The sequence below is a fragment of the Suncus etruscus genome, chromosome 18 (genome assembly GCF_024139225.1).
Source record: "Suncus etruscus isolate mSunEtr1 chromosome 18, mSunEtr1.pri.cur, whole genome shotgun sequence".
NCBI lineage: Eukaryota > Metazoa > Chordata > Mammalia > Eulipotyphla > Soricidae > Suncus > Suncus etruscus.
This window is the reverse complement of record NC_064865.1, coordinates 53,279,026-53,351,114: the sequence shown is the minus strand read 5'-3', so window position 1 is coordinate 53,351,114 and position 72,089 is coordinate 53,279,026. Positions and strand designations below refer to the sequence as shown.

The 72,089-nt window shown below is 34.3% G+C and overlaps 1 pseudogene; it reads left to right on the top strand.

The window, feature by feature from the left end:
* Positions 1-37,460: 37,460 nt before the first annotated feature.
* On the top strand, positions 37,461-37,581 carry LOC125996935 (uncharacterized; annotated as a pseudogene).
* The last annotated feature ends 34,508 nt before the right edge of the window (positions 37,582-72,089 follow it).

Below are 72,089 nucleotides of genomic sequence, written 5' to 3'. Positions count from 1 at the left end.
CACTAATTAATACTTCTCTGTTTTGTTTTTTTTTTTTTTAGTTTTTACAGTGTTCCATTCTTCCCACAAAAGATCGGTTTCTGCTTATTCCTGGTGTCTAGATATCTCCCACTGGACATTTATTTTAATACAATAATCCGATGTGACCTTTTATTGCTGATTATTTCCTTGATTAAGTTCTCCCCCAATGTTCTGTATGTCTTCTTCCTAATATTGATGCCTACCTCCAAGTGCTCTGGTATTTTATAACTCTATTTCACCTCGGTTTGATGAGATGATCCTTTTTCAACAGTCTAAAGTAGATCTTGCATTTGTCTCTATCTCTGAGGATTTTAGGATACACATTTAATATAAAGCTTAGGCTTATATAACTCCCTTTCATCAAATTGCATTGCCCAAAAGCTCCCTTTCCTATGGAACATCCATCTGGTAGCATAATTTATTACTCTCTTCTTTTTCTCTATGTGCTTTCTTGGAAGCTGGATGGGAAAAAACTCATCTCCACAGACCCATGAATTAAAGCCTTGAGAGTTTTAAGGTTTAATATAATATTTGTGGTCAGCTAATAAAGATGATAATGATAATGCTTTCCAGGCCCAGAAAAATTTCAATTGTTCATTTTCATTAAGTTATAGTAACTAAAATATTTACATTTATATATACCTGATATTTTGCTTCCAAAGAAAATTTTAATGGCACGAATACATAAAAATAACTGAAACTTAGATTTTTAGGGGTATATTTAGAAAGAGTTGCTTTTTTTTTTTTTTTAAAATGATGATTCTGTGTCTAATAGAAATTTCACAGATTTCCTGTTGCTGTCACAATACTTATTTTATTATAAGTTTTTGTATGCAAAGAAACAGATTCTGTTTAATCTCTGTAACAGGCCTCACTCCTATTAGTGGATATTCTAGGAGTTACTTCTGCATGCCGTGATTTTACTCTCTCCTGGAATGAGCAAGAACTTATTTGCAAACTACCAATTCTGGTCTTTTCCATTTAATCAATCTCAAATCCTTAAGATGTTCCACCTAACTAGTTTTCATGGTCCCAGGAGATGTGTAGATAATAATATAATTAGAAATATTTGTGCTGGTGGATATAGTCAGAAATGGTTTAATTTAAACATCAGTTGAAAATACCTGATGGGTCACCATTGACTGTTCATAGACAGGCCAAAAGAATGTTAACAAATATGAAAAAAGAAGAAAAATGATTGGAATGCTCCCTGATTAGCATCTACTAAAGTATTTTGACAGTATTCTAAAGGAAAGTTTCTGGATAAAAATATATATTTTGAATATTATATAAAGTCCCTTTAATGCTGATATTGTCGTAACACTTTGCATTTCTTTGTTTTGCAGCTGTAACATGTTAGAAATAAGCATTTACTTAGAGTTATTTTGTTTTGTGTGATAAACACCTGAGAGTGTATTTTTACTTCATCATTGCCTTTACATGTCTTAGATGAATTCAAGGGGACCACACACAGTACATATCAAAAACTGTGATGCAGTACAGGATATTTACTTCTTAGCACAGCAATGAATCACTCAGGACAGACAGATTAATCTGGCTTGGGGATAAGAATAAACTAAACCTAAAAATAAAAATCACAAGAAAAGAAAAGAGAGAAGAATAAGTTAGAAAGCATTGTGATTCTCTGGATGGAATTATCTAAACTAAAAGGATTCCTATATAGATTGCTTGGAAGGATTTTTTTTTCTCTCTCTCAAATCTCTTCTCATCTCAGGAGTATGATGAAGGGAGATTAAGGTACAACATTGTTAGTGAAGTGGTAAATAGTCTTTCAGTGTCTTTACAGGGTATAAGATTACACATAAGATAGAATGCTTCCCTAAGCTTTATAAAAATATTATTTGACTTCTGATACATATAAATGCTCCAATGTTTGGGAAATATAAACTATTATAAAATATCCAAATTATTTATGATTAAATAATATTTTAGGAGTTGGAGTGATAATACAGCAGGTAGGGCTCTTGCCTTGCATGTGGCTCATCTGGATTTGATCCCAGGCATCCAAAATGGTCCCAGAACCTGGCTAGGAGTGGTCTTTAAGTGCAGAGCCAGGAGCAAACCTTAAGTACTGCTGGGTGTGGCTTCAGAACCAATCTATATAGCTTGAGATATAATTTTTTTGAGACATGATACTTACATAATTTATATAGATTCAATATATTTTGGAGAATTTGGTTTTCTAATGTCACTTGATTTGTTTGAGTTATTTTTGTTAGAAGTTCATTCTATCTCCCACAATTATAAAAATAAATAGACTTTCGATCATAATTTAGTTTATTTTCTGAGATTAGGCACATCCAGCAGTACCCGGGCTTTATTCCTGACTCTGAATTTAGGGATTTACTCTTGGGAGTGCTAGAAAGACCATGTGTGGTGGTAGAGATAGAACCCCATTATCTGCATGCAAGGTTTGTGCCTTGCCAATTGTATCATTGTTCTGGACTCCAAAGAACTCAATACTTAAGCTTACTCATAGTTTAAAATAAAAGTCAAAAATCTTCAGAAAAATTAACACTTTCATAGAATTAGATAAATTAGTAAAATTCAATACACATTTTCTAAAACTTGACTGTGGGAGGAATAACCCACATGTCTTCTGAATTGGTAAGATTATTCATTCTACTTCCACCAGGCTTGCATAACTGTATATGTGCAACAGTAATTGAAGTTTAAATCTTAAAAAGTAAATATCCATCTTTTTGCTCATTAAGTCCTTTTTTTGCTTCTCCTCAAAGAAATAGTATGCTCATTTTCATTTTATTGAAATGCCAGGAAAACACATATTTCTTTCTAACTATGAAACTGATACGTCATTAGGATCTATCTTCTGAATAACATAAAGAATCTGGCTGTTGTTTTGAATTAGAAGAAATATTGGGCCAATTTGTGCCAAATCCACACAGAAGAGACACATATATTTGGTTTGATAAAAAAAGAGAAGGCCAGAGTGCATGCTTGGAATGGAAGGCCAGAAATGCAATCCTGCCACTGCATGGCCCAGTGCAATACTTCCAGGTTGGGATGACCCTGGGACCCCCAACTCGGTCCACCTCTTCCACTGAGGCTGATTCTCAGTTTATCACTGGACCCAAATATTGATTCTTTGGCTAATGGACCAATATCACCTGGAATGATCCCTGGATCCCCTGAACACTACGTGGGGAGGCATCGTTCCCCCCAAACCTACAAAAAGAAATAAAGATAGTTTAATAAATTCTTACATATTTTAGCAAAGAGTTAGATGAATTCATTTTGAAGTATGAGCACAATAAATTAATCATGTAGGTTTAGCCAGTAAATGAAATGACAATTTTTATAAATATTTCTCTATGGCTCAAGAGGACAACAGATGCCCAGATCAGCCATCATCTGTCTCCAGATGGCTATAGGCCATCTTGAAAATACCTTGACTGAGACCTAGGCATGATACCTACTGTTTTACCTCCTGTCAAACTCATGGCTCTATGCATACTGTTGGGTGCTCAGTGAAAATCCCAGAGGGAGCCTTACTCTTCCTTAGCACTAGAATTCTGATGTTCCTTGATATCTCTTTGTCCAGTGAGAAACGGTTCTCCCTGAGAACAATTCCCCAAAGTCAACTTGGAAAACATATTTTCTTCCCTTCTGGTACATTTCCCTGAGAGATACCATTCATATGTCAGAAGCAAGTTGACCTTTTGCAACAACTGCTGTTTTTACTTTCTAGCAGACTCTATGTGCGGTTACAGTCTGTGTTTATCCAAATCCTGCTGTTAAATAAGTCCCCTCAATAACTAATGATTCATTTATGACATGGAATTGTTTGCTTCCTTTTTCTCTCAACTATTCTTTTATTTAGACTTCACTTCCGAAGCTTTCTTACATGGTTCTAATGGAATTTTATAATTATTAATAAATCCTAATCAATTTATATTTGTAACTTATAAATGTTAACCAGTCATCTAGGAATATGCATTGCTTACCTGAGAATTAGATTGAACTAGAAAATGATGCTTCAAAAATATCATTAATTTATTATTTTTATAATCCTTTTCAATTTTGTATATGTATTCATGTATTATGCAACATTATGTATTATGTTTGTACATATAATGTGTGCATATACAAATTATGTGTATATTTTATGCATGTACTTATTTTTCCTACATTTATGTATTTTAGTGAGTGGCTATCATAAAACTAATTTAATTGTTTGGGGTCACACCCAGTGGTACCCAGAGACAGTGCCTAACTGTGGTGAGGGGTCATTTCTAATGATATTTAGGGACCATATGTGATGCTAAGCACTAAAATTGGCTTCATCCATCCATCCATACACATACATACATACATACATACATACATACATACATACATACATATATATATATATATATATACATACACCTTAGCCTCTGCACTATCTCTCTCAAGCCTAAATTTAAGTACTAATTAAAACAGTTTTGCTTCTGATCAATTTTCATGACAAATTTTGTTAACTCTCATATAAAATATCAGATTAAGAGGTCAAATGTGAAAATAAAAATCCAATTTCCTATTCAGGAGACATTTAAGTTTCTCTATAAACTCTATTTTCTAAATTTTGTTACAGCACTAATTACCCTCAATTATAAGTGGTACAGAAATAAAAAGCAAACATAGAGAAAAACAAAAAACTGTGAATTTCTGGGTTCAGATCTAGAAAGTTCCCATCAACACATAATGAATATTGAAATGATAACTTTTTCTTCTTTTTCTTTACTATTATTTTGTTTGTTGTTTGGAGCATATCTGGATATGTTCGGGGCTTACTCCTGATTTTGAACACAAGAAATACACCTGTTAAGACTTGGGCGATCATCTATGGTGACCAGAATTGGACCCAAGTCAGCTAGGAGCATTGCAATCACCATCCCTCCTACACTATGACTTAGATTCTACACAAAGAAAGCAAGTAGTCTACTGCTAAGCTACCTCTCCAGTTCTCATTATTTAAAAACATATTTTTAATATGTTGGTATAATAAGTTATAATAGTGTTGGCATTTATAACACTGTTTTGAAAGTTGCTGTATCTCATCAGAGTGCCTCCTAACTTCTACCAATGTCCTTATGTCACCCCTAGTCTGTCTCTTCCTCCTGACATCCCTTTCCTAACTGCTTGTTAATCTGAGTTTTGTCATCCAAGGCCAAAGGTTTGTCATTGTCTATTTCCTTGTATTGTCTCTCTTTATGCCACAGATGAGTGAGATCATCCGGTATTTATCCCTTTTCCTGATTTATTTTGCTTAACATAACACCGTTAGTTCCATCCAAGTTGGAGTAAAGTGATTTTTATCTTTAACCAAACATAAAAACATTAAAACATTTTACCAAACACTAAAAACATTAAAATTATGAAGAGTAAACATCCTTCTGGACTTTTTGTTTTGAAATTGACATCAGGAGTTTATAGTCATAGACAGATCAGGCTCCTATGTGATCCAAGGCATCACAATTGTCCCTGAGTACTTCTGTGTGTTTACTTAGAGATCTTGAGTAGCACTGGAATGGGGCCAGAGATTTTGGACAATGTAAGGTCTGAGCAGGACTGGATTTTCAGTTCTAGTACTGAACTGTCCAGCTCAGTGGTCCCTGGAAATACTGTTACTTTCTCTCATCTTGCCCTTCCCCAAAGAGAAGTGGGGGGAGGATTTTGACAGGTGAGAAATGTTTTTGCATATTTCAGAATTACTTAAAAAAATATTTCATTACATTTTTTTAGATAGGACCACATCCACAGAGCTCAATACTTATCCTAACACTGTGCTCATTGATTGATTACTCATCAAGATTCAATTGGGATTAGCACTTGAAAGGTTAATGCCTAAGACACTTCAGTATGATCATTTATAGTCTGAATTCCCAGTCCCTTTACCGTCAAATAAGGAACTTTAACATATTTATATAATCTTTTTAGTTCTTGAAATTTTGTTCATCTGATAGCATTTCCTGCTCAAGTTAGCTGGGTAAGGGTTCCTAATCTGACAACAATTCTGCATAACCAGGACCTAGTTGATTCAAATCCAGTGAGAATAAACATGCCGAGACAAATATTAGCCCTCCAATATTTATTTGCACTACAGTATTTTCACTCTTAAATATTATAACATGTCAATAAATTCAAAGCAAGATTTAATTGTCATTTTCAATGATTAAAGAGCTAACCTACATATAGTGTTCAGGCAGATAATTTTAGGAACCAGAAAGAGGCAAAGTGACTAGCCTTGATATTAAGCAACAATCATACTTCATTTTGAAACTACAAAGAGTATTTAATAGTGTGGCTTTTATGTGATCTAAGAGGCATGAACAAAATAAATCAAAATGGAGTATTTGAAAATTGAGGTGATACTTTTGAAGTACCTAATTCATATTTTTGATTCATTTCTATTAAAAAATCATATCAAATGTTTGCCAAATATCAGGACAGTTTGCAGCTTTTTGCTGGATTGGACTTTCCTTTTACATCAAAGAACATTTCTTTTTCTTCTTCTTCCAGTAAGTAAAAAAAAAAAAACACATTTATTTAGCTGATGTGGAATTAATCAATCTAGGAGGTCTGGGATATTTCCTTCAACAGCAAAGATATCTACAATTTCTTCTTCCATTTCTTAACTAGGAGCTTATTTTTCCAGGTCTCTCAATTGCACTCTTGGCTCAAAGGAAACTAATTCAGCCCTATTCTTTTCTATGTGTTGAGAGAAATTCTCCCATTTCCCACTGAGAATCTGAGGTCCTTGGCATGTGGTTTATGGGAATGGCCCTTATATTCGAAGAGAGAGATCATTATCTCAGTGTCTGTCTCCTTATTCTGACTCCATTTTATCCATTCTTGTTGACTTTCTGGAGTTTAATTGGCTTCCAATTTAGTTCCTTAATTCAAGTAATTGAAATTTACCAGGAAGAGTGAAATACAGAAAATAAAGTGCAATGCAAAGCTAGACATTCTTCAAATTTTCTTAATCATTTTAGCAAATGTGAACCAGGCCATGCTGGTCTCCTTTCAAACTATAACACATGGGGTTGGTAATGTTGGAAAACCTTCACCGAGATCTCAAAAATATCTAATGCATAGAAAAATCTGTTTATTTTTTATTTCCCTTGTGGGACATAGAAGTCTTCTATAGTGCTGTCTTCTTCAACTATTTCTGTCAATAGCTTGCCTCGTGTTTATTAGTTGAGTGATACTATTGGGATGAAGGGATTTATTGCCATCAACTTGCAAAGTATATGCATCTTTGTGAAGCTTGCTTATCTTTTATAGAACCTGCTTTAATGTATTTGACAACACCATTTTCAAGGCTGACAACTTCAGAAGCTGTTGCCTATTCATGAAGCACTGTATTCTTCCTTTACGTCGGAATGCTTGTGTAATTCCTTGAAATATGAATTACCTAAATGATAATTTAGCAGGCGATATATTTATTTACTTGAGATGTTCTTTTTTAAGCATACTCCACCATTATCTTTTGAAAATGATATTCTTGAAAATGAAATGACTCAAACATAGCAAAAGAAAGAAATGAAAAAAGATATCACTTCATAGTGAGGTTAAGGTATTCGTTTTGGGAAAACATAACTCTGAAATATCAAAATCTAAAACACTGAGAGAAATTATATGTGTTATTAAGGGCAGAAAAAATAGAGATTTGACCATTTCCATGAAGTTTTTAACCTGGAACTCAGTCATACACTACATTTTTTTTTCTCGTCCTGAGTGAAATAAAGTCACCGCACTCACGTTCCCATTTTCCTCTCAATTCCAGAACTATAGAACCAATTTGTTGGATTTTTTTCCCCTGAAGCTTGATGATTGTTTAAGCAGTGTTTTAGGTACTAGAATTTCTTTTTTTTTTTTTTTTTTTTTTGTGTCACATTTAGATTTTATTTAAAAAATACATGGTCATATTAGAAAGCATAGTTTACAGCGGAAGGAAGCAAGTCTTTATTAAAAATTCTAAAAAATAATCCAACTTTATAAGTAAAAAGAAACTGATTACCATTTAAAATATTGAAATTTAAAATTAATTACAAAAGTTTTTACACTTGCACAAATCCCAAGCACATGTTGGTTTTTGAAGACAGAAGTTTCTATATAGTGTTTTAGGCACAAGCCACATTTTCTATTAAGTACAACAATAGTAACAATAACAACAAGGCAAAACAACTTTAGAATCCCTAATTCACACAAAAATAAAGGCTTGTCTGACAAGCCAGGGTCAAAGAACCCTCTCCTATTGATGAGACAAGCTCATTGCCAGCTGATCCCATGTTGAGTGTCTCAGGCCTTAGGATATAGTTCCAGGAAACAATCACCCTCTTCCATGAGTTATGGCAGTTCCTTATCATATATATATATATATATATATATATATATATATATATATATATATATATATATATATACCTTGATACAAAGTCATGGGACCCTCAAAACAGAAATTAAGGAGCCGCTTTATCTTACTATCAGGGGGAAGTCTCTCACTTCACATCCAACTCTCTTATTCCAAGACCATAGAAAAACTACATAGGTAAGTACAGAGTGTCACACTTTATAGACTGCCTGACCCTGGAACTAGCCCAGGGACTTGGTTAAGAGCCCCACAGAACTATCAGTGAAGGTCCTACCAAAACAGTGATTACAGCTGAGGTCTCCAACAAATAAATGAGAGCTAAGTAAAGTACTCCCAGAAAATGATTGCCAATTAAATTGATTTATAATAAAATATATTTAAAATCCTGGTCTCACTCATTGCCATGGCTTTATCCCTAAGTCCAGAGCCAAGAATAGCCCTGTGCACTGACAGATGTGGCCCAGAAACCAAAAAATGAAAAGAAAACTAAATATTATATGTAAAACTTTAAGTATTATTAACTATAGCTGATAGCAAATACTCCATTTCTTAATTCTCTTTTCTCATAAATTTTTATATAAAGTTATTTTAATATCAACCAAAGTAATTCTAAAACCCTGGATGTTGACAAATAAGAAATGGGGGTTGGGGGCTGAAGTCGTTGCACAGCAAAGGCCAACCCCATACAGACCCCAGTTTAATTCCCAGAATCCCGAGCCTGCCAGGAGCTATTTTTGAGCTCAGAGCCAGAAGTAACCCCTGAGCACCACTGGGTGTGACCTAAAAGAGAATTAACATCCACTACAGATAATAACACTAGGATCTGGTGGTTTTTCTCTTCTTTCCTTAAAATATGTCGGGACATACTTTATTTAATATCACAAATCACAGTATAAAGTTGTGCCAGGGTTCCAACTTTCCATGTTTCCCTGATCCTTTTTCTTTTTTTGGCCTGATTTCTGATTCAAACAGCTGTTAATAAGCACCAAAAATAAAATTTCCACAGGGCATTATAACATTTGGGGGCTGAAACAAGAGCACAACAGTTGAGGGTAAAGCATTTGCCTTGCATTCAGCCAATTTGGGTTCTATCCCCAGCATTCCATTTGGTCCCCAAGCCACACTAGTAGTGATCCCTACCTAGCACAAAGCCGTGAGTTGTCCTATACTTAAGATACACCTCATGGAATATTAAACCTTTATATTGGTGTGCAGTTTATTTTGGAGGAAGAATCTTAATTTTCTGCTAGTATCAAAATAGTGTCTTCTGTACATTTCCCATGTATATCTTTTCACAAGTTATTAAAGGAAAAGTCTTACTTACTACTTAGTCAGTAATGCCAGGAGATCATTTTTAAGTTACATAGATGTGAAAATAAGATTGCTTGACTTGGTTTCGCTAAGATATTTTTTTCTATTTTATAATTATATTTAAACATTTTAAATGATTTTTTAGATTGTAAAAGGCCTAATATGTTGTAGGTGTTGTTTGTTTATTTTTTATAGTATCCACATTATTTATATGGTACTAGAATTTCTACAGAGGTTGATAACATCAAGTAAAGTTCTGCCTGTATATGCTCCAAGCAGCTATCAGAAAGGCATTAGCACTTCAGTCCTCCTCCATTCTATTCTTTTTTTTTTTTTTTTTTTTTTTTTTTGGTTTTTGGGCCACACCCTGTGACGCTCAGGGGTTACTCCTGGCTATGCGCTCAGAAGTTGCTCCTGGCTTCTTGGGGGACCATATGGGACGCCGGGGGATCGAACCGCGGTCCGTCCTAGGCTAGCGCAGGCAAGGCAGGCACCTTACCTCCAGCGCCACCGCCCGGCCCCTCCATTCTATTCTTGAAAATATTCCATCATTGCATCATTTTCATGAGGAATAATACTTCTAAAACTCTAATTACAAGGAGTTTGAAAGAATATCATCTTTAGGTTTCTTGTTTTCTGTCCATCAGTACAACAGAACTTTAAGATATATATTGAATACAATCATCTACATCCATCAATTCCTTGTCTAATCTTCTATCTACCTACTAGCACCTATCATTTCTCTTTTGATATATATCATTAGAAATAGTCATGGGTCATTTTAAAATGAAAATATAATCTGAGAAACATTCTGTTTGATGATGTCAAATAATGTACTTACAAGCTTCAATGATATAGGCCTCTACACATAGAAGCTATTTTTAGGGCAACTATTAAATATGGAATTCATTAACTTCAATGTCATCATTCAGTCTATAACTGTATATATCAACATATATAGTTATGCATGTAATACATGTTTATTCATATACATAAATATAATTGTGCTGTGTTTCAACAAAATATGTCTTCACAAAGTAATAGGTCACAGAAGAGCATCTGTGGAGGAAAGAACATTTACTTTTAAAAGTAAAATTTATTTGTGTTTTTACACAGAGGCACATAACTTTTACTCAGTGAATGCCGTTTTTAAAGAATTTTTATTTTGACTGGTTTTAAATAGATTAGATTTTGAAATATAAAGTTATAAAATGGTTTTGGGAGGAAGTCAAATTTATCTTTATATGCAATGCCTTGAATACATTGAACATGGTTATTTTTATTTTCTAATTGAGGATTATGAACTGCAAAATTGCACCACACTGCTCTCAAGAACTAGAAATAATAAATTGTTATATCTGTTGGGTTATTTTTTTTAAAAGACTGTGGGCCAAGTCTCATGATACTATTTAAAAAATCATAAAAAATCTGTTTTAATAATCTACTATTTATCATATAACATATTTTACTTTTGGATTGTAAGTATATAGTTTATTTAATAGCAAGTGTTACATAATGTTAATAATTTATGTTCAAGTTTATAAGATTTAAAGTATGCTAAAATGTACATAAAATATAGTATTAGTGGGATTATACAATCTTATATGAATACTTCGACAAGTTTTTAAAAATTAATATTTGTGACTATAATAATCTATACTTAAAATGGGCCTATTACATTGGCAGACCAGGGACTAAGGGTGGAGATATAGGATACAGCTGGGAACTTTGGTAGAGAGAGGTCAGCACTAGCTGTGGGAATTGCCCTAATTTACTATCACTATATGCCTTATATCCAACTGTGAAGGAATATATTTTACAATGATTTCAATAAAAATTACTAAAATATTTTTATCTCATATCCAGAATCTTTACTTCTTGGATTTTTATTCCAGACAGATAGCACTTTAGAAGACACATGTACAAAACTTTTCAGTTTTTTTTTATAAAGTCAATCTATGAAAAAGATGACTATATACATATACATGAAGTTGGTCAAATAAAGAAAATCTACACAGTTCTTGAAACTAATAAAATAGATAATAGGGACCAGTTAAATGAAAGCATGCCCTTATACTATTAAATGAACAAATCATCGATATAATTTGGATTAGTATGTCAAGTTGTCAGAAATATTGGAGATAAATATATCAATAGTTTTTAAAAAGATCATAGTCATATGCAATAAATTACTTAGATTATTCTTGAACAGTGAAAATTTCAGGGGTTATCTTTCAAGTTATGTTTATGTAACACTTGCTATTACATAAACTATATACTTACAATCTAAAACTGAAATACATTATATGATAAATAGTAGATTATTAAAACAGATTTTTTTCTATGATTTTCTTAATAGTATCATGAGACTTGGCCCACCGTCTTTTAAAAAATATAACCCAACAGATATCACAATTTATTATTTCTAGTTCTTTTTTTTGGGGGGGTCACACCTGGCAGTGCTCAGGGGTTATTCCTGGCTCCAGGCTCAGAAATTGCTCTTGGCAGGCTTGGGGGACTATATGGGATGCCGGGATTCGAACCGATGACCTCCTGCATGAAAGGCAAATGCCTTACCTCCATGCTATCTCTCCAGCCCCTATTTCTAGTTCTTAAGGAGAGCAGTGTGGTGCAAGAAAATCTCTTGGTAGTTGGTTATGAAAGTCTGCACTTTTATTATCAAAACTCTGCCATTTCTTTATCAGTTCACGTAGAAAAGCTGAATCAGTTTTCTTATATAGAGTAGTAATCTTTTTAATAAAATAAAAGCTAATTTTTGAACAAGTGTGGTATAATTTGTTAAGATCTGGTAGTAAAAATTTTGTTTTAATTAAAAATATCTACAATTTTAGAGATAACCTAGATGGAAAGCCTAGGTGAAGGTTGGCCACTACCTATGACACTACAACACTAGAAGGACAGAGAGCATCTGGGCAAAATTCAACTTAAGGTTGAGAAAAGACTTACAGTTAACTAGATTCATTCGCATTCTTTGCTCCAGTAACAGTTCTTAGCATTATTTTGATAGCTTCCAATTCATGATCTCAAGACTTGGAGTTTTTTGATGTGTCGGTTGACCCAATCCATTGTGGCAATTAGGTTTTGTCTGGAGTAATGTAAAAACATGGGTCCATCATTAATTTGTCTGTTGACATTTTTATACCAAGCTAATTGAATTTCTGTCCATTGAAACAAAAAGTACTGTGTTAACATAATTAAAATGTATACAGTGCATTCTTTGTGGTATGTTAAATCAGATCAAGTATGCATAATGTAATTTAGGAACCTTCACATTTATCTATCTAAATATAGTGTTTGATTTGGATATTAGCCATATGTAATTTATACCATGGTTTTTACTTTGTTGCTTTTCTCTGTTTGTGTTAAGGGATTACTCCTCTATCTGTGTCAGAGATCACTCCTGACAGGGTTTGAGGGACTACTACTGGCAAATATAACCCAGGTCAGACACATGCAAGGCAACTTGCCTATCATATGTGTTACCGGCATATAAGGTACTGGCAAATCTAACCCAGGTCAGATACATGCAAAGCAACTGCCCTACTCACTATACTATTGTTCTAGTCCCCTTTGTTACATTTTTTAAAATTAGAAGTATCTATACATCGCAGAAAATAACATCATATATTATATACATCACTACACAGATCTCTTCAAGTCCTAATGTATTACCATGGCTTCTCTAGATACTTTTTTAAGAAACAAAATATTTTAAAGCATTTAAATATTCCTATATAGTAAAACATTTGCTTTTGTCAAGCCATAGATAATGGCCACCTTTATTTGTATCCTCATTATTTTTATACATAAACCCAAACCATTATGACATGAATTGGAATCCACAAATCATATAAATATTGGTCTACAATACTTTAAAATGATAAAAAAAAATAGGCCTACGCTATATTTACTTTTTTTTTTTTTGTCACACCTGCAGCACTCAGGGCTTACTCCTGGCTCTAAGCTCAGATATTACTCCTGGCAGGCCTGGGGGACCATATGAGATGCTGGGTTTCAAACCACCAGCCTTCTGCATGCAAGGCAAATGCTTTACCTTCATGCTATCTCTCTGGCCACTCTTGTGCCACTGGCTTTGTTCAATACTATATTTAAATGTCATTAAGTTTTACATGTTTCAGTGATTTAATAAAAATTTATTCTGCATATATATCAGAGAATTAAAATTTATCTTTTAATATTTAAAATTGCTGTCATTGTTTTTTAACTTTACAGTGCATTATTATTTTTAAATATTTAAATTGTAGATACAACTATACATGTATACTCATTTTAATATCAATTTCTGTTAGATATGATAGGATGCAGAACTATAAAATCAAAGATTATTCACATCCTTCACTTTACTAAATATTATAGTTTTTATTTCCATAAGTTGATATTTACTCCTACTATCAGCATATGGAACTGCAATTTTTATAGATCAGCTTAACAAATGTTTTAATTTTTTTCCATTCTTGTAGGTACTAAATTACATTTTAGCATTTTAATTAGCATTTTTATTACAAATTAAATTGGATATGGTTTATTTCTTTAGGCACTTTGTGCTTCCAACTCATACATTCCTCTTTTTATAAGATACTTTTGATTTACAAAATATTACTATTCCTATTCTTAATGTGTTCCCATTTTCCTATTGCAGTGATAGTCTGTTACAAATTTGAAAAAGAAAATGTTATTTTCTGAATGCTACTCTTCTGTTGTTTAAGGAAATTCTTGACCTTTTTTGGATTTTTAAAAATTTACCAATAGTTCTAATTTTATTTTCAATAGTTCTACTTTTTTTTTTTCAGCCACACCAGTTTGATGGTCAGGAGTTACTCCTGGTTAAGCACTCAGAAATTGCCCCTGACTTGGGGGGACCATATAGGACGCTGGGGATCGAACCGCAGTCCTTCCTTGGCTAGCGCTTGCAAGGCAGGCACCTTACTTCTAGCGCCACCTCACCGGCCCCAATAGTTCTACTGTTAATGCAGTCAATTATATTGCTCTTTATTCTAGATTTAAATTTTATATTTTGCTTTGACTGAACACAATTTCCTGTTCATTTACATACACATTTTTAATGACTAAATTGGAATTATTTTGATTTGTGCATTTAAGTTTTGGCTCTCCTTTTTATTTTTGTGTGGTCTAAAGAAAACTCCAAATTTTAATTATTTCATCTGAATGGCCAATTGGTCTAGCAATATATATATATTTTTACCTACTATGTCTTACTTAAACTCTGGCATATATCATGTATTCACTTACTGTGTGGTTATTTTTCTTTACTTTGTATTTTATTTCACTTGTTGTTTTTTTTTTCTCCCCCAGCACTTGAAGAATAATATCTTACTGATTATGTCTATTAATCTTGTTATCAGACTAGGGCCAAAAATATGTCAGGGAGTATAATTCTTGACTGACATTTCTTTTTTGTCATTGTGGAGTAAGGGATAAAGGAAACATTTGAAAGTATTTGAATTCACACTATTATAGGGATTTGCTAGGCATGTAAATATTATATTGTATTTCAGCTCCTTTTCTGTCACAAGATGTATTTCTTAAAAGATTCTATCTATTGGCATAGAAAAAACAATGATGTCGCCATAGAGCAAGACTATGGATCCTGACTTGGGACAAGCTTTTCTATTTTCTTTTGCATAATGAGTGTAATAAAGAGTACAGAGCCTCATCCACAGAGCCTATCGTCAATAAAGCTAATGATGTCGACCTTAAATTCTTTTGCTGACACTGTTATTAAGACTATTTTAAGTTACTTTTCATAAAGTGAAAATTGTTATATAAAGAGACATATTGATATGACTATGTGAGTTAGTGTGTGGTTTTGCATGTGTGTACAAGCTACCGCTCTGTTTGTGACACTATTGGGTGGCCTTCCATTAGAAATAGATCAGAGATTTTAACAGACTCATGCCTATACTGATACTGTAGTAAGGATAGAAGTTATAGTTGTAGTAATAATAGAAGTAATAGAAATAATAATTGAAGTAATAATTGCAGCAATAGAAGTAATAATTTAGTAAGGATAGAAGAATATTTGATTACCAGTATGACACAATCTTTCATTCTAAAGCAATACTTTGAAACAATCTTTTTACTTTGACTTCCTTTTCTGCACTGAGCAAATTCTTTTGGTTCATCGTCTTGACTTCTTGGCCAATCTCTTTTCCCTTGACAACTATGACTTTAGAAGGTGTTATCAGAGTTCTTTCTTGGCCCTCCTGTTCGAGCTTTTGGGAAAAGCTCAACTCTATTTTAAGGAAGCAATCTCTTAGTTTCTTTTGATTTACCATGGTTAATTCATTAGAATAATAGTCACCGACACTTCTGAATATGGTTTGCAATTTAATTTGACCAGGCAAGACAAGAAAATAGGAAGTAAAAGGTTCTCTCTAAAATACATAGTCTAAAGTCTGTTCTTCATTTCATTCTATGTGATAGTTATGAAAAAATAAGAACACCCCCTCCCACATGGAGCATTAAAAATAGCAAAGAAAATAAAAGTGTATTAAAGTCTATGTCATCTGATTCGAGACAAATTAAATAAAGGGTGTTTACAGAGATCCAGAGTGTGCTTTGAGAAGAGTAGGAGAGAAAGGAGATATTTCATATCTTTTAGAATAAAAACATATGTGATAGAAACCACCATCTACTTTACTTTCTATTTTTGTGGCCTTGGAAAGCTTTATATACAAATAAATTCTTCTTTCCATCCTTCTTCTTTTTCTTCTTCTTCCTCCTCCTCCTTTTTCCTCCTCCTCCTCCTTCTTCTCTTCTTCTTCTTCTTCTTCTTCTTCTTCTTCTTCTTCTTCTTCTTCTTCTTCTTCTTCTTCTTCTTCTTCTTCTTCTTCTTCTTCTTCTTCTTCTTCTTCTTCTTCTTCTTCTCCTCCTCTCACTCTCTCCACACAGCATTTAATTGTGTATGGAAAAGTAATATTCTGTACTACTTGGAAAGTAGATATTAAAAGTTGACATAATAGATACAGATTTTAACAATCCTACTCAAAATATTTTGTGCATTTTTGCACACTGTGGAATCCTGTTTAGGAGAACTAGGCAATCTGGTGAGAAACAAGTGTTGGGAAAATCAAGAACTTTCTGGTGAAGAATATTTAAATAAGAGTTAAAGATGAAGGAAGATAAGCTTAACAGAAAAAAAATGGTAAAGATATGATATCAGGAGAATCAGGTCTGTGCAAAAATCCTGAAAAATGGGGAACTATTTTCTTCTGCAAAAACTGTTTCCTTGGGCCTAAGAGATAGCTTGGAGATAAGGCATTTGCTTTGCATGCAGAAGATCATTGGTTCAAATCCTGGCATTCCATATGGTCCCCCGAGCCTGCCAGGAGAGATTTCTGAGCATAGAGCCAGAAGTGACTCCTGAATGCTGCTGGGTGTGACCCAAAATCCAAAAAACAAAAACAAAAACAAAACAAACCAAAGAACTGTTTTCTTCTGCAAAAAGAAAGAAAGAAAGAAAGAAAGAAAGAAAAAAAGAAAGAAAGAAAGAAAGAAAGAAAGAAGGAAAGAAAGAAGGAAAGAAAGAAAGAAGAAAAAAGAGAGACAGGAGGGCAATAGATTAAAATGGTAGGTGTGTTGGCATTACAGACATACTGATGACTGATTACAGGCACTGAAAAATTCTCAGGTATAAAGTAAACTTACGGAAATTCCCCATGTAAAGGAGAATCATGACCAAAGTTAGTTTTAATGTGATACTCATCATTTCACTATATATCCTTTCAATTACGGGTTTTATCTCTACTAACTTCACATTCCCAATAATCTTCGAGTCATTTCCAAAATTGGAGAAGTGACTCTGAGAACATACACTATATTGGCTAAAATAAAACATTGGCCATGGATAAATTTAGAACATTTTCCCCTTTGAAAGGTGCAAGTTTTCTGAAGCATTACACTCTTCAATCTTCTATTTAAGTTCCTAGTCTCCATCTCAGAAGGTAGAATAGTCACTATCTTCTTCTATTTAGGAATTTTCTACAACAGTGGCTTGTAATTATAAAGTGAGTTATTTTCTGTGTTGATAAAGACCAAGGCAAAGGATTTCTCCTGAATGCCAGTCACCTTCCTGCTGTGCCTGCCATTTTGTTTGGTTAACAGTAATTTAAAAAAATGACAAGTTCACTTCCCTCAGGTCAGCATTTATTTGTGCAGTGATCTATAATTAAGTGGCACCTTAGGGCAATGTTGGAATGGGATTACTCAGTTGGTTTCCACCTTGTTGTCTTGTTTTGGCGCTATTTTTCATAGATAGCATTTCTTCTCCCGGTGGGTATCCCCTTCCCCAACTTCTTATTTATCCCACCTGAATGATCAGAACTGCCCACATCTGGAATGGACAGATAGAGGAATCTGGAATGAGAAAGAGAGGGATTAAGAAGGAGAGTTAGAGAGAGAGAGATGGATATGTAAGGTTAGGACTGTAAAATAAAGCTGGCTGACTCCTGAAAATTCATTTGACTTCTTTGGGAATCTCTCCACCCTCACCATGTAACCTTCAGACCTACCAGGCCATAGGAGCTACAGGAGCCAGGCAGAGCCAAGAAAGGTCTCACCATCCCCACACCAACTCTAGGACTCATTAATTTATATTAAAACAACATTCCCCCCACAATTTTTTTTTAAAGTAAATACTTCAGAATAAAACTGTTCTTCACAATCTTTATTAGGAACCATCTTTAACATGATGCACTATTCGTGCTTTTTTGGAGTGCATAAGTAGATTATTCATTAATAATATATCATAGAGACATAGAGGGTAGTTTTTATGGTTGAGGCCTCTATTATATCAACTCCTTAATTAAAATATTGATCTGTTTTGATTTAATTAGCCTTATTATTTCTTTCTGTTTTTATTAATAATATCCTCTTTTCCTAAAGTCATGCCCACTTTCCTCAACTATTGTAACTTTTTTTCCTTAGAAAATGTGGAATGCTACTTCTACTACCAAACATTTCTCTAAAACTTTTCATTTGTCTGTAAAATGTCTGTTCATGTTGAGGATTATAGTTTAACTTGTAACTGATGCTCAATCTCTCTTACTTTATCTCTCTCTCTTCCTCCCTCTCTCTTTTTCAAAGCCAGTTCAGGGGATAGAGAGATAGTGCAGCATGTAGGTCGCTGACCTTGGATGCAGCTGATTGTGGTTCTATCCATGGCGGCCCATATTGTTCTTCAAGCTTCACCAGAAGTCATTCTTGAGAATAGTCTGGAGTAAGTCCTGAACACCATCCAGGTGTGTACCTTTCTCTCCCACAAGAAAAATCAGTCCATTTTGAGAAATTTTGCTAAGAATTTTGCAAATATGTCCAAGAATAATGAATCTCTCTACATGTCGTCTTGATTAAGAGGTTAACTTATGAACTTTAGTGTAATCAACTGTAAAGTAAGTCATTGTTGAGCTAACATGAAATAATGCATGTGATTAATGTGCTAATTGGTAACATAGGAGACTATTATTATTAATATTTTTGCTTTCATTCATTTCGATCTTTCTAACATTTATTATGCAGCCACGAATGAAGCTTAGTGGTGGGTGCCTGCATGCCTGTCTAAGAACCTGTGTTCAATCTCAAAATCCACAAAAATACATATAAAAATCTAAAATTGATGCTGCATTAATGTAGTGTTAAGATGACCTAAGGATCAAGGATAACCATTAGATTGACTTCGTTCAGTTTGAATCCTTCCTTTTCTAAGAATGAACTCCTCAGTTACCCCCAAACATGCTATATTATTTTCTACTTTTCCTTTGCATATACATGATTTTTATCCTTTCTGATCATTTTCTACTTAACCACATTCTTTAATACTTCACTCAGATCCCGCATTATGCATTCATTCTTCACCTACTATGGCATAATACATTATTTTATGAAGAAATTAAAAATAATGTGACAGAAAATAAAAACAGCATGTGTTGTTGTAAGTGAATTAAAGGTAAACAGCTCGAGCTATAGAATGCACAAACCAACCTTCCATCCAAGCCTTTTATAAGTAGGAAATGAACTAAATGGTTTTGGAAAATTATTTAACCTCTGTGATTCTGCTTTCTAATTTTTAAATGGAAACCATGTTCTCTACTCCCAAGGACTGTTCTGAATACTAAATGAAATGCACATGTCAAGGACTAACATTTGATGTTTATTAGAAAATGTTTATTTTACCCAATTGCCTACTAAGAGAAATGTTTATTTAGCTGAATATGTAGAGAGAGTCCAGCAGTGAAACTATATCTTTTCAAGCAAAAGTGGTCTTTTAAATGTTATATTACTAAGTACTGGTCTAAATTCATCATAAAAATTAAGCAAAGGTGATTTGAAAGGATTGGGAACAGGCTTCATAAAATACTCATCCAAGTCTGAGTATAGAATAAACAAATGAGGGCAAAGCCTTATGTAAATAAAAGCATTGGTTTTCCAAATCAAACTAAAAATAATGTGTCAAGTGTGAGAGCAGCATTCATGTAATCATGGGAGAACACGTGATATTTATATCATGGGGAAATGATAATATATAATAAATTTAATAATCAAAATAAATAAAAATAAGACATATGCTCATTGAAGATGCAACATAAATTTGACTTTAAATCTTTTAATAGAGAGGGGTATCGTTATTTTATTTTGGGTTTTTAAATTATTGTACTTGTGTTTTCTCCTAGAAGTCTATTGGTTCTAAGAAACTTGCCTACAGTATCAGGGGAAAAAAAAAAGACTTGGCATTTCATATTTTATGATTTTTGCTCAGGCCTATCTATGTGTAATGAATAAGATCTATCACCTCTCTCTGGAGCTTTTCTATCTGTTCTACTTTATGCGATTAGATCAGTCAGTATCATTCAACTGTGCATAGTTTCAATGAAAGTGACTCCAGGGATATCCATCGAGTTTCATAAAATAGCATTTTCAAATCCATAAGAAGAAGAATTTGGGGATACGTTTATGTGAAGATAGTTAGATCTTTTTTTTAAAAAAACATCTTAACTTTCTTCCAGTATATTCTAGAGAAAAATCAGCAAAGTTCAACTCATTATTATTTTTTAGTTACTTTTGTAATAAGTACTGAAAATTGCTATAGTTTTTTCTCCTTTTTTTCAATTTTATCTGTCTCTAATTACAATATAACTTTGAAGATTAGATCTAGCTATACTTATTTATATTCATATTATTTATTTCCAAAAATGTTAATTTGTAGTTGTAGCAGCTTACCTCTATATTGATGTTGGGAGGAAGATCCTGAGATATCAGCTAATTAAACATTAGAATAGCCTACTTATTATTTTAATAATAACCTCACTGAGAGAAGCATAGGATCAAAATGCAACTCAGTTTGGTTTGATATTTTATTTTGGAGAATGTCTCAAGCCATAGTTGGGAATCTAGGCATTTATGATGACAAAACTCACCAAGGGGAATCATGCAATCATTCTTCCATGCTGCTTAGATTGGAGATAATGCTGATTGTCAACACCAGTAGTATTTGGTGTTTCCACCGCTGTATTTAATTGGTCTTTGGGATCATGTGGTACTGGAGATTAAGCTTTTTGTCTTGGACTTGAAAGTATGTGTTCAAGAACCCATTTGAGCTATTATAGAGTCCCATGGGTTGTTAATTTCAAAACCAATTTTGATACCATGCCCCAAGAGAAAGACCTATTTTTTTCACTTCTAAATTTTAAAATGTATAACTCTTTCATAATATAATATTGACATCCACAAAGAATGGTTACTTATTTTTTATTTATTTTATTTTTTTGTTTGTTTTTGGGTCATACCTGGCAGCGCTCAGGGGTTACCCCTGGCTCTATATTCAGAAATCACTCCTGGCAAGCTCCGGGGACCATATAGGATGCTGGGATTTGAACCACAGTCCTTCTGCATACAAGGCAAATGTCTTACCTCTGTGCTCTCTCTTCTAAGTTGTCAAAGAAAGAAGAAATTTTTTTGTGTATTTACAAAGGAAAAATAGTAGATCATCATAGTTTATCCCATGTGTAAGAAGAGTAAATTGTTTTGTCCTCAGATAGTTTTGGGAGACATCAGCTAAAACAAGATAGATAATTGTGTCTTCAGAAATTCTCGGGTTTGAATTCCTTCGTTAATCAAATAATTTATGTGACAAAATAAATATACACATTTCTTAAATAGGCTAATTAAGATTTTTGAGGTGGAATATTACTGATTTTCCAGTACAAATTTATTGATTGTAATGAGTCCAAAATACTTTTGAATGTATGTAACATCATTTAAACAAGTAGTTGTGGATTCAATAACAAACATAAGAAGAGAGCTAGGTTGAAAGTCAGAGGTGTTCTTCCTATATTGTTCAGAACTGTGTGGACATGAGATTGACCACTTAGCTAGATATTTTTGTTTGTTTGCTTGTTGTGTTTTGAGTCACACCCAGCAGTGCTTAGGGCTTACTCCTGGCTCTATGCTCAGAAATCTCTCCTGGCAGGCTCAGGGGGGACCATATGGGATATCGGGATTTGAACCTCTGCTTGGAAGGCAGAGGCCTTACTTCCAGGTTATCTCTCCGGCCCACATAATACACATTCTAAAGGCCATGATTATAGAAATAGTTCTTTTTTTATGTTTTTTTGTTTGCTTGTTTGTTTTTGGTCCACACCCAATAGCTCTCAGGGGTTACTCCAGGCTTTGTGCTCAGAAATCGCTACTAATAGGGTCGGGGTACCATATGGGATGTTGGGGATAGAACTCGAATCTGTCCTGGTTAGGCCACATGCAAGCCAAATGCTCTACTGCTGTGTTATTGCTCTTGCCCTATAGGAATTTTTTTTTTTTGTATATGAATTTGGAAAAGAACTTACACTATATTAAGTGCTAAAGAGAAGTAACTTACAGCATGAGTCATACCTTAAGAAAGTATTTTAGTGAATTTTTTCGGTAATAAGAATGATTTACTATGTGACCTTATAATAAGGGTGATTAATGATTATAGTTTTCTTGTGGGACTTTTGGTATAATTTTTGGACCACAGACTGGCTCAAGTAATCAGTCAAAAGTTCCATAGGTGCCCTAGAGAAGTAATGAATATAGGGCATGATGATAAAATTTCAAAACACCAATTAGACTTTTCTTTGTAGTTTCTATTTGACCCAAAGGTTAGAAAAAAAATAGAATCAAAAGTAAAATTATGCAATGCATTAAAGGTCATTAATCTAAATGATTTTATTTTTCCTTTCTTTCCCTCCCAACTCTCCATGGGAGAGCAAGAAAGGAGGAAGGAGGAAGAGAAAGTTTGTACCAGTTTGTTTATAGTTATGTAAATGAGTCTAATAATTAGAAAGATTTAGGCATTTGTCTGGACTCAACAATGACTGTGGCATACATTGATTCATGTGTTCATTCATTCATTCATTCATTTAGCAGATATATTAAAAGGTATTATCAGCAATATATTCTTCTAGACTTTTGGAAAAGTTAACGAAACACAGAAGCCTTAATTTTGTGATTTTCATGTGACACCACAATGAGCCAAACAGTAAAGAAATAAATCTGGGGTCCAGAAAGGTAGACCAAGAGGCTTGAGTGAATGTCTTATGACCTTGAGGTCGCAAGTTTGGTTCCTGAACCTCTTTGTTTTCTTTGACTCTACCAGGTATAGACCTGGTGACTCCCAAGAGCAGCACCATATTGACAGTTTAGATAACATCTGTCAGACTAACAATACCAGTCCAGGTACTGCTGGAAATACTCCCAAGGTCCAAAAACACTTCTTGGAAGTACTTTACCAAAACTATAAGAAAACTATACCTATAGAAATGTATATGTATGTCTATGCTTACACACACACACACACACACACATATTGTGACAATATAGGTTTAAAGAAAAATAGAGAAAAAAATGGGAGAGAAAATTGCTTATTTCTTCATTTCTTTCCCATAGTAATGGAAAGTTCTCCACTACAGTGAGTGAATAAGTAGAATAAGTCATCTAGGTATCAGCATCGGCAAATATAGAAAAAATCATTTGATTGCAAAGAATTTTGTATTTTTTAACTTGTGGGAACCGAAGAAAGTAAACAAGAGTTGAGATTTTAACTATAAAACAAACTCCAGAACATGTGACATGTTTTAGAGGAGGATGAATTGCTTTTGATTTCTACTCCATGACGGGGAGATCACAGATTGTATGCACAGAAGTGACATCTGCTTATTATCAACAGCAATTCCAGAGTTCATGTTTGTAGTCACTTGTTTGACTGAATAGTTTAATTAAAGTTTATCCAGGTTGAACTCAACTAACTTTATCACTGGTGAGAATTTCTAAGAAAAAACTCAAAATGTCATTTTTGTGGCTTCTTCCCATTATAAGAGAGTTCACAAAACATGAAGTGCCATCCCATGTCAAGGATCAAAGACAGAAAGGAAGGGAAGCTTCTAGGATAGCTCTCTTTTGATTGGAGGAAGAAAGTATTTCCCAATATCTTATACACATAACCCCAGGGCACATTGGGAAAAACTCACCCATAAGTCAAATTCCTTAGAGGTAATGAGAAACAGGCCTCCAAAGCTTTTGGTCTCTTGAAACTGAGTCCAGCTTTTCTGAACTCAGTGCCTCCTCCACTACCCAATTATTTAAATAAACTTTGGCCTCTATTAATAATAAAAGAGTATGATTAAAAGATCAGTATCTACTGAAAATATGAAGAAAAAAAGATACATAACCTAAGTCATGCCATAATAAAAAGCTACAACTTAAATAACTCATCACTTAAGTCCCTTTCCTTTGCACTTCTATTCCTGATTCAGTGGCTTTGTATATTCTTTTAAGTTTTATTAGGAAACGAAGAAATCTGTTTTCCCCAAAGTTTATTCATCTTATCCAAGATATTTGACTGTAAGGATTTCTAAATATGGAAGTATAAAATGTTTGTTTATTTACTTAACGTCAGGCATTTTATGATTGAATCATCCCTTGGCTAATTCTAAATTAGTTTAAATGATACTTCCAATTTTATGCACTCTTCCTTTTAAGGAAGAGAGTTATAAAAGTATGAAAACTTATTTTCCTAAGAAGGAAGCACTTTGAAATAGATTTCAATGAAGAAAACAAAGAGATACTTGTTTTTTAAGCTTAAGAATTAGTGATTTAGGGATTGGACTTGATTTCTTATTCATACATCCTTATCTGCCACTATCCCCCTCAATACACACACAGTTCCTCTTGATTCCTAAATAGGTTTTCCCATTATTCTTACAGTTGAGAAATTATTTTGATTTTTAGCTTTATCTAAAATATTTAAATGTCAGCAATTAAAAACAAAATGATCACATACTAATATAGAATAAGCAATATTCTAGTTAAAGTTTTATATCAATGGCTGCATCTTTACATTCTTAGAATATTAGCAGCAATGTATGAAAAAGTTGAAACTCTTGGATGGACTCTGAACATTGATTGAGAAAGTTTGACACTCATAAGTGATATTGATACTGAAATATAGTCTGTCTAAAACCCAATTATGAATAACTTTGTAATCATAATGCTTTGAATAATAAAAAAGTGATGATAACAGAAATACACAAATACAGTAATAAACACCTCTGTGCTAACACGGGCTAAGACTATGTTAGAAAGAAAATAAAAGGAGGTCTGAGTCATAACACAGCGGTAGAGCTTTTGCTTTGCTCTTGGCCAACCCAGGACACATGGTAGTTCAAATCCCGACATCCCATATGGTACCCTGAGCCTGCTAGGAGCGATTTCTGAGTGCAGAGCCAGGAGTAACCCCTGAGCATTGCCGGTTGTGGGCAAAAAAAAACTAAATTAATTAATTAAAAAGAAAGAGAGGAAGAAAGAAAGGCAGAAGGAAGAAAGAAAGAAGGAAAGAAGACAAAAGAAGAAAGAATGAAAGAAGAAAGAAAGAAGAAAGAAAAAGAAATTTGACATCATGATATATTTTTATTTGTTTATATTACTAGAAAAATGGCCTCAATGTCTCCTTTTCTTTGGCATTGTTGCAAAGTCTCCTGAGAAATAAAAAATCAGGCATGCTTGATTGTCAAAAATATATACAAAATTATTTAATGGTACTAAAATAGAATTATAAAATGAAAAAAACATACTGAGAAAAATTGAGATGACATCGTTTCAAGCCAAGCCACTTATCTCTAGCAAATTCAAAGACCTAGAGACAATCACTCATAATCTCTGAATAAAATTCCTCATTCTTCTATTGACACAAGAGAATGAACATCCCAAAGGCTATAAGTATGTAACTTATTCGATAACTGGTACTCTGGAAAGAAAGGAAAGTAAAAATGTAAGAAATGATGTCCAAAGAAATGGGGTCCAAAATGGGATCCGAATGAATAATTTAAAATTATTGACCCAGAAGCTACAATTAGAAAGCAATGACATCTGTGTCTAAAAAAATTTGTGTGTGAAGAAAATGTCTATTATACTAAATTGTCAAGCTGAAAAAAAGTAGTAGAAATATAGAACATATAGTATGTAGGAAAAATGTACTATAATAAGTGATGAAATAAAGGGATATTTCAGTGTGTGTAGTTTATTAATGACCACTAAGTGGGATGGGAGTAAGAAAGGGGAACATCATAGCTTATTCTGTAAAGATATTGAGGAGATAAATTAGAATGTAACTGGAAGAATCTGATTATGCATTTACTCATAAATATAGGAATCATAAATCATATCATTCTGTTTGAGATTAGTCATGAACAACAGCTGTAACTGGGACTTTTCGGGAAGACAGGGACTATCCCAGCTAAAATGGGACATATGTTCACATGTTGGTATATAATACATCACTTTTTCCTTGAAAATATGGAAACAAACGAATCACAGGTTACAATTGTCAGTCTTTTATTTGGTGGAAGTGGAGCTTGCTAGGATATGGTTCTTACTAAATTTTAGTTGCTTTTTTTCTGTTAACTCCCTTTACACAAATATATATGACATGGCATTTGTTAAATAGCAGATATTTCCTGTGGGAGATTGCTAATTATACCAAAGGGAATAAGATACCTCCCTGAGAGAAGAAACACAATATTTGAGAATGATATTGAATTAAACCTACCCACAGAGAAGAAAGATGGGAGAAATCAAGGCTTGTAAACAATTCTAAAAACCATCAGAGTAGTATGCAATGATACTTCCAGATGTATCTTTTGTTTTAATTTCCTTGATGATCATGTGTACAGTTCCTTTTTAGACATATCAGCATTTAGCTCATAGTATATGTACAGCAATCCCCAGTGATGTTTTGTGTTGGTTCCTTCTATGACTAGACTAGAGCATAAAGTCTTTTGAAAAATAGTTTACATTTTCTTTGAAGCACTGTGGTTTGCAAAATTGTTCCTTATTGATAATGTTATACATTATTGATATTTTTATTAATATTTTATTATTGATAATGTTAAACTTGTTATACAATGTTTTAGTGTTACAACCTCCACCAAAGTTTCTTGTTAGCCCAGAGCATTGCTTTGCAAGTTAACCTGCCTTATTGTCAAGAATTTTGCATACCTGTATTGTAAAGTATACATTGAAGTATAATCATGAAAGAGATAAATATGACCTCCATTTTTACAAACATGTGTAGGCCATGTCCAGTGATGCTCAACACTTTCTCCTGGCTCTGTGTTCAGGGATTTCTCCTGGAAGTCTCTGGGAGCCAGAGAGAGTGCTTGGAATTGAATCTAGATTGAACATCTGAAAGGCAAGTACCCTACTCGCAGTACTATTCTCTGGCTGCCAGATACTTTATTTTTCATAGCTGTCTTCTTCATCCACATGCTAAAATAAAGCATTGCAAAGATCTCACAACAAATCTTGAACTTAAAACTCACCTACCCTAATATATAATATTTTTGCATAAGACATTTTCAATTGAATAATATACAAATAGAAGAAAAACAATTTCTATTCTAAAAACATGCTTTCCTGAAAGTTCCTGCCTTCTAACAGTGACATTTTAATGTGATGCAAGCTTTTTCAAAGAAATCACTGAGAAGAATATCACATAAAAGAAACATAAATTCTACCCATATAAAGTCAATAGAATATAAAGAAACAAGATTTGATATTTGATAGAGGGACAATATAGAAATTTGAAAGTCTGCGATCACCAACGCACATCAGATTCTAAAATCCAAAAGTTCTTCCCATAGACTGATTAGGGATTATGTGAATAGTGAGAATATGTTGGTTGTTTTAGAGTAAAATTTTGAAGAAAATTAAAAATACATCAAAGGTCCCATTCTGAATGTAATAAAGTGGCAAAAGTTTATATTAGTTGAATTTAGGAACGCTTCTAGGAAATCAGCAGGAAAAAATAAAATCTATCCTCTTTACTGAGAAATTATCAGGAAAGAAATTGAATAGAATAAATGTATTTGAAAATTTTATTAAGATAATATATTATATTGAATACATTATATTATGCAATTTGTGAAAAAATAATATATAGCAAATAATTGAAACAAAAAGCAATTCCCTGTTTGATGTATGTCCCTTCCTTAGCTTTAGACACATGTGCCCTTATTCCTCAGGCTTCTTCCATGCTCAGTACTTTTATCTTTTCCATTTGGTGAGTATCTTCCCAGGCAGGAGGCTGCCTATCATGGCTGGCTAGTATGACCTTTTCTGGTTCAACTCTCAGAAATTCTTATCTATATTTAATTTTTTCCTATCTATAAGCAAGAATTCTTCAACTATTCCTTTGAATAAAGTGGAAGATGCATTCATATTTAGGACTGCTCTAAGATTTCCACAAACAATATGGTTTAAAACATAACACATATCTAGTCTCTCTATGCATAGAATTTCACAAGTCAAAAATCAAGGTGTCAGTAGGGGCAGTCATTAGGTATTGTTCCTTTTAGGGGCTCTGAAGGATAATTCTATCCCATACTTCTCTTTTGCCAGTGACACTGTGAATCTTGACATTCTTTGGCTTGCATATGAAATCTCTCCCATCTCTGTTGCTGTCTTCATAATATTTTTTCCTTCTATTTTTTTGTTTTAAGTTTCCCTTTCCTTTCTCTTATAAGGACATTATTCATGGTATTATAGATGGATTCTAAACCCAGAATGATCTCATTTCGAGGTGCTATATTTAATAACGTCTGCAAAGATATTATATCCAAATAAGGCTCAGACCAAATTTCTGGGGATTATGACTTGGAATAATTGGAGAGAGGACAGTATTTGAACAAATGACAGTGTTTCCTGTTTTCCTATGGAGTCCATGAGGGACGCCATGGTCCCTGCTCTCACATTCAGAAGCAGCATATTCTCTGCGCTCATAATAATGTGTTCTGTGTTGCCCTGTCCAATTTGGTAGCCAAACAGTCCCGTGTGGCGATTAGGTCCTTGAAATGTGGTTGGTGCAATCGAGGAACTGAACTTATAAATTTACTTGCTCTTAATTTCAGTTGAAATAGTGATTTGTGTCTGGAAGCTATTACATGGAGAGGAGCAATTATTCAATAGGGAAAACATTGGCAGACACTAATCATATTAATTCAACATAGTGAGTGCTGTGAGAGTGGGCACTGGGGGAAGTGGAGTCAGATAAAATCACAAAAGCAATCTCAGAGGAGTGGAACTTTTCCAGGTGGAAAGTGGCTTTCATCTATCCAGATGACTTACTTGCCCGCAGACTCAGAAGGGAGAAAGAAGTATCTTATAATATTTGAAGCATAAAATCCCCAGAAGTAAGACCACAGAGAAGAATATAGTAAATGGCTTATTCTCCTGCTTAAGTTTAATCTTTGGAGATGGCTAAACGGAAAGTGGGTAAGTGAAATATTCACATTTATTTCTATTTATTTTTATTTCAATTTTTAAAGTGAACTGACAACTAATACTTGTGTAAAAATTTATATGCATTCCTAGTGAATCTACGACCTTATTGAAACCCATAAACACATCCACCATTTCACATATGTATGTGGTGATAACACTTAATATTTACTCTTCCAGGGGTTAAGGATGTGGTTCAGCAATAAGGCACTTGTGTTGCTTTTCTATGGCTCTGGGTTCAATTCCTGGCACTGGTTTTTTAAAAAAAAACCTACTCATAGAGGCCTTCAAATATTCAATGCAATGTGAACTCTAATGTTCATGTGACACATCTACAGAGATTACTCATTCTTTCTCCATATAGATTAGCTTCCCCACGTAATATCGGCTCCTAATCCTGACCAATGACTATTCTAATTTCTGTTCTCAAATTGTGACTCTCTTTAGATTCTCCAAGTAAGGTTGTATTTAGTTTGTTCTTCTTATCAAGTAAACATTAATCACATTTCATGTTTTAGAGGTAAATATCTGCTCCTTTCTAAGTGCTTGCTGCATAAGCACCCATTATCCAAGAACTAATTGCACTCCATAGAGTTTATTAGACCCATTCACCGCCCCCAACTTTTATCTTGTAACCCCCAGTTTTGAAGTCAGAGTCCCAGGGATGTTTTTGGTTTGATTTTATCTGTTTGATTTGTTTATTTATACTACAATTTAGTAAAAACTATCAGTATTTGTCTTTCCTCTTCTGTTTTACTTTACATAAAATTCTGCCCATGTTTTGGGTAGAAAAATTCATCTTTAAAAGGAAAAATTTATTTATTTTATAATTGAATAATGTTCTGTTATGTGTTTGTACTTGTACACACACATGAACACAAACACACATGTTTTTTTTTTTTTTTTTGGTTTTTGGGCCACACCCGTTTGACGCTCAGGGGTTACTCCTGGCTATGTGCTCAGAAATCGCCCCTGGCTTGGGGGGACCATATGGGACGCCGGGGGATCGAACCGCGGTCCGTTCCTTGGCTAGCGCTTGTAAGGCAGACACCTTACCTCTAGCGCCACCTTCCCGGCCCCGACAAACACACATGTTTATGCCACAGCTTTTTCTTTCTTTTTTTTTTTTTTTTTTTTTGGTTTTTCGGGCCACACCCATTTGATGCTCAGGGGTTACTCCTGGCTAGGTGCTCAGAAATTGCCCCTGGCTTGGGGGGACCATATGGGATGCCGGGGGATCGAAACACAGTCACTATCTTTCCTTGGCTAGTGCTTGCAAGGCAGACATCTTACCTCTAGCGCCACCTCGCCGGCCCCTGCCACAGCTTTTTCATCTATCATCAGGCACTAAGGCTCAACTTCTAATATAAATAGTGCTATCATTAATATAGGAGTATCTAAGTATTTTAACTTGATGTTTTTATATTCTTCAGATAGATGATTAGGAGTAGAATTGCTGCATGACAGATCATGCTTATTTTTTTTTTTTAAATAGTCTTTCAGGCTCAGAGCCATGGTACAATTGGTGGGTCATTTGTCTTATATGCTTCTGGCCTGAGAGTGATCCTGACTCTCCATAGACCCCTCACTTTCACCAGGAGTGTTCTCTGAGCACAGAGACAAAAGTGGATCCTGATCACTGGTAGGTGTGCCTCCAAACCAAAAGATACTAAACAAAAATGTTTCTTAGAGAAAAATAGATACAGGAAATTATTTGAAGCAGATATATTCTAGAATGCATTTTCCTCTTCTAGTTCTCAATAAATTACAAATCAGTGGACAAAGAAGTAGTGAAATACACAGACACAAAAATGGAATCCTACATAGTTATAAGAAAAGATAAAATTTTACCCTATCATTAAACAGTAAGTCATAAAAAATAGACAAATACCAGATCATCACATTCATGAGTGGTAAATATAGAATCTAAGCAAGGTTTTATACAATGAAGACAAATCCACAGTCTTGGACAATAAAGTTGAGATTATCATTGGATGAAGCAGTGGATGAGAAAGATCCCATGATAAGTAGCAAGAACTTTATATTTTAAAATACATGTCTTGGGGCTGGAATGGTGGTGCTAGTGGTAGGTCATTTGCCTTGCTAACCTAGGAAGGACTGCAATTTGATCCCTCAGCATCCCATATGGTCCCCCATGCTAGGAGCGATTTCTGATTTCTGAGTGCATAGCCAGGAGTAACCCCTGAGTGTCACCTGGTGTGGTCCAAAAACCCCCTCCAAAAAAAATACAGTGCCTGTGCTTTTATTAGAGAAAAATAATTATTTTATTTTATTTTAAATATTTAGGTGCTTTGTAATCATTTAAGTGAGCTATATTTTCTCTACTACCAAATAAGAGCAATGTTGAATAATTTCTTGATAAATGAATGTAATAAAAACATAATACTGGGGACTGAAGTGATAGCACAGTGATAGGGCATTTGCCTTGTATGCGGCCAACCTGGGACAGACCCTGGTTCAACCCAGGCATCACATCTGGTCCCCTAAATGCGCCAGGAATGATTTCTTAGCAAAGACCAAGAGTAACCCCTGAGCACTCCCGGATGTGGGCCAACTCTCTCAAAATACATATATTTATGTAATACTAAATACTGAATCATTAAGTTTGTGCTTAACTTTTTTTAATGTTGTTTTGAAGATATATGCTTGAAATAAAACCAAAAGTAATTCATTGAAACACTGAAAAATAAAAGAGAAGGATCCCATGAAAAGCAGTAAATAAAATGACAGTAGCTTGATGACAGCCATGGTCTGGATAGACATGATCTGGTCATTTGATAAACCTCTGAAGCATGATATAAAATTTGACTCTAGAGGTCAATGTTACTTAAATACTTTTTTCAAAGGAGAATTGTAAGTCTCTCTACCTGTCTTTTCCAGGCAAACCCTCTCTACTTCAGGCATCTCTCCCTACAACCTGCCCATTTAATAAAGAGACAATTTAGAGTAAATAAATAAATAAATAACAATTTAAAAAAGGAACCTCTAGGGTATATGCCAAACACTACAAGCCCCAGGGAAAGTTAAAACATATAGATACAATATCGAATTCATGTAAAACTCATATTGATGTTTAGAGGGTGCAAGATAATATGTAAAGGCTTTTTATGCTGTAAAGCTGAAAAGCCTTTGCAAAAATTCTCCTCTTGGCTAATTTCCTAGTAGGCTAAGGTAATGCATGCAATATGTAAAAGGGGAAATCAAAAGATCCCCTTTGATAGTTCACTTCCTACCCAGAGCAACTTTCAGAGATGGCAGAGCTGTTCATCTTTCGTTTGTTGGCTCTTTGCATTTGGTGACAGCAGTAATTCCTCTTGTAATTCTTGGCTAATGCATTAACATTCACAGTAATTTCTGCCATTAGACAGGCTCTACCATGCACCATGACGGTTTCTACTCTGTAATTGTGGAGATCCTCATTAATCTAAAAGAATATTATGACATCGCGAGCTTAGAGGAGAGACAATTCATGACTGACACAATAAAGGCTTATATTATGCAGCCGCTAATGATGAGAGCCGCGGAGCTGAATTTTAACTTTTGCAAAATTAGAATTTAGCAGCTGAAAGAAAATTTCTTGTCTAATGAAAGTGGATGGGGTTCAGATACAGCCTATTCCCAGCCTGCCTTGAGGAATCCTTTTATTTCAAGAAGAGACGAAAATTTCAAAGCTGTTTTTCTGGTGGCATCTTTATTGATAAACCTGCATTTAAAAACAGATCTTTAAAAAATGCATGAGATGCATATATACAGAGCACACCACATTAGACACTGCTGTCGGGAGTTTGAAAGCTCACAGAATTTTATAAACTGTTCTGGACAGGCTCCAAGATGTGTTTTGACACGTGTTAAATTTTTTACACTCTACTTGATGAGAAAGAGTTGACTTTGCCAGGTAGGTTTCCCCTTTATTATGAAGTAGAAAACAACTGCTTACATTTTGGAATGTCTGCATTTGAGCAAAAATGGAAAGGCACCAGTTTAAGTTTAGATTCAATAGCAACATGATTTTTAAGTACTTCCCCCTGCATAAATGCTATCATCTATAGAACTCCCATAGATCACTATGTTTACAATCATAAAAGTTTACTTCAATAAATTGAATGGGTTACATGAACAATGCTCAGGGCTTATTCTTGGTTCTGTGCTGAGGGAATCACTACTGGTGGTGTCCAGGATGCCATATGTGGTACCAAGAATTGAACCTGGGACAATGTATAGAAGTCAAGCACTTTATCCTCTGAACTTATTTAATATTGATTAAAGCTTTGAAGTCCAAAAAGATAGTAACTCATGTTCACTGATGCTTTGTAGTAATTTAGGGTTGATAGTAGAGGAATAAACTTTGTTTTCTCATTTTTCAGTTATTTATTTGTTAGTTATTTGTTCAACATAATGCTAAGTAAAGGAATTAATGTTTAGTTAAAACTACTCTAGTTATAAAGTTTGCAATCATTTTTAACTAAGACATAATATGTTAAATTATGCTAAAAACTACTAATCATCAGGAAAATATAAATCAAAACAACAATGATATCCCACAATGTATTTCTAATTCTGTAAAAATGATAAGGTATAAAAAGTATTGGCAAAGGTGTAGGGAACATGAAGTTTTTCTGTACCCCACCGATGGAAATAAATTGTTTCAGTCACTGTAAAACACTGGAGTAAGTCCATTAAGATTTTTAAACATTAAACATCTTTATGATTTAGCAGTCTGTCTTCTCAAAATTATAAAAAAATACAAGCATGTTATAAAAAATAATCTCCTAATTAAAGGTTATAGTTGGGATGAACTGGGAAGATCTTAAGGGTTAAATTTGTTGCTTAAGGGTTAAATTAAGGTAAGTTAAGGTAAGTTAGGAAGAGATGATGCACAGGAGAATGATTGAGGTCAATATTAGCATCTTCAAGGTTGGGCCCTAAGCTTGAGTGCAGATGGTGGGACATTTGCCTTCCATGTGGCTGACCCAAGTTTGATCCCTGAATCACACATGGTGCCCTAGTCCTGCCAGAGTGATGGCTTAGCACAGAGCCATAAATTAGCCCTGATCCTTGCCACTGGGCTGAACCCCCAAATGAAAAAGAGATTAAAAAAAACACTGATAGCCGTTGAGAGGTCAGTTCTTAATTATTTTCACCAAAAATAGTTATCACAAAGTTACATATAAAGTTATTAGCTAACTCAATAACAGTGATTATATTTCCACTTCCAAAGAACACATGTGTACCTTAAACTTACATACTAAAATATGTCAGCAATATCTCAAGTTAGAAAATGGTGCTAACAATGGTTTACAGAAATAATCTTATTTGATTATAATTTAGGACTTAATTTCATAGGTGGTATAATTATTTATATCAAAAAATAATTGATGAAGGTAACAAAGTTGATTTAGGGTCCTATGAAATTAAATATAGCTCATTTGACTCTAGATTTCCAACATTTAACCTATATTATCTGCTGACAAACTGATTTTTATATGTGATTATAAAAGTGCAGGTATAAATTTAAGATGAAAAATAGAAATGATATAAGTACATTATACTCAAGTCAAGTCTTGGAGAGGAAATGGATTAGATAAACAACGAGAAGGAGTTTATTCTCCTTCAGGAGTCAAATAATGATATCTGAGTAGCATGGTGTTTCTTACAGAAGGGATAATAGAAGCAACAGGAATTACATAACAGACTCTAGGTGAGGTAAATAAACTAAAAAACAATCTTTCAACTGTGACAATTAGGAATCTATCAGCTATGGATTTTTGCTTAGAAGTATATGTAAGATTTGGTTAAACTTCTCTGAATACTTATCAAGTCTAGTGGAATTTCATATTACCAACATGCAAGGGATTTCAGTGGTTGTTAATAAACATTATCTTTCCCCCTGAAACAACATATTAAAATGAGGACCTGCATTTCTTATTGAGGTAACTCATATAACCCAACCATATGGACACACTTACTCAGAGGGAAAAAAAAAGACCTTAGAAACTTGGGTGAATTTCACTTATCCTCAGGACTGTCAGAGGAAACTTTAATTGACAGGGCTTCTCGAAAAATAGGTGCCCTTTTGGCATTCCAGAAACATTCAATCTCCAAGGATAGCAAGAATATTCTCCTTCACTAGTCAATAGGTTGCGTGTTGACAGATCCTAAAGCCAGTGGGGACCTATTAAATTAGCTCTCATCCAGCCCAAAATATTTCAAAATAATTTAAGGTGGACATATGACATACACTCCAGAAAAGTATGTTTGGAAAAAATTTTTATCTTGACTATCTCAATTTTTCTTGTCTACTTCATTTTCAGGAACATCATTACAAAGGAATCTGTTTTTCTAAAATTGTATTGTCTACATTTAGTTATGTATCACTCAATTTTTATCACTGTTCCAAAGAATGGGATATATGAATATTTGATATATCTTTAAATTTTAAGAACTCAGATGTTAACTCATATTCTTATTAAAGAAAGACACATGAAAAAATGCTCCACATCACTAATCATCAGAGAGATGCAAATCAAAACAACTATGAGGTACCACCTCACACCACAGAGATTGGCACACATCACAAAGAATGAGAACAAGCAGTGTTGGCGGGGATGTGGAGAGAAAGGAACTCTTATCCACTGCTGGTGGGAATGCTTTCTAGTTCAACCTTTATGGAAAGCAATATGGAGATTCCTCCAAAAACTGGAAATCTATCTCCCATACAATTCAGCTATACCACTCCTAGGAATATACCCTAGGAACACAAAAATACAATACAAAAATCCCTTCCTTACACCTATATTCATTGCAGCACTATTTACCATAGCAAGACTCTGAAAACAGCCAAGATACCCTTCAACAGATGAATGGCTAAAGAAAGTGTGGTACATATACACAATGGAATATTATGCAGCTGTCAGGAGAGATGAAGTCATGAAATTTTCCTATACATGGATGTACACGAAATCTATTATGCTGAGTGAAATAAGTCAGAGAGAGAGAGAAAAACGCAGAATGGTCTCACTCATCTATGGGTTTTAAGAAAAATGAAAGACATTATTGCAATAATAACTTTCAGACACAAAAGAGAGAAGGGCTGGAAGTTACAGCTCACCTCATGAAGCTCACCACAAAGAGTGATGAGTTTAGTTAGAGAAATAACTACGTTTTGAACTATCCTAATAATGAGAATGTATGAGGGAAATAGAAAGCCTGTCTAGGGTACAGGCGGGGGTCAGGTGGGGAGGAGGGAGATTTGGGACATTGGTGATTGGAATGTTGCACTGGTGATGGTGGTGTTCTTTACATGATTGAAACCCAAACACAATAATGTATGTAATCAAGGTGTTTAAATAAAATATATATATATATATATATAAAGAAACTTTTTTCTTGAAGAGACCATATTCGGCAATGATAAAGGGTTGCTTCTAGCTCTGTGACAAGAATTATCCTGGCAGTGCAAAGAAATGCTGGGAGTTGAACTGTGTTTGCATGTGCAAGGTAAGCAGCCTACCCACTGTACTATCTTTCTGATCTCCCTTTAGAATTTTTTGAAATGAATTTTTATTCCGATTCTTGATTTTTGCAATAAAAATATAAATTTATAAAAAGCAACACATGATTCCAAATTTCTACAAATTCGTTTTAACAGTTAAATATACTGGGTCATGAAAATCAATAAAAATAATTTAGTTAAAAACAGGGCTATATATGCATTAAAAATGAAATACAGGTCAGTGTGGGGTGGGGAGGAAGGACCCTCAGATATTGGTGATGGGAATGTTGCATTGGTTAAGAGTTTTTTTTTAGTATATACATAAAAAATAAAAAAGAAAATAAAAGATAAGGCCTCCCAATGCTTACCACAGGCTGTGTTCTTTACACTGACTGTGTAGAAAGAGGAGGTACAGTAAATGCTTCTCATATATACCTAAACCCAGGTCTGTACTGTGAATGGGGGGGGGGGACAAAAAAATAACAATAAGGTTTTCAACCTTTGAACAAATGTCTGTCATAAATAAAGCTATTTTAGTTGAAAATTGTCATAGAATAAAGCAATAACATATTTCAAAAAAGATGAAATAGTTCAAAAATCTGTCAGGAAAACCTTAAAAGGTTTTAACCTTGCACTTAATTAAAATGAAGAAAATTAAAATACAAAGGCTGAGCTATACATATTGAAAATATTTTTTACCTTTTCTTTTTGCTATGAGCAATTATATTGTTCAAGATATATAGGTAAATATCATGAAACACATTAAGAAATTATAGTCATAGTGGCCAGAGCAACAGTGCAGCAGTAGGGCATTTGCCTTGCATGCAGCTGACCCAGGACAAACCTGGATTTGATCCCAGGCATCCAATATGGTCCTCCAAGCCAGGAGCAATTCTGAGCTCATAGCCAGGAGTAACTTCTGAGCATCATAGGGTGTGGCCAACCTCTCCCCCCCCAAAAAAAAATTAAAGAGATGAAAGTCATGTATTATAGATGACATTCAGAGTGAATTGGTAGAAATGAAAGGAAATTAAAGTTGGGGACCTGAGAGCAATTTCACTGTATTTTAAAATTGCATTTATGTTTGTATTTGTAAAGCATACTTTCTGTTCTATAATCATGATAGATTATATTAAAATTGTGGGGTTTTTTTTTTACTTGTTTACTGCTGTGATTTATATGCAATTAAGAGGATTACTGCTCTTCATTGGCATGTCAGTTCCTGTGTTCCTTATATTTTATTGAAGCTATTGCTCGGATAACTTTTATCATTTACCTCCTCCCAATTGTCTGCAAAGGGATTTCATATATTCCTATGTTCCTGCTATGTTCCTGCACGTACTCTTATTTAAGTAAGTTTTCTTCTTGCCTTTCCATATCCAGAGTAATGAATCTTCTTGGATTAATTGTCTGGTATATATACAACCACTGTCTTCTTACAGCAGGAGTGACTGTCTATTTTCCCACAGCTCACTCTCTCATTTTAATTCACCCTAATATTAATCATATCAACGAAAACTGTAATTTTATATTTTATTGAAAATACCTTTCCTGAAATCATCACTTATTTTTTATTTGGACTGCTTGCTTTCCAAACTTATTGCATGACATCATCCTAAAACTTCTTTAGTTGTCATTCTTCATTATATTTTTCAAATTCTGTCTAAATTAATGACTCTCATATCATCCTATGTATTAATATATTCCTGTATATTGCCCAAACCTTTTCCACAGTGGTTAAACATTTTATTTATTTTAAAACCGTTTCTGCATTGTCAAATTTAATATATATTTGTATGTATGCATGTATGTATGTATAATAGACATACATTTTATACACACACAATAAGGTGGTTTTTAACCCTGAGTGTCCTAGGGCTTCCCAAATGCCACCATCACCTCCACTGTTTTGTAAAATAAAATTCCACATGTCTTTGTCTTGATACCATCTCCCTTCCACTCTACACTTCCATTTCTAGTTCTTGACTGTTATTTTTTCATTAGGTTTGTTATATCTAGTGCCTCTGCTTACCTCTGCTCCTAATCCAATCATTCTGACTCTAAATCATAAAGAGTATTGCTTTTTATAAACACTGAAATTTACTCCATTATTTCTGGAATTCTAAAATTTTACAGAGATGTGCCATTAGTGTTCAAAATCCTTGAATGATTTCAAACTTTTACCCCTTGTTTTTTTCTAAGAAAACAGTTACCATTTAATTATTGTATTTTTTTGTGAAGTAATTTTATTTTCTTAGAAGTTGTCTTTCCAGCCGAAGTGTAGCACAGTGGGTAGGGCATTTGCCTTGCATGCCATTGACCCAAGATGAACATGGGTTCAATTCCTGGCATCTCAAATGGTCCTTTGAGCCAGGAGAGATTTCTCAGAGCAGATCCAGGAGTGACCCCTGAGCACCACAGGGTGTGGGCCAAAAATCAAAATAAAAAAAACAAAACAAAACAAAACAAAAGAAGTTGTCTTTCCTTTTGTTTTTGCTCTATTATTGGAAGTCTCTCAGTCTTACTCTCTAACACTTCTATAGTCAAAGAGAAATATTTTTGCATTCAGTCATATATTAAGGGAGCAAATGGATATTTTAATACAATGTAAAAAGAATTCTGAGATTGTTAGTGTCAATGAGAAATTATAAAATTAGAGACATTTTTTACTGATGAATAATTGATACTCTATACATAATTTAATTAGATGATATTAACTAGAACTAAGTTCAATTTTTTGTCAAATAATAAGAAAGGCATAATGCACATGATATTTATATATCCTTATTAAAAATCATATAAGATGGTAAGTAGTGGTGAGGTATGTGTACAAATTTATGGTATTCTTCCACCACCAAGGCACCTACTTCTAGCTATATATCACTCCCATTTATGTTGCTTTTTTTACTGTTCCACCTCCCACTGCTCAAAAATCAGTTTTATTATCCAAGTCCAAGAGTTAGTCATTGTTCAGTATGGTCATTCTCTTGTTTGTCTTTCTATATTCCACAGATGAGGTCTTCCAGGGTTTAGCCTCACTCTGACTTATTTTACATAACATAATTCCCTCTAGTTTCATCCAAGATGTAATCAATTTTATGACTTCATAAATTTTAGCTGCATTATTTCCCCTATTATATATAATATATCACAACTTTAGGACCTATTCATCTGCCACTGAAAATCTGGCTGTTTTCCACATTTTAATTATTATTCTAAGTGCTTCAATAAATATAGGTATGTCTAGATCTCTTTAAATTAGTATTTTGTAGCAAAGATTCTTATATAAAAAGGGAACTCATCCCAAAATATGTGTGCACCCCACTATTTATCGCAGCACTCAGTATAATAGCCAAGTCTTGGAACCAACCTCGATGCCCAACAACAAATGAGTGGATCATTAAGATGTGGTGTCTATACACAATGGAAAACTACATGGCAGTAGAAATGATTCAATCACAGACTTTGCAGCAGCATGGATGGACCTAGAACATATTATGTTAAACGAAGTAAGTCAGAAGATGAAAGATAAACACAGAAAGATAGCACTATTATGAATGACCTAGAAACTATACCATATATACAACTAATATTCAAAGATCAAATAAGAGGACTTAACAGGGTAGAAACTCCTAACACTGAAATACCACACATATACTGGGCAAGTGCCCAGAACACATGAAAGAGTAACATCATAAACTCTCGACCACACATTAAACCACAAAGAAACCAACATCTGCAGAAACAGCAGCATAGAGTGAACAGGTATGTAATCAGCTTGATACTGCAAAGGCTCATAATAATAATCTCTTAGGGATCTTATACAAGGTTACAGGTAAAAAATATCACGGGAAATCACTGACTACAACCGAAGTATTCCAAAATAATAGGTGTTAATGCCTTAAGCTTAATATATTTAAAGTAACCTCTCAGCTTTTCTGTCCACAGGCGTCCTTGGATACAAAGGATGGACAACCTAAGATGGCATCTCAGAGCTAAGCCACACGAGATACCATACCCAGGTTGTGTTACAAAATTGTCTGGACAAAACTTTTTTTTTTTTTTTTTTTTTGGTTTTTGGGTCACACCCGGTGGTGCTCAGGGGTTACTCCTGGCTGTCTGCTCAGAAATAGCTCCTGGCAGGCACGGGGGACCATATGGGTCACCCGGATTCGAACCAACCACCTTAGGTCCTGGATTGGCTGCTTGCAAGGCAAACACCGCTGTGCTATCTCTCCGGGCCCAAGGACAAAACTTTTTAACACACCTTTTATCTCTAGGGCATACCTTCTTTTAGGACCTGAAGCATGTGACTAGCCAGACCACCGAAGCAGCAACGGTGACCTGCAGACTTATACTACGGGGCCTACTCATCGAACATATTCAAGCAAAATGACATGCCCCCGCTCTTTTCACCTCTTCTCACTACTCCCTCTTCCTTTTTTTCCTTTTTTCCCTATTTAATCTTATTTTCCCCTTTCTTCCATTCTGCCCCTTCCAAATACTCTCCCCAATCCCCCTTCCAGGAATCTGACTACCCCTTCACCCCTCAATTCCATCCAGATTTTCCAATTTATTAAATCTCTTCACCCTCAGTTCTTAATCTATTAGGCATCAAGACTGAGCTCCTACCCCAACGAACCAGTACCCAGCACCCGAGCGAAGGGACATCCACTCAAACCCACACCTCGTCCCCGGCAGGAAAAGACAACCAACACCCTTACTGACTCATGCTGTGTGGCTCTCCCTATCAACTTATCCTAACGTGGACTGTTGCTGGATACCTGACTTAACCCTAAAAGGACTCCCAATGCAAGAACTTTGCACAAGACCCCTCCTCAAATCCTTTACCAATCTCAAGAAAGGCAGGGTGTGTGATGAAAAGGTGCCTGGGAACCCACACCCCACAAGAAAATCTCAAAAGGCAATGGGGAAACCTATACTTACATCATAAGTATCAGACCTGTATAACACTACCTCTTCATTTTTTATTTCATTTTACTTAAAATCATTTTACATATGTGAGAAAATATATATTTTTATTTCTATTTTTATGTTTTTGGGTATGTGACTTGTTTCTCTGTTCTTTTCACCCCCAAATGCACTGGCAATATAATGAAGCACCATTTCTTCTGCAAAGGCACACTAAAAAAAGAGGAAATCCCACGTATATAAACAAGCTCTTATCTACTAGGGATAAGAACTCATACTTATTTACAATACAGGGAATCTCCCACCTTGAAAATATGTCATGTGGATCCATCTTAGACGCCAGAAGATTATACACCGACCATCCAGACTTGAATCCTGAACCCCAGACATAGAATTGACACAGTTCTTCACAACAACCACAGGAACCAAAGCCCACCTGGGACATCCTGAATACCACTCGATCTCCAACATGTGCCAGTTCTAATATGAGATCCTGACAATGAGGAACTTGGGAACAAATGGACATAAGAACAGGTTATCCTACCTTACCAACTAATGATAAAACAAAATCAAAAGACTTACCACACTATGAGCTGTGCAAAAGCCAAGAACGTGATCTACAGATGACCACCGGGCAGTATGTATTCTGGAACCAACAAGAAAGCCCTAATCTACGGTTTGGTCTACGTCCTGCATAACAATCATGACCTCTAATTCCAGAGTCCTGACTGAGGCAATTGCAACTGAACTGGTCTTCTGGAAACATAACGAAAGACCATATCCCAGGCTCCATCCAAGTTTCATCACAAGAGCCAAGACCACTAACCACAGAAGACAGATTAAAATGACATCAAGGAAACAGAACTTCTAAAATCACAAAGAAAGTCTTCATCATAAGTTCCACTCCTTGACCTGTGCACAGAGTGAGACCTCTAGATCTGTTTTTATCATCCAGATTGGAGCAGAAGTCTTCCATACGGCACAAAAACACCGAGGGGAGAGTAAATGAACATGAAAGGAGTCTATAGATAATGCCATGACAATATGTTCCAAGGGTAGAGAAACCCTGTATCTCTTAGGCCAAGGGGATTCCCGTTTCAAATGACCCCGATATTTACTGTGCCTATGCGGGGGGGGGAGGGGGGAGGGGACAAAAACACTAAATAATCCTTTTTTTATTTTTTTATTTTTTATTATTTTTTATCTAGTTTTTGTCGATGTCTTTGTTTGGGGGTAGATATTGAAGTAACTGTCCATTTTTTTCATTATATATTTACTTTTTCTTTCTTCTTTTCTCTTCTTCTTCTTTGTGCCTTGTCATATTTCCTATCTCAAGACCATGGCAACTATGTGGTGCATATTTTTATGGTTGCAGTGCTCACTGAATATCTTATTTGATTCCTCTCTTTGAACTGTTGTGGTGTTTCACCTTCTTTTCCCCTTCTTCCCTCAAACCAAGGATGAGAGCCTCTAGAATGACTCTGCTCATAGTCGGCATAGTCGATTTTTACCCCATTATATTACCTTTCTCTTCCTCAAATAAAACCACACAACTTGAACTATCTAGTCCCGCCTCCCAATTAGAGGGGGCAGTAATGGAGCACCAAGACCAAACAGTTATAAGACCACTAAGTAATAAACTAGACACAGAAGGGACCACGCATTCTAGCACCCCTTGGGGAGGGAAGAGTGGAGGATATGGGAGGCAGGATGGGAGCGGTTGTGGGAGGACAATTCGGTGATGGGAATTTCCCTGATTCAATGTAAATATGTACCTGGAATATTACTGTGAACGATATGTAAGCCACTATAACTAAAATAAAAATTATATTTAAAAAAATAAAAAGGGAACTTAAAAGGAACTGTTTGGAGTCAAAGCAGTTTAGATGCTTGACTTGCATGTAGTTGACCCCTTCCTCATCTCAAAGTGTACATTTTAAGCATGATAAACAAATAAATAATAAAATAAAAAATATGCAAGCTAGATCAAAGAATTTATTGCTAGTAAGAATATGCAATTTTGGGCCAGAGAGATAACATGCCTTGCATGCAGAAGGTTGGTAGTTCTAATCCCAGCATCCCATATGGTCCCCCGAGTGTCCCAGGAGCGATTTCTGAGCATAGAGCCAGGAGTAATCCCTGAGCACTGCCAGGTGTGACCTTAAAGCAAAAAAAAAAAAAGTATATGCAATTTTACATAATATTAGAAATTGACATCGGGGCCGGGGCGGTGGCGCTAGAGGTAAGGTGCCTGTCTTGCCAGCGCTAGCCTAGGATGAACAGCGGTTCTATCCCCCGGCGTCCCATGTGGTCCCCCAAGCTAGGAGCGACTTCTAAGCACATAGCCAGGAGTAATCCCTGAGCGTTACTGGGTGTGGCTCAAAAAAGAAAAAAAAAATTGACATCAAAAAATAATTTTGTTGAGCTTCATAATAATATTTAGAAATTGCTGCCCAGATTAGAACATATTATTGAACAACTTTAGAAATACATCAGTTTTTACTTTTTATTTTTTCTGTTGTGTGATCACCTGTAAATCTGGTATGTCCATGAATTTTTCCCCTGCTAGTTGGGGCCTCTATTTTGAGAGTTCCAGGAGTCTATGGCCTGGTTAACTTGCACAGACATGGCAGAAGTCTCTCTTTAACTCCTGAAAAAGAATTTTTAAAACCATAAATTCTATTGTAAGATGATTTTAGAGTCTATTATTATATTCTACTGTTTAGTGTCTCTATAATTTGCATCAACAGTTTTCATAATATTTTCTCAATCTCTGAACCCACAACAGAGAATCTTTACTAAAAATGCACATCAAATCAATAAAAACTTTTGCAATAATTCATAGATGCCTCAAATGGAAAAGAAATGATAACATAAGAAAAATATTTAAGCTTGACTATTGACTACAAATAAAAGGAAAATGTTATTTCTCTATTGGAGAAAAATTGCTCATAATTATTATTTTGGAGATCACTAGTGAGATAAAAGTTCTGGTGTACACATGAAAAAATGCTCCACATCACTAATCATCAGGGAGATGCAAATCAAAACAACTATGAGGTACCACCTCACACCACAGAAATTGGCACACATCACAAAGAATGAGAACAAACAGTGCTGGCGGGGATGTGGAGAGAAAAGAACTCTTATCCACTGCTGGTGGGAATGCCGTCTAGTCCAACCTTTATAGAAAGAGATATGAAGATTCCTCCAAAAACTGGAAATTGAGCTCCCATACCATCCAGCTATACCACTCCTAGGGATATACCCTAGGAATACAAGAATACAATACAAAAATCCTTTCCTCACACCTATATTCATTGCAGTGCTATTTACCATAGCAAGACTCTGGAAACAACCAAGAAGCCCTTCAACAGACGAATGGCTAAAGAAACTGTTACACATATACACAATGGAATATTATGCCATCAGGAGAGATGAAGTCATAAAATTTTCCTATACATGGATGTAATTGGTATCTATTATGCTGAGTGAAATAAGTAAGAGGGAGAGAGAAAGATACAGAATAGTCTCACTCATATATTGGTTTTTTAAAAAAAATGAAAACATTCTTGCAATAATTTTCAGAGACAAAAGAGAAGAGGGCTGGAAGTTCCAGCTTACTTCCTGAAGCTCACCACACAGAGTGATGAGTATAGTCAGAGAAATACTACATTGAGAACTATCCTAACAATGAGAATGAATGAGGGAAGTAGAAAGCCTGTCTAGAGTACAGGTGAAGATGGGGTGGGGAGGAGGGAGATTTGAGACATTGGTGATGGGAATGTTGCACTGTTGAAGGGTGGTGTTCTTTACATGACTGAAAACCAACCATAATCATGTTTGTAATCAAGGTATTTAAATAAAGATATTAATTAAAAAAGAAGTTCTGGTGTTTTACTGTGGATGGGCTCAGGAAGATACAGATGTGTGAAACAGTAACACTCTTCTAGAAGGGATTTTGAAGTATGAAGTGTAATACAAGTTATTGGACTTTAAAAATTTTAGTGATTAGAACAAAGCAGTGAATTAGTGCAGAAGAAAAGAAAAAAGCTACTACGTAAAAATCTTCAGTTAATTTTTGAAAAGGATAGTGAAGACATCCAAGTAAAAGAGTTTGATCTCATGGTTGAAGTCAAGAATATTTCAAACAAAAGAGAAGGAATGGATAGTAGGGGAGAGTTAGAAAATGTCCTCAATTGAAGAAAATAGATCATACATAATTTGGCATAGAATATGACGTAATAAATAAAGTTAATTGAAAATAGGATTTGGAAAAAGGTAATATATATGTATGCTGCCTGTTATGCTAAGCAGCTTAGAAAATAAAGAGTTTCCCAAAATGGTAAGAATTGAACAAAGTTCATATCAAGTAGTACCAGAATGAGAGAGACCTTTAGCAAGGTTACAGAATGGGGGAGTGATGAATGAAGGGATTATGAATCCAAAGCAGTGTACAGAATCAAGAACTATTAAAGAGATAAATACAGAGGGACTGATGATTGCTCATACATATAAGGAAGATTGAAAAGGCAGTGCTGTCTCCCAGATTTATGATTTGGGTGATTGGATATATAATGAGGCCAACAACCGAAGAGGGGAATAGAGGACAAAGCTTTGGCTTGCAGGCAAGCATAAGAATTTCAATTTTGAATGCTTTACCATGAAAATCTTTGTACTTATATTCATGCATATGGTTACATTAGATACAAACAGAATTTTCAAGTTATGAGTTCTATCATTTGCAGAAAAGACCTTGGAGATACCCTAATAGAATTTGGTGAGATCCTTCAGATAAACAGCACATAAGATAGAACAGTAGTGTTTTATTTTTATATATTTTATATATGACAACATAATGCTCATTAATTTTAGCAGCAAACTAATGACCAGAAACCTCATGTTATTTAGAAAGGCCACATCTCAAACCCATTCTTTAGACAGATCACCTATAAAACCATTAGCTTTCAATCCTAAAGTAAACATAGGGCCAAGTGCCAGACAATCTGAAAAAATATTAAGCATCAAAATACAAGCTGATTTTTTATGTCATCCTAAAATTTTAATCCTATGAATAACACACTGAAAAAAATTCAATTTGGACGTTTTTTTTCTCACATCCACTCCTCCCTCCTGACTAATCTAAGTCCTCATTCTTGTCACTCTGCATGCATAGAATGTGTCTTTATCTGGGTAAAAGGAAGGATATAATTAATTTTTAGTACAAAACAATACTTATGTCTGCAATCATATTGAGTTAAAAATATCCTCACAGAATAGATTTAGATTCAGACAAATCCTAGGCATAAAGAGCAGCTGTGAGACGGTGAGAAGTGAGTGTCAAACCTGGACAACTGGGGACAAAAATAGAAAGTTACAGGAGAACTAGATTTAGTTGACATTATTAATTTTCAAATAAAGACACTTATTAGTCAGTGAAAATAAGAGCTGAAAAACATATTTACTTATCTGAAATATCACATAGTATTAACTTTAGCAAATGGTTGATAGGTATGCTGCGATTTGGTACCAGATTCTAATCCATTTATTGTTTTGGCTTTATTGCTTGGCCTTTATTATTAAAGAACACCATTTTTTATGAGTTTTTCTTTTTTCCTAAAATATTTATTAAGTGTGTAATTTTTGATATTTAGGACTATTATTATAACTTTATAATTTGGGTTTTTTAGTCTACTTAAGCAAATGCATATATATTTTATGATCTCTCTTTTTCAATGATAGAATGAGTATAAAAGAAAGAAAGGAAGGTAAATAGAAACATTCAAATAAAAAATGATATTTAAAAACATAGAATTATAGTGTATGAGCAAATTATCACTAAGTATAGTATAGGATTCACCAGACTTATTCAAATAACACCACAGTACAGGTTTAGAAAGATCTCAAACTATATGATCATGTCTTAACTTTAGATGGGGAAATTGACTTGGGAAAAGTCACATTGCTTGAGGACCCTTTGCCCCACGTACTCTGCCTATTTGAACAAAGCTCTGCCTAGACAGCATGACACATGGCTTCCAAATCATTCCCCATTAATTCCTTTATCCAGTTTGCTCTGCTTCATGAAAAATGCCTGACATTAGCCTGTAATTATATGATATGATATGATAAATGAGTCCTTACTTAATATTCCATTTGGCAAGAGATTCTTCTTCAGGACAAAATGCAGCTCCCATCCTCCCTCTCTCTGGCTCTCTCTTTCTCTCTCTTTTATTCAGTGATCATGGCATTACTTTGCTTAGCTGATTACAGTTAGAGTCCTGTGGGCAGTGAAGTAATGCCATGTTTAGCAAGATGGTAACATGGAGAAGATAGCTGGAAAATTTCACAAGGCATACATACACCAATAATTAATTTCAGTGTTTCCCAAAAAATTAAACTGCAAACAAACAAAAAAGAATAAGAGATCTGGCCCACAATTCTGAGGTTAGAGAAGGCAGAAACCATTAATGATATTTATTTCAAAGATTATACATGTTTAAGACTTCCACTAAAAATAAATCTATTGATAACAATTATTATAAGTTGTTTACTTTGCTATAAGTGAAAATTGGAACACAAATGGACTTCTAAAAATAAATGGTAATGGCTTTGTCTCTAAAGGAATACCATAGTTTTACCTGTTTCTATACAGGGGAATTTCAGTTTTCCCTTCTGTGGGGGCCTCTATGATTTTCTTTTCTTTAATTACTTTTATAATTTTTAAAATGTATTCACTTCAACACTGTCATTTAGAAAGTTGTTCACAAAACAGTTTTTTCCCCACAGGTACAAAGTTGTTCATGATTGAGTTTCATTTATATCATGTACAACACCTTTCATCAGTGCCTATTATTCACTAATCACTATTTTCATCTTTCCCACTTTCCCAGTATTTCCCCACACCAAACTTAAATAATCCATACTTATTGAATGTACTATAAAATCCTATTATTTCATGAACTCATGACAGCAACCCTGCCTAGAGATTATATCAGATCTTAGAGACATGAATGAATTCAGTTGAACATTGTCACATACCTCAGATGTAGTCACAAGCCCAGGTTGTCGTCTGTGCTTCTGACCTCCAGTTTGACATCTGAAGTCGCCTCTTCCTTGGATTCTACTATTTTGCTAGACAAGCTCATAGAACTGAAGCAAGCACATGAGAGAGTTTACTGTGCAAGGTTACCATAAGCATTCAGCCCCATCTTCCACAAGGAAATTCCTATGGAAGATATGTATAGGATAAAGTCATGTACTCATCCACTAGGAATAGCTTTGAACCATGTTTTTGTATTTTTTCTCTTTATTTTGTAATGAAGATTTCACCTATCTACCATGATTTATTAACTCCATTGTCTTCTTTCTTCCCTTTGCAGGAGATTTGAGTTGAGGAGGAAACAATTCTGAGGATTTTAATTTTAATTTTAATCATGACTTTTTTTCTTTTTAGTGAATAGTCTTGAGTCTCTTCATTTCAATAAAAAACATGTTATCACCAGAGAACTTTCCATGGTTGCAGATACCACATGTCAAAATCCAAATGTTAGACCACAAAATGCTCCTGGTGGTCTCCTCACAGTGTAAAAAAAGGGGTTCAATGTCTTTGTGTTGGAATCTGAACCATAAACACTACACACATAAACATATATGTATATATCTATAATATCAAACATTCTCTTTCCTTTCTTTGAGAGTCTTTTCCAGTGTTCTATTTTTATATTGTTTTTCCATTTTCTTCTGCTTCTAGAAGTAAATAGCTATTTATTGATCACAGTTGTCCCTCAATCTCAGTGGAGCTGAACCTGGTTTACAGTAAAAAAAAAAATGTTTGCTTATCAAATGAAAACAAATTATTCCCAGGCTTGATTTTAATCAGAGAATTGTTTTTTGGATTCTTTCAATGAGACTGTTGAAGAGTCTTGTAACCACAACAAGGTCGAGCAAATATTCTGGGCTGAGAATTGTTTGTGTTTTCTTTTCAAGCACAAATAGAAAGATAAAAAAATATGTAACATGGTGGGGGAGGAGGAGAAAAAATAGAGAGATGGAGGAGGAGAGAGGAAGAACAGAATGAAGAAAAAAACTAAATTAATTCTCATCAGTTTTTCTCCTTTATGAATCCCAATTTCAACATCCTATGTAGAACTATATTTTGTGAATAGTCACTAGCTTTTCATATGAGTTCCTCAGTAATTCTCTTGTCTTTCAAAATAGACAGTTTTAAATATTCCTAAGTAGCCTTTTAAAAACTAACTAAAATAAACTAATCTAAAGACATTTTTTTCAAATGCACAACCAAGACATGCACTATACTTTTCCTTTTTCCAAATTTGTATTTGCTCAATGTTTTTGAATGACCAGCTGAAGTTATGTATCTTAATGAGAGATATTCATAAAAATAATGTATGCCTTCACTGGGGCAAAGGATGTCCAGATGCCTTATTTTAGGTTTGTTACTTCAAGTGCTATTGCCTCTGAATTCTCATTTACTGTGGTTTTTATTAATAGTGAAGTTTATATCTTACCCCCTGGGAGAAGACACTTAAAGACAGTGCAAATTTTGTTTCTTCTCAAACTTTTGCTCATTAAATTTAGCCCTCATTGGTGAAACTCATCTGCATTATTATTATTATTATAGTGGTGTATGCTTTAAAGTTTTTTATTTACCCTTTCTGCACCCTTTTTTTCCAGTGTAGTTTTGGCTATAAGGAATAATTATTTCTCCTTTTCTACTTAGTATTTATTTTAGTGAGTCTAGGCAGAATTTACCATACATAGTTGGCCTACCACTTACTTTTCTCAAAAGAAAAAAAAAAAACACTCAGCTTTTTCCTGAAAATCTACCTTCTTTATGAAAACAAATAGAGAGTGACCCAATTTTCCTTACCTTATACCTGACCTCAGAAGCAAAGCTTTTAGTTTATCCCCATTTAGTAAAATGCTTGTTGTGGGTTTGTGAATAAATGGCTTAGTCTCTGTTCAGCAAAGCTCCTTCAATTCCCATTTTTTTAAGTATAAATAGGTTGTATTTGGAGGTTCTGAGGAAGGAGACGGTGAGGATAAGAAAGGGAGAGAGTAACATAGCCGAGAGAGTGCCAGTATGCATGCCAGAAAGAAAGTAAATATCTCAAGAGGAGACATATAGGATTCATATTGTCTTAAGTAGTGCCCTGAGCTCTTTTTTTTAAGATTGTTTTGAGCCTATAAAGTTCCCAATGTGCTGTTTATTCATGAAGCTGTGAATTGTTCCTTCCAATATGAGTGAGAGTATGGCTGGGTAAAGTGTTCATGGTGAGCTATTCATTTCATTGAATTTTTTCACTATATCTTGCCACTGTTTTTGGGCGCAGAGGCCTCCTTTGGTATTTCTATTGTAAATCTTAAATGCTCTTTGTATGTTATTTTCTTTTATGATAGTTGTACTCCCAGTATTCTATTACTCTTGGTGTTCATAGGACCATATGCAGTGACCAAACAGTCTTCAACCATGTGTAAGTGAGCAAGTAAGTCCCTATTCTATCTCTGATCATACACAGAATCACAGAATCAACTGCCCTTGGGAGTTTCTTAATTGCAAAATGACTACATGCAAATATCCAATCATCAGTCAAATGTTTAATATAGAATATCTAGTTAGGGGCAAGTTGGGCTTTATAATATTCATATTCAATTCAATTCAATTGTTTTTTCATTTCCCTTGATATTACAGGATATCTAGCTACTTAAACCTCAATCCAGTTGAATTCTACTTTTGCTCTACTTGAGCTTACAACTAATCATTTTGTTTTTTAATTGCTCTTTAAGTTTTATTCCATTCAGTTAACATAACTACTCAAAGCAGCTCAAGTATCGGTAGGTATTTCAGATTAACACAATTCAGTTTCAGACATTTTTTTCCACGTAAAGAGACAATATTATACATGGAACTCAATGCTTGTTACTGAGGTAATAAAAGTGCTAAAGAAGCTGAAAATCTATACACAGTAACACAAAGTAATATGATCAGACTACAGAGTCAGAAGTGTTATAATAAAATTTTAGTGACATGATGATAAATTTTACCCGATTTGGAAAGTTTCTGATTTTAGATCTGGTCTTGGTCAAAATGAATAAATAAAAAAAAATGGTAGTGGTAGTCAGAATTTGGATAAGGTGATTATTTATAGACATATTTCTAGGTTATATGCCAGTCAAGGTTTTTTAACTAGAACCCTGAAAGCTTGGGTTTTTCTGAAAAGCTTCAGAAGCTACCAAAATGGCATTTTCTAATTAGAAAAAAAGTAGCAGTGTGAAGGTTGAATATACTCACAAACCTTTTTAAAAGAGATCACTACTGATATGGCAGAGATTCAAAGGGTAATCAGAAACTACTTTGAGAAACTCTATGCCACTAAAAATGAAAACCTGGAAAAAATGGATAAACTTTTGGACTCATAATCTTCCACGATTGAATGAATAGAATGTAGCATATCTAAACACACCCATCACTATTGAGGAAATTAACAGAGTAATCAAATGTCTGCCCAAAAACAAAAGACAAGGCCCAGATGGATTCACTAATGAATTCTTTCAAACCTTTCATGAGAAACTACTACCAATCCTGGCAAGAATCTTTCATGAAATCAGAAAAACAGGAACACTTCCAAATAGCTTTTATGAAGCCAAAATCACCTTGATACCTAAACCAGACAGAGATGCTACCAAAAAATAAATTATAGACCAATATCGCTGATGAATACAGATGCAAAGATCCTCAACAAAATCCTGGCAAATAGGATTCAATGCCTCATTAAGAAGATCATCCTCTACGATCAAGTAGGTTTCATCCCAGGAATGCAAGGCTGTTTTAACATCCATAAATCTATCAACATAATACACAACATCAACAACAAGAAAATTAGAATCCACACGATTATATCAATAGACGCAGAGAAAGCATTTGATAAGGTCCAACACCCATTCTTGATCAAAACTCTCAGCAAGATGCGAATGGAAGGAACCTTTCTCAATATAGTTAAGGCCATCTACCACAAGCCAGAGGCAAATTTTGTCCTCAATGGAGAAAAACTGAAAGCCTTTCCTCTAAATTATGGCACAAGACAAGGCTGTCTTCTCTCACCACTCCTAGTCAACATAGCACTGGAAGTACTTGCTATAGCAATTAGGCAAGAAAAAGATATCAAGGGAATCCAGATAGGAAAGGAAGAAATCAAACTCTCGCTGTTTGCAGATGACATGATACTCTACCTAGAAAACCCCAAAGTCTCTACCAAAAAGCTTCTAGAAACAATAGACTCATATAGCAAGGTGGCAGGCTACAAAATTAACACACAAAAAATCAATGGCCTTTCTATACACCAATAGTAATAAGGAAGAAATGGACATTAAGAAAACAACTGCATTCACAATAGTGCCACACAAACTCAAATACCTTGGAATCAACTTGACTAAAAATGTGAAGGACCTATACAAAGAAAACTATAAAACTCTGCTCCAAGAAATAAGAGAGGACACGTGGAAATGGAAGCACATACCCTGCTCATGGATTGGCAGGATTAACATCATCAAAATGGCAATACTACCCAAAGCATTGTACAGATTTAATGCGATCCCTCTAAAGATACCCATGACATTCTTCAAAGAAGTGGATCAGGCACTTTTGAAATTCATTTGGAACAATAAACACCCTCAAATAGCTAAAGCAATCATTGGGAAAAAGAATATTGGAGGAATTACTTTCCCCAACTTTAAACTTTACTACAAAGCAATAGTTATCAAAACAGCCTGATATTGGAATAAAGACAGGTCCTCAGATCAGTGGAATAGGCTTGAATACTCAGAGAATGTTCCCCAGACATACAATCACCTAATCTTTGATAAAGGAGCAAGAGATCCTAAATGGAGCAAAGAAAGCCTCTTCAACAAGTGGTGTTGGCACAACTGGCTAGCCACTTGCAAAAAATTGAACTTAGACCTCCAGCTAAGATCATGTACGAAGGTTAAATCCAAATGGATGAAAGACCTCGATAGCAGACTCAAAACCATAAGATATATAGAACAACACATAGATAAAACACTCCAGGGCATTGATACTAAAGGCATCTTCAAGGTAGAAACTGCACTCTCCAAGCAAGTGAAAGCAGAGATTAACAGATAGGAATACATTAAACTGAGAAGCCTCTGCACCTCAAAAGAAATAGAAACCAGGAAACAAGAGACCCCCACTGAGTGGGAGAAACTATTCACCCAATACCCATCACATAAGGGGCTAATCTCCAAAATATACAAGGCACGGACAGAACTTTACAAAAAAAAAATCTAATCCCATCAAAAAATGGGGAGAAGAAATGGACAGACACTTTGACAAAGAAAATATACAAATGGCCAAAAGACACATGAAAAAATGCTCCACATCACTAATCATCAGGGAGATGCAAATCAAAACAACTATGAAGTACCACCTCACACCACAGAGATTGGCACACATCACAAACAATGAGAACAAGCAGTATTGGCTGGAATGTGGAGAGAAAGGAACTCTTATCCACTGCTGGTGGGAATGCTTTCTAGTTCAACCTTTATGGAAAGCAATATGGAGATTCCTCCAAAAACTGGAAATCGAGCTCCCATACGACCCAGCTATACCACTCCTAGGAATGCACCCTAGGAACACAAAAATACAATACAAAAATCCCTTTCTTCGACCTATATTCATTGCAGCACTATTTACCATAGCAAGACTATGGAAACAGCCAAGATACCCTTCAACAGATGAATGGCTAAAGAAAGTGTGGTACATATACACAATGGAATATTATGCAGCTGTCAGGAGAGATGAAGTCATGAAATTTTCCTATACATGATGTACACAGAATCTATTATGCTGACTGAAATAAGTCAGAGAGATAGAAAGACGCAGAATGGTCTCACTCATCTATGGGTTTTAAGAAAAATGAAAGACATTCTTGCAATAATATCTTTCAGACACAAAAGAGAAAAGAGCTGGAAGTTACAGCATACCTCATGAAACTCACCACAAACAGGGATGAGTTTAGTTAGAGAAATAACTACATTTTGAACTATCCTAATAAAGAGAATGTACGAGGGAAATAGAAAGCCTGTCTAGAGTACAGGCGGGGGTTGTGTGGGGAGAAGGGAGATTTGGGACATTGGTGATGGGAATGTTGCACTGGTGATGGGTGGTGTTCTTTACATGACTGAAACCCAAACACAATCATGTATGTAATAAAGTTATTTAAATAAAAAAAATCTTACCAATTCTCAATTTTTAAGACATATAAATGATAGAGTTCTCCACAACAGCTCCAGGAACCAAATCCCCTCCAGGGCATTCATAATGCTGCTCTGATGCCAACATGTGCCAGTTCTAAATTTATGACCTGACAATGAGGAAATGGGAACAACTTGATCTAAGAGCAAGTTGTCCTTCCTCAACAGCCAAGGATAAGACAAAATTAGAAAACATGTCACACTTTGACCTGAGCTAAAGCCAAGATCGCTATATACAGATGACTGGTTGTTACAACCAGGACTCGAAAGTACACATCCCAAAACCAACAACAACAACAATAGCAACAAAAAGCTCTAGCCTAGCTTTTGGTCTACAATCTGTTCAACAAACAAGATCTCCAACTCCAGAGGTCTGACTGAGACAACCACAACTGAATGGGTCTTCCGAAAACATAACGAAAGACTTTATACCAGGTTCTATCCTAGGAGCAATATAATGATCGAGTCTATCAATTACAGAAGATAGATTAAAACGACACTGATGAAGCAGAACTCCTAGAACCACAAAGAAAGACTCCATCATAAGCTCCATTCCTTGAGCTGCACGGTCACCAAGATCTCTAGATACAGAGGTCTGATTTTACCATCCATGACAAAACAGAAGTCTTCCATACACCACAAATGCACCGAGGTGAGAGTAAATGATTATGCAAGGAGTCTACAGTTAATCCCATGACAGTATACTTCAGGGGTGGAGAAATTCCCTCTATAATATCCCCAATACTTAATGTGCCTATGCAGGGGGAAAAAGAAAAAAACATAAAATAACCATCTTTCCACACTTTTATTTATTGATTGATCAATTTGTTAACGTCTTTATTTTGGTGTAGATATTGAAGTTAATATCTCCAATTTTATTTTATTTTATTATCTTTCTCTTTCTTTTTGCACTCCGACATGATTGATTTCAGAACCGAGACTATTGTGTGGTGCATGTCTTTATTGCTATAGTGCTCATTGGATATTTAATTTAATATTTCTTTCTGTATTGTTGTGGTGTTTCAATTACCTTTTTCATGTCCTCTCTCAAACTGAGGTTGAAAGCCTCTAGAAGGTCTCCACCCTTTTTCAAAGTATTTGACTTCATTTATTTATTTATTCTTATTTTGTACCCCATTCTATTGCTTTTCTTTCCTTCAAACAAAACCACATAACTCGATTTGTCTAGCTGCGCCTCTTAAATAGAGGGGGAAACAAGGGAGGGTACCGGGACCAAACAGATATATGACGACTAATAGTGAGCTAGACAAAGAAGGGTCCACTTACTCTAGCAGCCTGGGGGTTGATGGAGGGGGTATATGGGTTGCAGAAAGGGAACTAAGATGGGGGAGGACAAATTTGGTGATGGGTATTCCCCTGATTCAATGTTAATATGTACCTAAAATTCTACTGTGAAAGATATGTAAGCCATTATATTCACAATAGAAATTAAAAAAAAATGTTACCAATTCTCAATTTTTAAAATCTTGTTGATCTTGCCATGATGAAAGAGGCCTTTTGCTAAACCTCACACTTATTTAACATATTTATACTTTTTCTTCTTTTTAATCATGATTATTATTTGCTTCTATATCTGAGACCTGAAAGAATTGGCTTAATTTGCTTTATGCCTTGTTTTATGCCTTTTAAATATTTATGGCTTTTCCGCTGTCTTCCAAGTACCTTCTTACATACCAATATAAGCATATTTTTCAATTAATAGGTAAGAAAGGATTGCTGTTATAAAGAAAAGGTATGAGTGAAATGGGTTAAAAAGACTCTTTACTAAAACAATCTAGAAAGCTTAATATTCTCCAATGTTGACAAAATATTTTCTCATATTGTCTTATTTTCTTTTCTTCAATCTCTTGGGAAAAATAGTTTATATATATATATATACACACACACACACACACACACACATATATATATATATATATATATATATATAGTTAACTCTATATCCAAGGATGAAGAACCAGTAATTCCATTTTTTTTCCAGCGGGTTAAGAGAAGTTTCTGACTAAGAGAAAAACACCTTTTTCCATCTACTTTCCTGAAATAATGGTTACATGATCTCTCTTGGAACTAACTGATCTTTGAGGAATGCATAGTAAAGTTGCATTATATTTAGAAAATTAGATTGAATTACTCATTTATTACAGTAGAGAAATATTCTGTATCACCCCATTTCCTCTTAACAATTACTATTTGTTTTCTCTTAAGGTATATTTAAAATGCTTTTATTTCTTGGGGCTGGAGCTACAACACAGTAGGGAAGGGCATTTGCCTTGCACACAGCCAACCAAGTTTTATCCCTGGCATTTCATTTGGTCCCCTGAGCCAACCAGGAGTGATCTCTGAGTGCAAATCCAGGATTAACTCCTGAGCACAGCTGGTTGGGGCCCCCAAACTAAAAGTCTTTATTTCTGGAAAAATTCTGTTACCAAAGAAATTTAAACAAACATATATAACCTAAAAATGGCTATTGATTTTTAATATGAATTATCTCCATCAAACTTTTATACCTGAAGTGTAAACAGGTAACATGTTTACCTGTTTAACATGTAAAACTAATATTGACATTTAAAGCTGACATTTATAAACGCTACTCTTGGCAACATGAAATGTACTGATATAAAGAAAAGCCACCCAGCAACCTGACACAATATGCAGTTGTGCATTTTAATTGAATACTCATTCCTTAATTATTTTTATCTATGAAAATATATCTATTTATATATACTTTACTTTTCATTAATCTTTTTTATCCAGATTATTCATTTGTTATTCTATTTTGAAATTTGAAAAATTTCCTTACACATTTGTATGGCAGATGTATTGGCCACCGATTTTTAGTATTAATATCTGTGTCTTATTTTATCTTAGTATTTAAAGAATAGTTCTGCTGCATATAGAATTTTGTATTTTTTTCTCTCATAATTTAGCTGTTTTAAGATTTTTTGGAAATTGTGTGGCTAGGACCTGTAGTGACTGATGGCTTTCAGGCCAAACCTAAAAATTGTTCCAGACACCAAACTCAGCACATGCAAGGAACACACATGTAAGGAACATGCTTCACAGCTTGAATAATCCCACCAGAACTTTTATTGTCTTTCATTATCTTAATTTATGAAATTTACAAATAATATGAGTTTTTCATTTTGTTTGGTTTGAAATTTGGTGTTCATTTTGAATCAGTAACTATGTCTCTTCTAAAATTTTAAATTTATTATTTTCTCCTTTAGTCTTTTTTTAGAATTACAAATACTCAACTATAAAAACTCAAATAAAAATATGACAAATATTCAAATATTAGATGTTTTGCTATTATTTAATAAGTCACATAATTTTACTAAATTTTTCCAAAAAATTTTTTATATATAGTATATATGACTTACTTTCATCTTCTTACTTACTTCACTGTCCTGACAGAGTTGATTAGAGTTCAGTGGGTGTAGAGAGAGAAGATTCTCTTGTACGTTTCATAATAAAAGGAAGAAAATTAGTTCTTTTGTCCTTAAACATCATTTACCCAGAGGATTTAATAATTTTTTAAAAAATCATTTTAAGATATTTTTAGTCCTAAGTGGATAATTTCAAAATCAGAATTGATGTTTGATTTTGCCCCCAAATCTTTGATATTGTTTGCTTATAAACCTTCAGAGATTTTTTTTTATTTATTTGTTAGTATGATGAATGATAGCCATTGAATTTCTAATATTAGCTATTCTTTATAATTCAAATATAAACCCAAATATGTGAACATATTTTATGTATTTTATTTTATTTTTATATTAATCTATAGTTTCTATTCTTGTATTTATTTCTTTGGTGAATGTAAGATTCATGCAATATCTTGGGAATAATGTAAATTTATGTTTTGTGGTCGAGATCCTTTTAATATTTAGTTATTTGAAAAGACATCTGAGATTTATATTTTTTCATGGAAAAGTTATAAACTCCTATTAATTTAGATTTGGTATGATAAGAGAGTAGGTAAGGCATTTATCTTCTATCACATTATCTTCTATCTTGAGCATTGCCAGAAGAATTTCCTAAACATAGAATCAGACATAAGCTCTGGGCACCATGAAATATGACCCCCAAACAAAACAAAATAAATTCACCTTACTTTAAAGAAAATGAGGCTTTTCCTTTGAACTATTTCTTCTTTCTAGAGTTCTTATCATTTATTTTTTTAATATGGTCATTTTAGAAGCTGGAGCAATATTACAGCAAGTAGGAAGCTTACCTTGCATGCTGCTGTCCTATATTCAATACCTGGCACCACAATGCTTTCCAAACTCTGTAGCTGGAACGTTACTCCCATTTTTGTTGTTTGTAATCCGCATATTCTCTCTTGTCCTACCTAACCTGTTTGTTGAAGACTTATTTCTATTTCCAAAATAATTGACTTTTTAAAATTTTCAATTATTTTTCTTATAGATTTCTCCTTTTTATTACATTACTCTGCGCTCTATATTTATTTTGCTCCATTTCTTCTGCTTATTTTGTGCTGATTTTTCTTGTCAACTAAGGTGAAAGCTAAAATCATTGATGTAACTTCATTATGTTTCACCAGGGAGGAGGGAAACCATTAACAATAAATAGTATGCATCATTGATTTCACATGTCATGAGATTATAATACACTGAAAAAGCAAAAATTGTAGAGGATGGTTAGAATTATGTGAAAACCATTTCAATCTGCATCATTCAAAGGTGATATTCAGGAATACTGGAAGAAGGTGAGTTAGAGATTAAATTATTCATATTTCTAGAGAAAAACAGCTATAGGTGTAATGAAGAACCAATGTAAAAACTTTAAAATGACATGATCCAGGAATGTTTGAAAAAAAATCAAGGAAGTTCTATGCTTATCGCATAAGGAAGGAGTCTGGCACTACTAGAAGGTGTCAAAATAATGGAGGGATTTACTCTTACAATGTAAAGTATGATTTCTTCTTCTTCTTCTTCTTCTTCTTCTTCTTCTTCTTCTTCTTCTTCTTCTTCTTCTTCTTCTTCTTCTTCTTCTTTTTTTTTTTTTTTGGTTTTTCGGGCCACACTCATTTGATGATCAGGGATTACTCCTGACTAAGTGCTTAGAAATTGCCCATGGCTTGGTGGGATCATATGGGATGCCGGGGGATTGAACCATGGTCCTTCCTTGGCTAGCGCTTGCAAGGCAGACACCTTACCTTCAGCGCCACCTCAATGGCCTCATCAATGCTTTCTTATAGTCATTTTTATGGTAGACTTTTGGAAAGGATAAACATTTTTTTTAAAGTTGGCCTTGAAATCTAAACCAGAAAGGGCATAAAGTGACTATTCGTTGAGTGAATTTGAAAATTGAAATAAAAATGCTCAGCTTATTAACATTAACTAAAATGTTACCATAGTGTCTCTTATTTTAACTATCTCTTTTGATTTAATTATGACTCTCATGATGCTGTATTGTTATGTTTTGGCTATGGCTATGAAGGATAAATAATTTATTAAATCGAAAGGAAAAATAATTGAATTTGCCCAGATTCCTATGAAGTATAGATGAGTTTTTTCATGGGTGAAATGGAAAACTTTGAATGTTGTAAAATTTCTTTTCAAGAATCATATGAATATTTCTGAGGCAGTGAAATGTGTTGTCTGAAATAATGCAGACATCTTTGTCACTGACCTTATGAAACTAATTTCATGTCATGCCTGAACATTGTTTCTTGGATACTTTTTTCCTTCAATTGATATCTTTTTCAAGGATTATTTTGATCATTGATGAATAATTGTTAAATTAAAAAAATTAGTAGTGTGTTAATTACAGCAGATAAAAAGAATTCTTTTAAAATTTTGCATCTGAAAACTGAATATCTTACTTATTATATTAATCTTCCTTTCTCTTATTGAAGTGTTTTATTATAGTTAATCTATGTTCTTAAGTAACCATATCCTGAGAAAATTTCCAACATTTTATTAAAGTAATAATAATTTATAGCAACATATGAATTTCAGGTACACAGCATTATGAGACCATTTATTATATATGTATATATGGTTATGTATATATTTTGTTATAGTTTCACTTAGTGCCAAGTTTCTACCCCTGTTCAATCCTCTTTTTGACATACTCTCATTTAGTAAGAGACACTCCAAAAATAGCTCTTACTGAAACTTGTCATATAGAATACATAAATAAAAAAATGTCTTTGATTATTCTGAAATAGAGTGTCTAGAGCCTATGAAGATGATTCTCAACATATGAAGATTAATAGGAACAGTTTGAAAAACATCTCTAATTTGGCCCCCACCCAGTTTCAAGTCAACTTGGATACCAGCATCTAATTGGTTTTACATGTTTTCATACATAGTGTAACTCATGGAATAAGACACTGTGACAAGATGATACCAAATGTGTCACAAAAATGCTGGTCTTTATTTTAAAAGGCAATAAAATAATATATCAAGATTATTCAAGACCAACTGTTCCCCAATAAGAACCACAATATATGCCCAGCATATAGAATTAAATTATCTCTTGAAGTCACAAAATTATTAATTTTGATATAAAATTGTGAAATTTCACAATGTTTGATTTTAACTGGAAATATTTGGTCAATAAAATTAAAAACAAACAAGTGAAAAAGTAAAAGATATTCCATTATGAAAAGTGGGCTGTTAGTATTTTAAGTCCAGTTTTATGCTTCCAGAGAGAGGCATTGGACAAAATACAGAAATTAAAAATTAAAAGCATCATAATCCAAGTACTGATGCTGGCATTTAAAAACTGAGTTCTTGATTTATTTTACATTAAACATATTTTTTCAAAATTACTTTATTTAAACACTGTGATATGTAAGATTGTTCATAATACAGAAGGTATCCTTTTTTGATATTGTTGTAATATTTATATACAAGTATATATATTTTATACCTTATATCTTTTTTAAATTTTTTTTTTTGGGCCACACCCGGTAACGCTCAGGGGTTACTCCTGGCTATGTGCTCAGAAGTTGCTCCTGGCTTGGGGGACCATATGGGACACCGGGGGATCGAACCGCGGTCCGTCCAAGGCTAGTGCAGGCAAGGCAGGCACCTTACCTTTAGCGCCACCACCCGGCCCTAATTTTTATTTTGATCATAATGGCTTACATATCTTACACAGTAGTTTTTTAGGTACATATCAACATTGAATCAGGGGAATACCCATCACCAAATTTGTCCTCCCCCTAACCCAGTTCCCCTTCTGCAACTCATATACCCCACCATCAGCCCCCCGAACTGCTAGAGTAGGTGGTCCCCTCTTTGTCCAGCTCACTATTCGTGATCATATATCTGTTTGGACCTGGTATCCTCCCCTGCCTCCCCCTCTATTTAAGAAGCGGAGCAGATAAATTGAGTTATGTGGCTTTGTTTGAAGGAAAGAAAAGCAATAGATTGGGGTACAAAATAAGAGGGAATAAAAAGTCAAATATGCTGAAAATAGGCGGAGTCCTTCCAGAGGATTTTAACCTCAGTTTGAGAGAGGATGTGAAAAAGGCAATTGAAACACCACCACAATACAGAAAGAAATATCAAATTAAATATCCAGTGAGCACCACAGCAATAAAGACAAGCACCACACAACAGTCTTGGTTCTGAAATCAACTCATGCCAGAGTGCAAAAAGAAAGAGAAAGATAAGATAACATAAAATAAAAAAAATAAATAATATAATAATAATAAAATAATTCAATCTCAACACTAATATAAAGATGTCAAAAATAGATCAATCGATAAATAAATATATGGAAAAATGATTGTTTTGTGCTTTTTTTTTTCTTTTCTTTTTCCCCCTGCATAGGCACAGTAACTATTGGGGATATTATAGAGAGAATTCCCTTGACCTAGGAGATACAGGGTTTCTCCCCCCTGAAGTGTACTGTCATGGGATTAACTGTAGACTCCTTGCATGATCATTTACTCTCCCCTCCGTGCTTTCGTGGTGTATGGAAGACTTCTGCTTCTTCATGGATGGTAAAATCAGTCCTCTGTATCTAGAGATCTTGGTGACTGTGTAGCTCAAGGAATGGAGCTTATGATGAAGTCTTTCTTTGTGGTTCTAGCAGTTCTGTTTCTTCAGTGTCGTTTTAATCCATCATCAACACAGAGGTATTCTTTTGACAGTTACAAAGTTGTTCATGATTGAGTTTGTCATAAAGTATACAGCATCCTTCACCAGTATTTATACCTATAACCCTGCTTCTCTCTCTTTTTCTCTCTCTTTCTCTTCTTTTTTTCTTTTAGACACTGGAGTCCACAATATTATTATTGAAGGGGTGTCATGCCTAAACATTTTATCTCTTTTCAGCACCACTGTTTGCCCAGAGTGATCATTTCCAACGATCATTGTCATAATGATAGTCAAACAAAAAAAATCGTGGTATCTTTCTGATCCTGATTTCTGACCTAATACTAAAATCCTCCCCCTCCCTCCCTCCCTCCCTCCCTCCTTCCCTCCCTCCCTCCCTCCCTACCTCCCTCCCTCCCTCCCTCCCTCCCTCCTCCCTCCCTCCCTTACCTTCCTTCCTTCCTTCCTCCTTCCTTCCTTCCTTCCTTCCTTCCTTCCTTCCTTCCTTCCTTCCTTCCCTCCTTCCTTCCTTCTCTCTTCTTTTTTTTCCTTCATTTGTTTTTTGGGAAACACCCTGTGGCACTCAAAGGTTACTCTTGACTATACACTCAGAAATCTCTTCTGGCTAGGGGACCATATGGGACACTGGGGATCCAACCAAGGTCTGTCCTGGATTAGCCTCATGCAAGGCATTTGCCCTAATGCTGCACTACTTCTTAGTCCCTCTTTCTTTCTTTCTTTCTTTCTTTCTCTTTCTTTCTTTCTTTCTTTCTTTCTTTCTTTCTTTCTTTCTTTCTTTCTTTCTTTCTTTCTTTCTTTCTTTCTTTCTTTCTTTCTTTCTTTCTTTCTTTCTTTCTTTCTTTCTTCTTTCTTTCTTTCTCTCTCTCTTCTCTTTCTTTCTCTTTCTTTCTTTCTTTCTTCTTCTTTCTTTCTTTCTTTCTTTCTTTCTTTCTTTCTTTCTTTCTTTCTTTCTTTCTTTCTTTCTTTCTTTCTTTCTTTCTTTCTTTCTTTCTTTCTTTCTTTCTTTCTTTCTTTCTTTCTTTCTTTCTTTTCTTTCTTTCTTTCCTCTTTCTTTCTTTCCTCTTCTTTCCTTTTTCTTCTTTCTTTTTCTATCTTTCTTTTTTGTTCTTTCTTTCCTTTTCATTCTTATTTCCTTTATTTTCCTTCTTTTCTCTCTCTTTCTCTTTCTTGGCTTTTGAGGGCACAACAAGAAGTGCTCAGAGTTTTTTCCTGACTTTGACTCAGAAATTACTTCTGGCAGACTCTGGGGAGCATATGGAATGCCAGGATTGAATCAGGTCAGGTACCTGTAAGAAGAATGCTCCTCCCACTCTGCTATGACTCTGGCCCCAGATTTCTTTTTCTTTTAAATGGACCTCAGTTTTGTTAATTATTTCCTGTGCATCAGATAGTGAATTTTTTAAATGTCTTCCCCCAAAATATATGATATCGATGTGCAAGATTACTGTCTCCATCAATAAAATGTCCACAGACTCCACTAACCTCATCTTGCTTATCTACTTTGGTCAGTATTTTTCCACCTCCACAGTTTGACTCAGGTTTGATACTTTGGATCATAAATAAATGTTTGTTACTATTTAATATTTCCCCCTTTTTTTTCTCCCTATAATCCACAATAGAGTGAAAGCATCTATTATTTCTCCTCTCTGATTTATTTTATGCAGCATTATGTTCTTTAGTTATAGCTCTCATCCAAATTTCAGCAAAATGCATGTTTAATATTTTCTCATAGCAATACCATATTCCATTGAGTATATGTACCACAACATAATTTTCTTTTTCTTTTTTTGGTTTTTCAGGCCACACCTATTTGATGCTCAGGGGTTACTCCTGGCTAAGCACTCAGAAATTGTCCCTGGCTTGGGGGGACCATATGGGACACTGGGGGGTGGAACCACAGTCGTGATCTTTCCTTGGCTAGTGCTTGCAAGGCAGACACCTTACCTCTAGCGCCATCTCGCTGGCCCCAACACAACATAATTTTCTATTCATACATTATTTGGCATTTAGTTTCTGCTATGTCCTGGTGATTGTATACACTTCTGAATGCAAAGGGGTGTCTATTTCCTTTAAGTAAAAGATAGCTTACCAATTGGGAAAAATATTTGCACACAATACATCTGACAAAAGCATCCAGGATAGACAAAGCATTCAGTAAACTCAACAGCAAAATAATTCAATAATCCCATCAAAAATGAGAAGTGAACAGACTCCTAACCATATGAAAGAAATATCGTCAGTTATAATTAGGGAATGAAAGTTAAACAGAAACAAGAAATCAGTTCAAACCAATGCGAATGGCATATAGCAATAAGTTTGGAACTATTCAGTATTACTTTGGATGAGTGAGAAAAAAAAATCCTCAATTATTGTTAGTGGAAATGACATCTGTCTCAGCTTCTATGTAAAGCAATATAGAAATTTCTTAAATAAATACATAAATAAAATCAGAATATAATTTTCATACAACACAACCATTACACTTTTATAATGTAACATTCATTTAAAAGTTCTTTCTTATCTAATCTCTTCTGTCCCTACTTTCAAAACAGATGAGTAAATATGCAAATAATTATTCAAAAAGGGGGACTTTTAATCCAAAGTTATCCAATTGGTTTGAAACCGTGATTACTGGGGCTGGAGAGATATCATGAAGGTAAAGTGTTTGCCTTGCATGCAAAAGGTCTATGGTTCGAATCCCGGCATCCCATATGGTCCTCTGAGCCTACCAGGAGTGATTTCTGAGTGTAGAGCCAGAAGTAACCCTGAGTGTTGCCGGGGGTGACCCAAAAACAAACAAACAGAAAAAAAATAAAACACGATTATCAAGTTATGAAAGCAATTTAACTCTAAGAAGTATCTGAATTCAATGAAAGTGATATTTCTATTCTTTTCTTCTTTGGAATAGCTTTAAAATAATTATCAATAACTTCTCAAAGCATCCATTAGGGGTTAGCAAGATAGTACAGTAAGATTCTCCCATTGAGTACAGGCAACCTGAGTTCAATCTCCAGAACTATATTTGTTTCCCTTGAACTATGCCAGTAATGATTCCTGAGTATAAAGTAAGACTTGAACATTGCTGGATATAACCCCCAAGACAAAAACCAAACAAATGCTTAATCAGCTTTTAAAATCTTGATCGAGAAAACATCATCCTCCAGTTACTTCAAAGATATCACTATCCAAAGGAGAAATTAAATGAATTCTTGAAGTGGCAGGACACCTCCATTATATTAGTAATTCCCATTAATGATTCTGAATACAGAATCAAATATCAATCTGTAATTTTTTTCCCCTGAGTAAAAGATCACCAGTGTAAGATACAAATCCTTGATGGCAGCTCTGGGAGTTCTGTTGAATCTAAATGTTCATGTTATGATATCCGTTCTTCATGCTTCATGATGCAAAGAGCATCATCTTTAAGTTCATTTCCTTCAGAAGTGATGCATACTGTTCAGATTCCCTCTTCAGAATGAATTTCCTCCACCTTTGCATCCTCACATTTTTGCGTTCCCTGGTTGTAAGATAAACATGTTTTATTTTCTATTAATGAAAACATTTTCTACTCATTTTCTCAAAGCTTGTTCAATGCAAGTTAGGAAGCCAAATAAAACTCAAGTTACTGGCTAAGTCATTTTTAAAATAAAATTGACTTTCATGAAAACAAACTGGCAAGAAAGTTCAGAATCGGATGCTCTCCTCTCCCTCTCACCTAAACCCATAGGCGATCTTTCTTAATTTATTTTCCTTGTGAATATGTACATGGTACCAGCAATTATATTTAAGCTCCTTGGTTATTGAAGTAGTTACTGCAATTTTTTTGCTTTCAGTGTGAAGACGATTTAGATGTGTGATAAGGGTTTCAAAGCAGCAACAACACACAATCTTCACGTCCCCACTCCAATTGCTACCTTAAAATTGGAAAACCACCTTCGTTGTGATGAAGAAGGATAAAGAGGCAGGGTCACCTGCTTACACCTTGAGCTGAAATTGAGGGATAATTCATGTCTTTTCCTTTTTTCTTGATGATAACTGCTATTTTCCCCCACAGAAAAGGAAGAGACGGTTTGACTGTACATTTCTATAATGGAGCTAAAAGAGCTCAGCAGCGTATCTGAAGTGAAAGGTCTAATTAGATGCTTCTTTAATGGAAGAGCTTGGCTTCAAGATACTTAACCACTAAAAGAGAGCGCGCTTTAACAGAGGAAGCTATAACATGTTTAAATATAAGCATCTCAAGTATATAACTCGGAAATGAAAATACAACGCACCAGATAACTGGGAACTTTCTAATCCATTCTGAGAAGTACTTTGTGTTTGTTTTTATTCAAAGTCTGGATCTTGTTCTCGTAAGGAGATAATGATAACAGGAGGTAAATCCAGAGAAAAGATCCCAGTAAGATTTTCAAATTTTGGATACAAGCTGGCTGAGCTCATGTTATTTTTCCATCACATCTTCCTTCTACCCCGTTCCAAACAGAACTATTCTCACCTTTTACTGGATATGAAGCCATTTTCTTTTCTTTTTTAGCAGACTGACAACTAAAAATGGCTAATTTAATATTTAAAAAATAGTTTGTGGTATCTGATTTACTACTCAGTCATCTAAATGTTTGGACAGTACCTGAAAATTATCTGCATATCTGGATTTGAACTGTGACTAGGTCTTTTGTTGTTGTTGTTGTTGTTTTGTTTTGGTGCCACACACGGTGATGCTCAGGGGTTACTCCTGATTATGTGCTCAGAAATTGCTCCTGGCTTGGGGGACCATATGGAATTCCAGGGATTGAACCGCAGTCTGTCCTAAGTCAGCCGCATGCATGGCAAACACCTTACTGCTGCGCCACTTCCAGCCCCCAAAACCGAGTTTTGATCAGTTCTTCTATGCAGCTATTCTGAAATCTTTCATGTCTCAAATTACTGGTAAAAGGAAGTTTTGTAGGGGCAGTTTAAACTCGTAAACTCCCAGATGCTGAATTACTAGAAACCATTTACATACTGGAGGCAGTTGCCTATTGGTTACAATGCTAAGTTCTTGGGGAAAATGACATTTTTTCCAACAGCCCTCAAAACCTAGAATTCACTTCCAGCTCGGGAATTATTTAATCAACTAAATTTCTTCTTGAACTCTGCAACTACGTACTTTTTTAAACTTGATTGTCTAAGAACTTGAATGACTATGTGGTGCTTGGCATGGAATTTGGGGCCTTGCCCATGCCAGCCATTAGTTCTCCCACTTGAAATATTCCCCCAAGTCTTTAAAAATTACTTTAGGAGGTGTTGGCATAGTACAAAGAGTAGGATACTTGCTTTGCATGTAGCCGACCAAGTTCAATTCTCAGTACTGTGAGCCCCAATATGAGTTATTCCTGTTATTCCTGAGCACAGCCAGACACCCTCAAACACAAGAAAAATTAAAAAATGCCTTAAAATTAGTGTAATGTTGATGATGGACTTACTCTGTTGTTTATAGTTATAGCTTATTTTTTCTTTTTTACTAAATAATATTCTTGTTTGAAAACTTAAGACACTCAGGAAAAATTTAGTAACTATCCAACACACCGGAAAGAATAAAATGCTTACAAAACATGGAAATGACTAAAACATGAATATGATTGTGATATCTTAAAAAATGGGGAAACTGAACCGAGGAATCTTTTTTTTAATAAGAATTTACAAGTTATCATATATAAACACCTACCTGACATTTTTTTACTTCTTGAGTCATTTCCTCTGCTCCTGTTCCTAGTTGGATTTTGTTATTTTTCAGTGGTACACCCAGCTGTACTCAGGAGGTCACTCTTGTTTCTGAACTCAGGAGTCACTCCAGGTAGGGTTTGGAGGATCATATGTTGTACAAAGGACCAAATAAGAGTCAACCTCATGCAAGGCAGGTGACATACATACATCCTGTTTTATCCCTCTGCCCAATCGTGTTGCCTTTTTAATTGTTTTTTTTAAACAATATTTATATTTATTATAAATATGTGTTTGATTTTGTCAAATAATTTTCATAAATATATTGTTATAATAATTTGTTCGGGCTGAAGCAGTGGCACAGTGGTAGGGTCCTTGTCTTTCAAGCGGTTGATGTAGTACTGACTGCAGTTTGATCCGCAGGCATCCCATGTGGTCCCTCAAGCCAGGAACAATTTCTAAGTGAAAAGCCAGGAGTAACCCCTGAGAGTCAAAGTGTGTGACCCCCCCAAAAATAATAATAGCATCGTGATACAGCATTTGGTAGTGACATCTTGAATATGATACCAAAAGCACTATGGACAAAATAAAAATTAGGGCTGGAGTGGTGGTGCAAGCGGTAGGGCATTTGCCTTGCATGCGCTAACCTAGGATGAATGTGGTTCGATCCTCTGGTGTCACATATTGTCTCCCCAAGCCAAGGCAATTTCTGAGTGCATAGCTAGGAGTAACTCTTGAGTGTCACCAGGTATGGCCCCCCCAAAACAAAAAGAAATAATAATAATCTGTTTATAAATTTGTATCTCTTAGTAAAATTTTATTCTGTAGTACAGATTGGTGCAATTTATTCTTTGGTTGGTTAATTTTTTATTGCTGAAAGAACTTTGTATTTTGATAATAGATTTTATTTGCTTCTGAGTTACATCAGCTCAGATTTTGCTAAATCAGCTCATATTTTGTTAAGGATTATTTCTCTAACTGTATTAGAAATTCATATGTAGTTTTACTTCAATATTTTGGCACAGAGTAACATTATGTCACAAATGAGTTGGGATATGTTTTTTTATATCTCTGAGAAAATATCATATATAAATCATTTATTTTATGAGGTAAATATTTTATATATCTCACCAATAAAACTATATGAACTGATTCTATTATAGTTCAATAATTTTAACTGTTATCTTACCTTTTTAATACATAGAAAAACATTCAGATTACTTATTTCTAATTAAGTGATATTTGTTCATTTATGTCATCAAGTAATTAGCCTATTTCTGCTAAAACACATTTTATCTTGGGGTATGTTTATAGAGGTTTTTCATTATAATTTAAAATCCATGAAGTCAGTCTTACTGATCTTTTTGTATTACTCTTTAATTTAGTTCTGTTACAGTAAAATTATTATTTATCTTGGCTAGCCTGGATAGAAGTTGATCATAATTATCAATACTTTCAAAAGAACTGTACGTGAATAAATTGATTTTCTCTATTTAATTTGGTATTTTATTTAATTTTACTATTTTTTCTTTAAGATTTATTTTATCTCATTTTCTAGTTTCCTAAGAGTTAGGTTGAATTATTGATTGCATATAGTTCTTCATTTCTGAAATTATATTATTATTAGATATTAATTAGTTAGTTCAATAACTTATATTTATTTGATGCTATTTATAGTTCCATGTATTAGTACAAAAATATATTAATTTCACAATATGAAGTAATACTTTAGGTATTTTTATGTTTTGATTTGTAGTTTCTATTGTGATCTGATAATCATGCATTCTGTATGAGTTGTATTGTTCTAAACTTATTTGTAAAATACTTTCGTCTATCTTGGTGAATTTTTCATGGGCATTTGAATAGAATATATATTCTATTGTTGAATAAAGTATTTTATAAATGGCAATTAGATCAAGTTGATTGATAGCAGTATCCAGGTTATCTGTTATCTTACTGATTTTCTGCCTGTTTGATCTTTCAATTACTTTGACAGAAAGATGTTGAACCTTCTATTATAACTTTGTTATAACTTTGTTAAACTTTCAGTTTAACCCTCCTATAATTGTTAGATTGAAGGCTTCTTGGTATTATGGTAAAATAGGGTGAGGCATTTTATAATCCCACAGTCTCAGTCTCTTCATAAAACTGTCTCAGAAATGAAGAATGTACAAGTACTTCTATGTAGTATTTTATTATTAATTTTCTTTATTTGACTAAAAAGTTCTCTATCTGTGTAAATGTAGTAACACTATCACACTGTTTATACTTACTCCTATGAAGGATATCCAATATCTTTTCAACTTGGTTAATATTTACACTTTACCATTTGGTTATCCTATTCCCCCTGGGTAAACATACTTTTGTCAATGGGTAGAGTTGGTGTAAATTTTAAGATTGCTCCCTTTTATTTCCTGTATCATAAAGGGGTCAACTCAAAGATTTTAGTAGGGTTTCTTCGATGAAATGTCACATAAGCTTAGGTCCTCTCTCAGAATTTCTCACTCATAGTTTGAAATCATTCTCTATGAATCCACCAAAACAATAAATCCTATTCTGTTTCTCAGTGCTTTTGGTTTTATATAAGTAAACCATAGATTTTATGACTTTCTAGAATAACCAATTTCTAATATTTCAGAATGGTGATTTGTCCTTCAGTTATAACACCTAAATATATGAACCAAAAAGAAAAAGAAGTTGATTTTTAGCTATTTCATCTATTTTCTTGTTGTATACAACAAATCGCATCTTTGAAGATATTTACATGTTGAAACTTCAATGAAAAGTTCTGGTAAACGGTTCTAATCAAACTTGATGTGCTGCATTATTATTTAATCTTGGAGAAACATTTTATCATTGTTGCTTAAAAGATTGGGTTACATACTTTAAATTTTCTTTAAATAGTCATAATAGGACTATAGATAATTGAAGA